We start from the raw sequence: 72089 nt of genomic DNA, 5'->3' as shown, positions 1-72089 counted from the left end.
AAATCCTAATGTTTGTATCAGTGCTAGATCGGGTGCGAATTTGACAATTTCGGTCATCAAGTAACTTACTCACAAAGGGTCAAAATTTTGAATAATTATAACACTTATATTGCGTGAATAAGGAGCCTGAATGTCTTCAAATTTCGTAGATTCCAAAATTTCTAACAACACCTCAGGTGTAAAGACGAAATATATCGGTCCTTCCCACAAAATATATAAATGTTGATTACTAATTCTTGCCACAAAACTGGAAAAAATTAATTATTGCACATCTCAATATTTTTATCAGTATTAGTCCACGAAAGTTCCATATTTTACAAAGAATATCAAATTATGGGGAGGAAGTAGTGAATATAGTCCAAACCTAGGACGTGGCAATGACTGTATCAGACATGGTCTTGTTATTTTATTATCAGACATAAGCTGAGGGTATATATTTGTCGACAAGCCGACTGATACCTTTTAAATGTTTTTATACCCTCCACCATACATAGTATGGAGGGTATATTAAGTTCGTCATTCCGTTTGTAACTCATCGAAATAATCATTTTAGACCCAACAAAGTATATATATTCTTGATCAGCGTAAAATTCTAAGACGATTTAGCTCTCTCTTTTGTCTGCAGGCAGGACAAGTTCGAAGATGGGCTATATCGGTCCACGATATCGTATAGCCCCCATATAACAGTACCCCCAATATTCGGTATTTTGATGATTTTACCGATATTTTTCATCGAAATTGTCTGAAAATCCACACAAGGAGTTCCTTGTGGATACTTTATACCTCGAAAGAGAATTGTCCATATAGGTCGAAGATATCATATAGCCCCCATATAACGGTACCCCCCGATATTCGGTATTTTGATGATTTTACCCACATTTTTCAACGGAATTGTCTGAAATTCCACACAAGGAGTCCCTTATAAGTATTTCACCCTCTGAAAAAGAATCTATATTGGTCCACCATATCGTATAGCACCCATATAAAGAACCCCCCCGCCATATTCGGTATTTTGATGATTTTGCCCACATTTTCAACGGAATTGTCTGTAAATCCACACAAGGAGTTCCTTGTTCCTTGTGGGTACTTTATACCTCGGAAGAGAATTATCTATATAGGTTCACGATATCGTATAACCCCCATATAACGGTACCCTCCGATATTCGATATTTTGATGATTTCAGCCACATTTTTCAATGGAATTGTCTGAAATTCCACACAAGGGGTTCTTTGTGAGCACTTTACCTCCTGACATAGAGTTTTCTATATAGGTTAACGATATCGTATAGCCCCCATATAACGGTACCTCCGATATTCGGTATTTTGATGATTTTAGCTATATTTTCTAATGGTATTGTCTGAAAATCCACACAAGGAGTTCTTTGTGAGCACTTTAACCCCTAAAAGGGATTTGTCTATATAGGCCCACAATATGGTATATCCCTCATATAACGGTACCCCGGATATTCGGGATTTTGATGATTTTAGCCACATTTTCCAATGGAATTATCTGAAAATCCACACAAGGAGTTCCATGTGAGTACTTTACCCCCAGACATAGATCTGTCTATATAGGTCCACAATATCATATATTCCCCCATACATCGGCACCTTCCGATATTAGGTATTTAAAGATTGTAGCAGAATTTTTTTTTTTTTTTTTGGTTTTGAAAATTTTCTAATTCGTTCCAAATGGTGGAGGGTATTCAAAGTTCGGCCCGGCCGAACTTACTGCTTTTTTACTTGTTTTTTTTTTTTTTTTTCGTCTTTTCATGTATTTAATTGAGTTTAATTTCTCCAAATTTTGGCCTTTTCTGCAATGTTCCATTTTCGATTTTGCCAATTTACAGCACATTATCACTTAAAATTTATAATCATTTAATTTATTTGTACCTTATTTGACCCTAATTACCCTGCATGTACTATGAACAATATCACGACTTCATATTATCGATAATATCTTTTGGCTAAAGTTACATGGCCTAAAGAGGTAAACTGACCAAATTTATATTAATTACAAATGTTACAGTTTGGCGACAGATTCATTAACAGTTAGTTTGCCAAGTCCAATGCATGTTTGGCCAACAGAAAACCGAATTTGCACTCATTCAAATACTGACAATAACAACAATCAATTAATGCATTTTACTGTCATAACATCGCAGTATGGCATGTTTCATCTTTTGCTCACAGGTCTGTGTTAAGGCCAAGTGCACTTTTAACGCCAACGAAGAAGAAGAAGAAGAATAGCGCCAATGACCTTGGCCAGCAAACAGTCTAGAATTCTGACATCATTCCGATTGTATCGATAATGAAAATTTTTCATCAGTGTTTTGGTTTTTTATACCCTCCACCATACTATGGAGGGTATATTAATTTTGTCATTCCGTTTGTAACTCCTCGAAATACTCATGTCAGAACCAACAAATCAAATTGATCAGCGTAAAATTCTAAGACGATTTAGCCATGTCCGTCTGTCTGTCTGTCTGTTGTAATCACGCTATATTTCGAACAAATTGAGATAGAAGGCTAAAATTTTGCACACATGCATATTTTGCCAGTAGTTATGTTCGTAATGGGCCATGTAGGTCCAAGTTATCATATTGCCCCCATATAACGGTACCTCCCGATATTCGGTATTTTGATGATTTTATCGACATTAATCATCGGAATTGTTTCAAATTTCGCATTTGAAGTTCGTAATGGATACTACAGCCTAAGACAGAAAATTATCTGTGCAGGTCCACGTCTTCGTGTAGCCCCCATATAACGGTACCCCCCGATATTCGGTACTTTGATGATTTTAGCGACATTATTTACCGGCATCGTTTCAAATTTGGTATTTGAAGTTCGTAATAGATACTGCAGCATAAAACAGAAAATGGGCCATGTAGGTCCACGTCTTCGTATAGCCCCCATACACCGTACCCCCCGATATTCGGTATTTTGATGATTTTAGCGACATTATTTACCGGGATTGTTTCAAATTTCGCATGTGAAGTTCGTAATGGATACTTCAGCCCATGCCAGAAAATTGTCTGTAACAGAATTTGTAATGGATTTTTTTTTTTTGGAAATTGCCAAATTTATACCAATTGGTGGAGGGTATTAAAAGCTCGGCCCGGCCGAACTTACAGCTTTTTAATTGTTTTAGAATTTATTTATACCTGTGTGTGTGTGTGTATGTGTGCTTCTTTGCAACAATGTTCCCATCGTAAAATCGCCGGCGACAATGACAATCTTATGATTGGCAAATTATGATGATTCGCTTTGTACGGCGACGGCGGCGGCATAGCTTGAAAATAACGACAAGTCAATTACTTAAGAACAAACTAAATATTTGAATTAATTATCAAGGTGAGTTTATTCAAAACAATTTTGAAAAATGATAATTCCAGTTAGTTAGCACATTTTGTGGATCCACAGAAACTATTTAAATGACTGGTGGTTACATTAATTTTGATTGAAACATTGATTTTGGTAACATCATTATTTAACGGCTTTTACCATTCGATTTTGTGAATGTAAACTGCCTTGCGATGAGTTGTAAACAATTATTGTTTATAACCCATTTTACAATGTAGTATAGAATATGAGGATCTTATTTTGGTATATAAATGTGTGCAGCAGAGGAATATTGATTTTAGATGAATTCAGAGCGAAGATATAACTAGACATTTTGTTTATTGAAACAGGAGCACTATAGTATGGAGGTTATAATAAGTTTGACATTCCGTTTGCACAACCTCGATATATACACTCTAGACCCCACAAAGTATATAATGTAGATCGACATAAAATTCAATGTTGATTTAGTGATCTGTGGAAATCACTCTATCTTCCGAACGAAGTGATGTAGGTTGGAAGCAAGTAAAAAGACTGTAAATTCGGCCGGGATCAAATACAATAAAATCCATTAAAAATTCTGTTAAAATCTTAAAAATACCGAATGTACTTGTTATATTAGGGTTTATACTACGACATAGACCTGCATTGGTAACTTTTGTCATAAGCCATTACAATATTTAAATGCGAAACTTAAAAAAAATCGGTGAATAATGTATACGAAGACGTGGACCTGCACACACAATTTTCTGTCTTAGGCTGTAGTATTCAATACGAACATCAAACACCAAATTTGAAATGATTCCGGTAAATAATGTCGCTAAAATCATCAAAATGCCGAATATCGGGAGGTACCGTTATATGGGGGCTATACCAAAACGTTGACTTACATGGTGCATTCTCAATACTAAAAGTACCGAGAATATACATTTGAGTCAAATTTTATACATCTTCTTCAATTCGTTCGGGAGCTATAGTGATTTCCACAGGCAGACAGACGGACAGACGGACGGACATCTCTAAATCGACATAGAATTTTATGCTGATCTTTATACTTTGTGGAGTCTAAAAAGTATATTTCGAGGCGTTACAAATGGAATAACAAACTTAATATACCCTCCATACTATGGTGGAGGGTATACAAATTTAATCAAATATGTTCTAGGTCTGCAAGACTTTTGGTATTGAAAACATTCTGTATATGCCCCATATAATTGTACCGACAGATTTAAGATGTTTTTATTGGTTTTTTCGTCACAATTTCAAATCGAACTTGATGTATTAGGAATGTGTGTATATGTAGAACAAGAAGAAATCATTCAATTTTGTTCAAATTTTTGTAAATCGTAATATTATTATAAAGTCGGGTGCAAAAATGGACAAAATCGGTCCACTCGATCAAGTACCTCCTCCCAAAAGGTCAAATTATTGAATAAACATAACTCTTATAAAATGTGAAATTACGGTCCGATTCATTCCAAACTTCACACATTCCAATATTTTTATTTAGACATGATCTCATGTGAAGGCGGGATATATTGGCCCACTCCTTGCGATACCTCCCCCACAACGGGTCAACATTTTAAATACCCATGAAGCTTGTGAAACGATAGGTGAGCATCTGATTCCTTTCAAACACGGCACATTTTAATATTTCTATCAACACAAGCTTTGTTGCGAAGATGATAGATATCGGCCGACTCCTGTTGATACCTCCCCACAAAGGGTCAACATTTGAATTGAATAACCAAAACGAAAACGAAATGCGAATTAAACATACAATTCTCTTAAAATTTTATACAATTAAATTTGTCTACTAAGAGAACATCCGGTGTGAAGATGGAATGTATTGGAGCACTCCTTCGGGTAGCTCTCCAATACCTAACAATAGTCTGTATTTTCATGATTTATGTATAATTATACAATTCTCCTTGAAAAGGAGGGCATGTTAACTTTCTCATACCGACTGTAACATCCTTAAATATTCGCCGTTGACCCCATAAAGTATATACAAGGTTTTTACATTTATTTTTTTTTCAATTTTATTGAATGAAAGCAAAAAATGTCCGAAATAGCATCAAATGTTAGAATAAGTTTAAATTTGTTCGAATTGGTCACCATTGGCAAGAATTATAGCATTAGAACGACCAATGAAACCGTCACACGCTGCCCGAATGTTGCTCTGCGGTATTTAGGCCCATTCCCGGCGAAGCGCTTGCTTGAGGTTAGTGCCAACCTTGTTTTCCAAAATAATCCAGACACAATAATCCAACGGATTGGTATCCGGAGATTTTGGTGGCCATTATGCGCTGGAAATTAATCGAGGAACCTTATTTTGTAACCATTCTTGGGTGACGCGTGCTGTTGGAATGTCCAAGGTCTGCGGCCAAAATGTTTGCGTGCCCAAAGCTTTAATACACCCTCCAGAATATACAGATAATATTCGGCATTTGTTCTGATACCACGGTCGATTAATACGAGCGGAGAGCGACCATCGGCTGTTATGGCGGCCCAGACCATCACCAGGCCGGCGCTTGAGTTCTGGTGGCCAACCAAAGGTGCACATTTCCAGCTGACATCTTTGGCAAGTAAACATGTTAATTTTGTTTGTTTACAAACTGTTTTCCAAATTTGGCAGTTCACCACTTTCGGCCAAGCGAAGTAACTCTTTAGCTCTTTTGAGTCTATTTTCTTTCTGTTGCGGTTTAAGTTGTTGCGCTTTTTGGAATTTAAATGGCTTACGCCGAGCTCATTTTTCAATATTTGCCGAATGGAATATTGCGATATGTTCAGCTCACGACCACTGCGACACGAGTTTCGATCAAGTCGTTTTTTTTTTACTTTTCGAACCATTTCTGCTGATGTTGCTGTTTTCTTCCGTCCACTTCCTTGAAATTGGACTACGCTACCAGTATCACGGTAACGAGAGATGGTACGAAACACAAAAGATTTATTCACATTTAAATTCTGAAGTGCTCTAACGATAGCCACTTGTGGCTTGAATTCCATCACGAATAACTTTTTCCATGGAAAATTCTCACCAAAACGCTTTTGTACGCTTGTAAACAATATAATGAGGTGTCACTGGAATAATTTTCAATGGTTGCAGTTTTTTTTATCTCACCCTGTATATTCATGATCAGCATAAGATTCTAAATTCTAAAATTTGGCAGAACAATTTGTATTGCATCTAATATGGCTGTATTGAAAATGAGATATATCGGTCCACATTTTGGTATAGCCGCCATATAACGGTCACATTTGTCCACGGATTTGTCTAAAACTTAGTATTTATAGGTCATAATGGATTCTAGTTTAGGTGGCGGAATATTGTATATGTTTATGTTATTTTTTTTTTGAACACGTTTTAATTCAGTTACTTTTTGCTTACACACTGTACAAATTTCATTACATATTACTGAACTATTGTTTAAATTAATTATTTTTTAATATGTAACATACAAATATTTTGACAAATATTTTTTCATATTCCCTGCAAAATATCTTAAAATTACACTAAGCAAAAGCCCATCTGGAAATCCCAAGGGAAATCAGATAGTATTCCGTGTGTAGATGAAAACCCCAAAAGATTTTTGGGTGCTCACGCCATTTTTTTTTTTTTTTTGAGTCCTCTACTACTTCCTCTCCCATACATAAAAATAACCCAATATTTTGACCTTAATTTCCCAACAATTAACAGCTGTAAAGTGGTGAAATTTTATCAAGCAGTTATCTCGCAATTTTTTACCATTTTATTCCTTTCCTATTCAATAATAATTTTTTTTTCTCTTTCGTATGCTTCCCGCATGTATTCAGGGCGTATGCATCTAAATAGCCTAAAAAACTTCATCACCAACATGACCCTGATATAAACCATAATTTCATGTTTAATATTGTGAGAATTTTTTCGTTTTCAATCTAATATTTCGGATTAAGACAAATTCAACAATTGAAATACAACGCACACACGTACCGTAAACATTGAAAACAATTTGTTAATTGAATGTCCAGATTGTTTTGAATATTAAGTTCGAAAACACATGTGTCTTCAGGTAGCACCCACAACATTGTCCATTTTTAATTTGAATTTTAGTTGACACATTAGTTGTGCATTCACACGCCTTTTGATTTTGGAAGAATTGACAATTTTTTTAGCTTGTCATGTCTTCAGCAGACTTTTAAAGAATTTTGATTTTAAAAACAAATTTTGTTATTTATTTCTTATCTGTCACTTCTGAATGAAATGTATATCAAGCACGGGTGGGTTATTTGTAATTTATTGAGGTGGAAGTAAATGGAATCATTCGAATGGGGTTTGTGAAAAATAGAGCACTTGTGTATCAGTAAATGGTATACACATTCCTAACACTGTGCAACAAAATATAACTGGGCATATAATGTATAATCCAAGACGATCTACAGTTATCACTCTATCTTTTAAAAGGATTGAACAATATAGCTAAAATTTTGGTCATACGCATGAAAAAGGCTTTTATACCCTCCACCAGGCATGTTTGAAACTCATCGAAATAATAATTTTAGACCCAACAAATTATATATATTGTTGACCAGCGTAAAATCCGAAAACGATTTAGCCCTGTTCGTAGGTCCCTCTGTCCATCTGTTGTAATCACGCTAAAATCAAAACGAACAAAGATAGGAAGATAAAATTTAGCACAGATCAGTCTTTTGTCTGCAGGCATTATTGCAGAATGGATGACGCAGAATCGCATACACCATTGTCAGAACGACATTAAATGCATTTATTTGTTAATTGCACACTCCTGAACATTTTTACAGAAATTCGTGAAAATGTCGATATCCCAAAATTTTGACTGTCCACAGAAAAAATAGAACCAATGAGTTTATAGCGGAATGGATGATGCAGAATCACATACGGTGCCTCTATATTCGGTATTCGAATTGTCTAAAAATCCATACTAGAAGTTATTTTTAAGCACTTTACCCTCGAGAAGAGAAATGTCTATATAGGTCGTATAGCCCGCCCGCAATATCGGTACCCCCCGATATTCGGTTTAAGGGACATTATTCAACGTAGTTGTTTCAAATTTCGTATTTAGAATCCGTAATGCGTCGTACAGCCTATGACAAAATATTGCGAACTCAGGCCAACGTCTTCGTATAGCCTCCACATATAACAGTACCTCCCGATATTAAGTATTTTGATGATTTTTGCCACATTTTCCACGGATTTGTCTAAAAATTGGTAAGGGTAAATGGAGTTTTGAATATCTAGGCCCACGTTTTCCTATAGCGCACATATAACGGTACCCACCGATATTCGGTATTTTGTAATCCTAGTCACATTTACCCACGAAATTGTTTCAAATTTGGCATTTAAGAAGATTTGGTAGATAACAATCTTTGAAGTCTAAAGTGGTCTACACAGGTACCCGTTTTGATATGGCCCCTCATATAATGGCTTGATCCACTTTATGGCTTTTTGAAAAGTTTAAAAGCTTGATCCTAACGGTCTTACTGGTATTTGTAGTTTAAAATGGAACATGGAACTCAGATACTTTTATATAAAAATGTTTTCCTCATTAATATGTTTAAAAGCGCACAGAAGCATTCCAGTGAGAATTTTCTAGAAAAAAAGTTATTCGTAATGGAATTCAAGCGTGATAGTATGACTTCTTTATATTTGGCTGGAAAACTACAAGTGGCTATCGTTAGAGCACTCCAGCATTTAAATGTGAAGAAATCTTTTGTATCTCGTACCATGATACTGGTAGCGCAGCCCGACGTCAAGGAAGTGAACGGAAGAAAAAAGCAACATCAGCACAAATGGTTCGAAAAATAATGAAGCGAATTGATCGAAACCCGCGTTGCAGTGGCCGAAAAATGGCTCATGAGCTGAACATATCGCAATATTCCATTCGGCAAATATTGAAAAATGTGCTCGGGGAAAAGCCATTGAAATTCCATAACGTGCAATAACTTACACCGCAACAGAAAGAAAATATACTTTAAAGCGCTAAAGAGTTGCTTCGCTGGGACTCGCAAACATTTTGGCCTCAGACCATGGACATTCCAACAGGACTCAGCACTCAGCACGCGCCACCCAAGAATGGTTATAATATGAGGTTCCTCGCTTCATTTCCAGTGCATAATGGCCTCCAAAATCTCCGGATACCAATCCGTTGGACTATTGTGTCTGGAGTATTTTGGAAAGCAAGGTGGGCTCCGTTTGAAGGCCATAATTCGTGCCAAAGGTGACCACATCGAACAAATCTAAACTTATTCGAAAATTTAAGGCTCTTTCCGACATTTTTTGCTTTCATTTAATAACATTAAAAAAATGTAAAAATTATGGCTGTTGACTTTGTTGCAGTTTTTATACCCTCCACCAAAAAAGTATGGAGGGTATACTAAGTTCGTCATTCAGTTTGTAACTCATCGAAATAATCATTTTAGACCCAACAAAGTATATATATTCTTGATCAGCGTAAAATTCTAATACGATTTAGCCATGTCCGTCTGTCTGTCTGTGTGTCTGACTGTCTGTCTGTCCGTCTGTCTGTCTGTCTGTTGTAATCACGCTATCTTTCGAACAAATTGAGATAGAAGGCTAAAATTTTGCACACATGTATATTTTGCCAGTAGACAGGTTAAGTTCGTAAATGGGCCATGTAGGTCCAAGTTATCATATAGCCCCCATATAACGGTACCTCCCGATATTCGGTAATTTGATGATTTTATCGACATTATTCACCGGAATTGTTTCAAATTTGGCATTTAAAGTTCTTAAGGGATACTACAGCGTAAGACAGAAAATTATCTGTGCAGGTCCACGTCTTCGTGTAGCCCCCATATACCGTTATATTCGGTATTTTGATGATTTTAGCGACATTGTTTACCGGAATCGTTTCACATTTTTATTTGAAGTTCGTAATAGATACTTCATCCTAAGTCAAAAAATGAGTCCCCATATAACGGACCCCCAGATATTCGGTATTTTGATGATTTTAGCGACATAATTTAGCGGAATTGTTCCAAATTTGGTATTTGAAGTTCGTAATAGATACTGCAGCATAAAACAGAAAATGGGCCATGTAGGTCCACGTCTTCATATATCCCCCATATACCGTACCCCTCGATATTCGGCAATTTGATGATTTTAGCGACACTATTTACCGGGATTGTTTCAAATTTTGCATGTGAAGTTCGTAATGGATATTTCAGCCCATGCCAGAAAATTGTCTGTGCAGGTCCACGTCTACGTATAACCCCCATATAACGGTACCCCCTATATTCGGAATTTTGATGATTTTAGATACGTTATAAACAGTTTTTTCTTCAAGTTTCGCATTTAAATATTGCAATAACTTATGACCAAAGTTGCCTATGCAGGTCCAAGTCGTCGTATAAGCATTCGGTATTTGTAAAATTAAAACAGAATTTTTAACGGATTTTATTATTATTATTTTTTTATACCCTACACCACATAGTGGTAAGGGTATTATGTCTTTGTGCATTTGTTTGTAACATGGAGAAGGAAACGAGATAGACCCATAGTTACTTTTGAGAAACTTCATAGAATCACTTTCTGAGTCGATTTATGCATGTCAGTCCGTCTGTCCGTCCGTCCGTCCGTCCGTCTGTCCATGTATTCTTGTGAACAAAATGCAGGTCGCATTTATTATCCGATTGAGATGAAATTTTCCAAACAATATTTTTTTGGCCCAAGGACGAACCCTATTAAAAATTGGTGAGAATCGGATCAAATTTAGATATAGCTCCCATATATATCTTCATCAGATTTCGGGTTAAATGTGCACCAAATATCCACTATCAGTCCAAATTACCTGAATTTTGGCACACCCAACCGAGTTCGGCCTAGAAGCAAGTATATCAAATTTGGAGAAAATCGGTTCAGATATAGCTATAGCTCCCATATATATCTTTCATCCGATTTGGTGTTTAAGCCTCTCACATTCGTAATATGCACTCCACAAGAATGATATTTGGTACCAGATATAAGATACAGCCCAGAAATAGCTGTTTGTTATTTTATCGAAATCGGATCAGATTTGGATATAGCTCCCATATATATCTTCATCCGATTTCGGGTTAATTGTGCACCAAATAGCCGATATAAGTCCAAATGGCCCGAATTTTGGCACATGTTACCGAGATTAGCCTAGAAGCAAGTATATCAAATTTAGTGAAAATCGGTTCAGATATAGATATAGCAACCATATATATGTTTCATCCGATTTAGAGTTTTAATCCCATACCTTCGTAATATTCACACCACAACCGCGATATTTGGTACCAGGTATTAGATGGAGCACAGAAATAGCTGTTTTGAATTTTATCGAAATCGGTTCAGATTTGGATATAGCTCCCATATATATCTTCATCCGATTTCGGGTTAAATGTGCACTAAATGGTCAATATCAGCCCAAATCACCAGTCTAGAAGATAATACGTAAAATTTGGAGAAACCCGGTTCAGAGATAGCTATAGTTCGTAAAATGCACGATAGAATTAGATAGATTTTGATTTTGTACCAAATATCTCATAGAGCTCTGAAATGCCCGCCCGTCTTTTGAGCTTTCCTTACTGTTTTTTTTTTTTTTTTTTTTTTTTTTTTTTTTTTTTTTTTGGAAATTGCAAAATTTTTACCAAATGGTGGAGGGTATTAAAAGTTAGGTCCGGCCGAACTTACAGCTTTTTTGCTTGTTTTTATCTCACCTTGCGTATGGAGGTGCCGCTATATCGAGCATCACAGGCAAGACGTGGAGCTGCATAGACAATTTTACGTTATAGGTTGAGTTTCAAAACGAAATTTGAAACAATTCCTGTGAATAATGTTCTTGAAATAATCAAAATAGTGAATATCGGTGGGGTGGTGTTCCGTTGTATGGGGGCTATTCGATATCGTGGCCCGATATTTTGATATGCTAACCAAATACTATTATCTCCGCTTGGAATTTCCCACCCGCTAGAACATGGCCAAAAAATTGCCGCATGAAAATTATCCATAAGATCTATTGTCCAAATTTCTTTACCATGAAATAAGAGAAACATCCTACAGTTGTCAATAACTGCAAATCAATAGAAGTTAGATGAGGAAAAAATCTCTAAGTTCTACTATATATTTTTTAATCAAGATGAACCATTTTGTTGTAAAAAGGTTTCTGCAATTTCATTATATACAAAAATGTAATAAAATAAAGGTTATGAATTTTGAATAAATAGTGAAATATATCTCCTTATTTAAAAGTATTTTATATCTTTAAACAATTTCATCTGAATCCATGCCAGTTTCAAGCCTTCATTGGTTTGTTCGAATAAAATGTCTGACTTATAAAGATATACAAAATTCAATTCACTCACAGTTAAACATCAAATGAGTTTTCATCTTATTGGCCATTTGGAACAGGCTTTTCTTCTATATCTTTGGAAGACGTATCTTCAACATTGCTCGAAGTCTTGCAGGTCTTGCTTGAAGAATGTATAACAGCAGCACCGGCAAGCACCGACCGATCATCATGATCAAGAACATGTCCTTTTGAAGGCGAGTGATCATTATGGTTGCCAGTGTTGTGCGATCCACTGCTAACATTATGGTTCTTATGGTCATGGTAATCGGCCTTCTTCTTTCGAGAACATCCACAGGAACAGGAATCAATATCAGGTTCTTGCTTGTGCTTATGGCAGTAAGTGTAATTACTTCCACCTTCGTATTTATGATTCTGATACCCACCTTCTCCTTCTCCATTGTCAACTTTTGCTGCTACATTTGCCTTACGTCCACGGTTTCTCAAACGGTGAACAACACAGAGCAGGGCAAACGAAGCATATGTTGCTTTGGCCACCTGTGAAACAAGAGATTTGAGTTTAGCAAAGTTGAAATCATTAGATAAATAGCAGTTATCTTACGTTGGCTCGTCCTTTAACGGTTGTACTGTTAAAAATTTCTGATAATTTGGACATAGTATTTATCAAGGAAAAATGTATTTATGTATATCGCACTTCGAATAATTTTGAAAAATAAATTTGAGAAATTTTGAAAAATTTATTTGTCACTTCACCCGAATCAAATTCAAATTAATTGTATACCATGTTCAGACTTAGAAAGTTAGCCACTATAAGTGTACGAAAAGTACTAAAATGTACTACTGTATTGATACGATTTTGCGTCATGTGAACCGTTAGAGTTAAAGACCTGATATAGGGATCTAGTTTGAGGAGTAGGGTCGATGTGAGGATGTAGTTTTGGAAGTATGTATACTAAAACAAGTAATCAAAGGCTACAGTCGAGCGGGGCCGACCGTTGAATACCCTACAACACTATAATAAACGATACAGTTAATATAGGCGAGATACTCGAAAGAATTCCACAAGATATTGTGACAAATAATAAAAGAAACCTATCAGGTCTCGTTCTCTAATTTTCGAATAATAGCAACTTAAACTAATTTGCTCATTTCCAATTTATTGGTAGATGTTGCACGTAAATGGTCTTCCTAGATCTGGAACCAATATTTCCCAAAGACCTATAATCTCTCAGAAGTGGCAAAAGATTAACATTTATTATTGGTTTTTGACTGAAACCCATCTATACGAGATACAGACATTTGACTATATTCTTCAACGAAATCAGCGTTAACGAAATAGTCAGGAGTGCGTCTTTTCTGTATTTGAGATTTCTCCAAAAAGTCGCTGGAATGGACATTTTCGTATTTAGTCTACAAAAGTTGGCAAACTATTTGGCCATCCGAAACTGCTTGACTTTTGCAATGTCCGGTAACCCCCATAATTACGACCTGCTGACAATTTTGCAGTTTTTTGGTCCATTTCAACCCCTAAATGTATGGCGATCATCTCCAAAAAGAATAGGCTTTTATTCTGATCCTCATCTTATCTCCATGCAAAATTTCGTAAGGATCGGGCCATAAATGCGATATGCATATGATATCCTGATATTCTAACAACTTACTTTTGTGAGCTGTAGAAATATTACCAAATGTTTAATTCAAAATGAAAATATGCCAAAAATATGACAAAAATATGACAAAATTGAAAAAAAATGAGAAAATTTTACAAAATCAATATTTTCATCTTTAGAGAGATATTTTTATGTGATTTTTTAAGACGTTTTTTCTTTCCTGCCAAGAGGCCATTCTGAATTAATGAGAACTATCGAAATCAGTTCAGCCGTTCTCGACATATAAGACATTTTTCAAGCATATCTTCTTTGATAAACATATATATCGCGCATATTTTGCTATATATCCGTTTTGTTGGATGTTATCATCAATGTAAAGATCAGAAGTAACCTTGTCATGGCTTTGCGATTTCGCCAGGATTTAAAATATTCGCGGTTTAATGAAAAATTTTGAATTTTTTCACCAAAAAAAAATATGGTCTATTTTACATCCTAACTATTATCCGATGACCACACAAATGGGTAGGTTCTATTCTGACCCTAGCCCTACCTCCATTTTAAATTTCGTGAAGATAGGACCATAATTGCGACCTGTAGAGTGATTACAAATTAACATGGACAGACGGACAGACGGACAGACGGACGGACGGACATACATAGCTAGATCGACTCAGCTCGGCGAGCTAGGAAGATCCATATATACTTTCCTATGTGGGAAATCAATATTTCGTGGTGTTACATAATTTTTGGCCCAATCAAAGGGTATAAATACTAAACGGTACTAAATTCAGAGAAACGAATGGAGCTGGTGTTGGATTGGGATATGGTTGTAGTTTTCGAAATTTGTATTTATCAGCACGAAAAGTACTAAATGGTACTACATTTGGCACAATTTCGATTTAGGGTGAACCGTTAAAGCTGAAATGCTGAAATTCGGAACTGAAGTAGGTAGGTAGTTGTGAAAATTCGTACTTATGTGTACTACGTGCTACTAAATTTAGTACAATTTGTATTTGGGCGAATTGTTGTGAACCGATAGAGATGGCATTATGCAATTTGAAAATTAACTCTAAATGGGATTTAAGTCTAAGTATTTTTGGAAATTTAGACTTTAGAATTGATATGCAGGTTTTGGAAATTTGTACTTATGTGCACTATATTTGTTACATATTTTTGTGAAGGCGATAGGGGCGAAATCCTAAAATTTGAAAGTGGGATGTGTATGATTGAGGTGAGTACTTAATGCTACCACATTTTATTTATTTTTGGGTTTGGGATTTTTGGGTAGAGCTGGGCCTCAATTCTTGTTCTATGAAAATGTGAAATGAATACTGTTGTAAAGGAAAGAAATGTCAAATGAAAAATTTTATAAAAGGGAATATTTTTCATTTCATATTTTCATAGAACAAGAATCCACTCCCAGGCCTTTGTATAGCTCTGACAGTAACAGTACCTCCCTTTTTGCGGCATTTTGATGATTTTAGCTACACTATTCACCGGTTTCTTCAAGTTTCGTAATGGCTTATGACAAACAATGACTATGTAGGTCCACGTCTTTGTATAGACGTCAATATAATGGCTATATTCGGTATTTATACCCTACACCACAAGGTGGTCAGGGTATTATGTCTTTGTGCATTTGTTTGTAACAGGCAGAAGGGAACGAGATAGACCCATAGTTCCTTTTGATGATCTGCATAGAATCACATTCTGAGTCGATTTATGCATGTCCGTCCGCCCGTCTGTCCATGTATTTTTGTAAACAAAGTACAGGTCGCATTTATTGCCCGATCCAGATGAAATTTTGCAAAGATCTTTTGTTTGGCCCAAGGACGAACCCTATTGAAATTGGAGATAATCGGTAAAAATTTAGATATGGCTCCCAGATATATCTTCGTCCGATTTGCCTTTTATTGTGCACCAAACATGTAATATCAGTCCGAATAGTATAGAATTTTGCACATACAACCAGATTAGGCCTAAAAATAAGAATACCAAATTTGATCGAAATCGGTTCAGATATAGCTATAGCTCCCATATATATTGTTCATCCGATTAGTTATTTTTGTCCTCCGCAGCCGTAATATACACTCTGTAACAACAATATTTGAGGAAATATATCAAATACAGCTCAGAAATACATTTGCTAAATTTTATCGAGATCGGTTCAGATTTAGATATAGCTCCCATATATAACTTCGTCCGATTTACCATTTATTGTGCACCAAACGTCTAATATTTGCCCAAATGGGATGAAATTTGGTACTTACGACCGAATTGTGTCTAGAAGCTAGTATGTCAAATTTGGTGAAGATCGGTTCAGATATAGCTATAGCTCCTATATATATTGTTCATCCGGTTTGTAGTATTTGTTACCCACAGCCGAGATATGCACTCCGTAACAACGATATTCAGGGAAATATATCAAATTAGGCCTGAAAATAAGTATGCCACATATGATCGAAATCGGTTCAGATATAGCTATAGCTCCCATATATATGGTTATATATATCTTTATATATCTTTATCCGATTTTAAATTAATTTTGCACCAAATGGGCAATACAAGACCGAATTTAAAAGATACAAATGATTCGGCATATTTAGTCCTTTGAACTTTAAATTATAATTATAATCATAGCGTGTATGATTGAATTTTCCCATAAAAACTTTTAATTGTTATGTGGAGCTCTACTAAATTAGCAAAGTGGTGTAGGGTATCAAAAAGTCGGCCTCGCCCGACTTTAGGACTTTCTTTACTGGTTTTAAGATTTAAAAAAGAATTTTTAACGAATTTTATTATTTTTTTTTGAAAATTTCCAAATTTTTTTCAAATGGTGGAGGGCATTCAATGTTCGGTCCGGCCGAACTTACTGGTTATACCCTACAACACTATGTGTTGGGGGTACTATAAGTTTGATTGGGCCAAAAATTATGTAACACCTCGAAATATTTGTTTCCCACATAGAAAAGTATATATGGATCTTCCTATCTCCGAGCCGAGCTGAGTCGATCTAGCTATGAGAACCTTTAGTCCATAGTATTTATCCTAGGTAGAAAAAATACTGGTGATTGAAAAAGAAGATGTATTTTAGTGGTAGGGTAGTTTGCGTAGCCAGGATTTGCTTATAACAAACCTATGTATGATGATGGGAATAACGTCGAAAAAAGTAGTTTAGAGTCTCCTATGTCTTTACCCCTTCTTTATCCTTACGTAGAATGGTGTAGTCATGATAACTGTCCTCCTTACAAAGTATGTAGCAGTCAGGATCAATGTTACCACATTTTGAAGTCATATATCTTATACTGCCGTATATACCTTCCGCGATTCTGGGATCAGACCTGGTAATAAATAGAAGGTACCAGGAATATCTTTTCGAGATTGCCAGCCAGATGATTCGACTTTCACCTTCCCATCTGTGTGCTTACCACTGTCTACTTTTGCCATTTGAACAGTTGAACCGACAGCGGCATTCCATATTTCTTAGGTTCAGGATGCGGCCATTGACTGAGAGGATATTGGCAACTCAGCAAACAAAATGTTCTGCCCGGTTCACTCGTTGACTCACCTTTTACACCGTTGTAACAGTTTGAGTTGATGAAGCAACTGATGTACTCAGTGATCTGAGTCAGTTTTGATGGTTTAGAGAAGGGCTTTGCCTTGATTTTTTTTTGGTTTGAAGGGTTGTTCGTCATTTTCTAGCGTCTTAAAGGCTTTCTTGGAACGGAGCTAAGGCCTTGGCTTCTTCAATACCACCTTCCCAGATAAGCCCTTCTTGGGGCCTCGACAGGTTTCATCACAGATCTACAGCTGCGTGTCATATTGAAGATGCCCTTAAGATTGTTTTCTTCGAACTTCCTAACGGACTTCAGCTTTGTTCCGATAATCTGCAACAGTGAGTATCGACGAATCACCATCAACGTATCGAAACACACCCTCCACCATTTTATAGAGAGTGTAAATTTCGAAGACGATTTAGCCCTGTCCATCCATCCGTCTAGAGTCAAAACGAATTAAGATAAGAAGTTCAAATTTTGCACAGGTCAGTCTTATGTCTGCAGGTTGGTCAAGATGGGATATACCAGTCCAGGATATCGTATAACCCCAGTATAACGATACCCCTGCATATCCTGTATTTTAATGATTGTAGCCAAATTTCTCAACGGAATTGTCTAAAAATGCACACAAGGTGTTCCTTCTGAGTACTTTGCCCTGGAAGAGAATTGTCTATCTAAGTCCACGATATCATATTTCCCCATATATGTACCTCCCGATATTCGATATTTTGATGATTGTTCTCAAATTGTTCAATGGAATTGGCTGAAAATCCAGACAAGGAGTTCCTTCTGAGTACTTTATCCCCTGGAAAAGAACTGTCTATATAAGTCCACGATATCGAATACCCCCATACAAAGGTTTCTGCCGATATTAAGATTTTAGCGGCAGTATTCACGGGAGTGATTTCAATTTTTGTATTTGAAGTTCGTAATGGGTACCTCAACCTATGACAGAAAATTGTCTATGCAGGTTCACGTCTTCGTATTGCCCACATATAACGGTAAAAACTTGATAGCCCACCCTAATATTCATTGAGGAACCCAGGTATTGGCACTTGGGTGTTTAGATTAACACTTTTCCCCATATCATTCCCACTATTCGCAACCGTATCAAATGATACATATATTTAAAAGGGGGAATTACTGCTGATTCTGTTAAAAAATAGCTCAGTCTCTAAATATCGTAGGGTAATTTTATGAAGAAATATTTAAGAATGTTGCCATCTCGAACTAATTGCAAATACGAAATGTTCAACTTATCATATTAGAATTTAAAGATTCGCTTCCTAAAGAATAAAAATCAATTTTGTAAGAATATGCAACTATTTATTTATACTCCACAGATACAAAATATGCAACCTTGCGATTTATTTCAAAGGTTATTGAATACAACTTGGCGGATTTTTATCCGTATATTTTAACCTGCATGATTTTACCAAGAACCTCTGCCGCCATGACCGCCCTTATTGGCCCATCCATTTCCTCCTCCGCCACCGTGTTTGTTTCCCCAACCACCGGAGGAGCCGCCATTACCACCATAGCCACCATGATTGCCGCCAAAGCCACCATTGTTGCCACCACTCCAACCATTGGATCCTCCATTAGCACCATGGCCGCCATAACCACCAAATCCTCCTCCACCGCCGCCATTGTATCCACCAAAGCCACCATGTCCACCACCGCCATTGCCATAACCGCCTTGTTTATTGGCCCAAGGATTTGAGCTAAAACCGCCTCCATATCCACCGCCACCATTTTGTTTATTTGCCCATAGATTGTTAGAGCCACCACCACCTCCATATCCACCGCCACCGAAACCTCCTTGTTTATTGCCCCAATGATTGCCAGCGCCAAAACCACCTCTACCACCTGATCCTCCTGCTGACACCGTGGCAACTAAAATTGCGGCAATCAAAAATCCTGTTAAGCGCATCTTTTCAGCTAATGTTTTAAGATATGTTTCCAAAGATGCCTTTAACAAATTCACAAATGAACTGTGTCGATTAAGATCCAATCATAGAACTTTATATATGATTTCAATCAAGTAATTTTGATATCATTATTGTTGTTGCTGTTGCATACAAAGCATTTCCTTTTTTATGATGGAACTTAAGTACATGGTAATTAATTTTGTCCGACTTTTACTTTCAAAAATCTACCTTTCGAAAAAAACATAAGATGTGGGAGATTTAAAGGCTTAGAAGATATTTTGTACCCTACCACCTTTGTAATAATACAACAATTAGGAAAAAATCAAACAGATTATCAATTCCGTGTGTAGGGTAGGTGTAGCCACTTACCGAAGTGTGTCTATGTTGGAGTATGTAATAAATGGTTCATCCACGTTTTTTAAGTTTTTTTTTTTATGGTATAATTACATAGTCCCTAATCATTCAATTGGCCACCCAAGCATTAACATATAATCTTCTTTTTACTAACAGGGTGAACCAAAAGTCGTGACTCTGAAAAGAAATGTTCTGTTTTTCAGAAGCTTAAAATATTATATGTGGGATTTCGAACGGTCAAAAACTATGTGAGGTATAAAATTAAGTATTTCAAACATATTTGGGGTGAAAAATCCATTTTGGGAATGATTGCCATTTCTATCATAAATTTTACAGTCGTAAGCGTCACATTCAGAACTACTAATAAAGACAAATATATGCCCTCTGCATAATGAATATGCCAAAAATAATGACAACTACATACTTTCCTCATTACCAAGAAGTTAAAGAATAATGAGATATACCAAATCTGATAAAAAAAACTAAGTGAAAAAGCAGTATGTTAAGCCGGATTTAAATTTGAAAGAAATTTGCACATTTTCAAAATAAATCCGTTGAAAAATAATGCTAAAACATAAAAATATGAATATATAGAGAGTTACCGTTATATTTGAACCTTACACCAATAAATGGACCTGTAAGCCATTTCCAAATATTCAAAATACGAAACTTGAAACAATTTCGGTGAATAATGTCGCTAAAATCATCAAAATACCGAATATAGGATGGAACCGAGGTATAGCCCCCTAAGAAGACTTTAAGAACTTTATATTCCAAATTTGAAACGTTTAACTGAAAAGTGAGGCATATATCATCAAAATACCTCGAGGAGACTATAACAAAACATAGACCTATATTGACAATTCTTTGGGTATTTTCAGCTTTTTTTATACCCTTCACCATTCATAATATCCAAAATAATAATTTTAGATCTAACTCTAAATATAAATATTCCCGACCAGCTGTTGTAATCTAGAGACAAAACGAATTAAGATAGGAAACTAAACTTTTACACAGAGTAGTCGTTTGTCTGCAGGCAGGTCAAGATGGGTCCACGTTATCGTAAAGCACCCATAAAACGGTACCCCTGATATTAAAATGAGATGACTCCAAAAATCATATCTTCATGCGAAATCTAATGAAGTGAATTGAAAAAATTGGAAACGAATCTCACATTTTACATAAGCTAGCAGTCAAACATTTTTAACCTTTTGGTGGTACGAGAAGCGATGGGCCATTATTTTCCATGATCGCTACGGAATTAAGTTTAATATAAATAAATACTTCGAACCGATAATGGTTTATTTCGGGTACTCTTTTTATAAAAATATATAAAAACAAGTAAAATAGTATCAGTCGGTTTTGCCGACCCCAGCCTTGAGTTATGAACGTGACAGATTTCGACTATATCGACTACTTCATGTACTTTATATGAGATATGTGCACATTTTCGAAAAATGGAAATATGCGTTAGGTAACATTTTCATACTTCATCTAATACAGATAAAATATATTGGTATGTGCAAAATTTAAAGGAAATCGAACATTCATATCCAATTTTATGCGAAATCATAAATTCCGACAAATTACATATTCATATCAGAATACTGATTAAGAGAAATATTTAGATATAGCAAGTTGTAAACCTCTTTCGCAAGTTATGACAGTTATAAGTTGGCAGATACACATCATCTTCACAACAGATCTTGTGTTAGAAATAATTTCTGTATATGGGAAATTTGAGGTACCAGAAGGAGTGGACCGAATAAAATTAATGGGATATGTGAAATTTGAAGGCAATCGGTCTCTTAAATCATCCAAGTGTGAATAGAATCGGATGTTAATTTTGCGTTTTATGAGCTTCATGGATACTCAAAAATTTGACCCTTTGTGGGGGATGTACCAGAAGGGTGGATATATCCCATCTTCACACCAGATCTTGAGTTGGTAGAAATAATGGGACGTGTGAAATATGAAGAGAACCAGATGTTTATTTGGGATTCTTCGCTCGTTTTAATTATTCAAAACTCAGATCCTTTGTGTGGGAGGTACCAGAACGAATGGTCCGATCTCTTCCATCTTTATAAAAGATCTTGCGTTTATGAAAATATTGATATGTGCCAAGTCTGAATGGAATCGGATGTTAATTTAGTGTTTTAATAGCTTGAGAGATATTCAAAATTCCGGCCTTATGTTGGGGGGGGTGTACTTGATGGAGTGGACCGATATTATCAATTTTTGCACCTGACCTAGAACTGACGTAAATATCAGGAAAGATTGCAAAGATTGAGCAAAATCGGATTATCGTTTCTCTTTCTGTGCAAAAAAAAATATATTTTTTTTTTAATTTCGACCATTTGTGGGGGAGGTACTTGATGGAGTGGACCGATATTATCCTTTTTCACACTTGACCTAGCACTGACGCAAATATTAAGATTTGCAAATTTGGAGCAAAATTGGAATACCGTTTCTCTTTCTGTCCAAAAAATATTTTTTTTTTTTTTTTTGAAAATTTCGACATTTTGTGGGGGAGGTACCAGAAGGAGTGGACCGATATTGCCCATCTTCAAACTCGATCTAAGTTTGACAAAAAGCTTACGATGTATCAAGTTTGGACCAAATCGGATACTCCCTTCACCAGCCAGACAGACGGAGGGACGGACATCGCTAGATCGACTCCAAATGTTCTGAAATGGATTTGGTCAAAAGAGACCTAGGGTCTAAAACCGTTATTTCGACTAGGCACGTTTTAACCGTATCAAATTATATATACCCTCTGTAGTCATATGGCTGAGGGTATAAAAACTGCAACAAAGTCAAACGCCATAATTTTTATATATTTTATGGATATTCCAATCTCACCGACCATCGGCTGATATGGTGGCCCACACTATCACCATGGTCGCGCTTGAGTTTTGGTGGCCAACCGAAGGTGCACATTTTCTGCTGACCTCTTTGGCAAGTAAACACGTTAATTTTGTTTGTTTACAAACTGCCGGACAACGAATGGTTTCTCACTTTCGGCCAAGCGAAGCAACTCTTTAGCTCTTTTGAGTCGATTTTCTTTCTGTTGCGGTATACGTTCTTGTACTTTTTGGAAATTCAATGGCTTTATCCCGAGCTCATTTTTCAATATTTGCCGAATGAAATATCGTGATATGTTCAACTCACGAGCCATTTTTCGGCCAACTTTCCTTACGGTATTTTTTTTTTTTTTTTTTTTTTTTTTGACGCTGTTATTGCAGAAGGTATGAGGTTGCCTTACTAATTTTGTTAAAAAGGCACATGCGCCTATGAAACTTGTAATGGTAAGTAGCTCTTACTTTTTATCCACCCTGTGCTTGTGCATCACTATGCTGAGCACTCAACATCTACATCATGATTTAACAATTAATATATTTTATGAACTGTTAAAATGGGTTTTTAATTAATGACTAATGGCATTTTTTCGATTTGTTTCAACCTTAAATAATTAATGCATTGTTGCTGTGTGCTTTATTCGCCAACATCCATATTCGTGAGAATCGCATAAAATATAAAACAATTAATTAAATCGTAATTAATGGAAATTGCTCTTAAACTGTAATAAATGTACAAAGTTTCTCTAACATGTAGGTAGGGAAGTGAAATTCAATAAAATATGAATTACAAAATAGATGTGATACGATTTGAAAATGAAAGGCTCTCGAACTTAAACGACTGTGTATTGATTTTTATCCTGCATAATACGATGTATTAATCAGTATTTAAAAAAAGAAATATTTTTCAAACTTAAATAACTAGCTGGCCCGACCCGCGTTGCCGGTCCCTACTTTTAGTTTTTAATGCATATTTTTTAAGGCATTATAGAACACTGATCTGAATGAGTTCAAAATAGTCAAAGATAATTGGTCTTTTACACCCATTACCTTAAGATAGGAATTAATTTATTTTTGTCATTTAAATTGTGTGTTGGAAAACCCATAAAGTCCATATATATATGTATATTTCAATAACGATCCAAAAAATAATATTCGTGATTTTTTCATGTTTCTGCCACAATTTGATATTTCGGAGTTCAAAGCATGTAGACGTACATCCCACTTCTACGTTCCCAGCCAATATTCTCTTCAGAGTTAAAAATTCAATAGTATACCAATTTTTTTTTCTGACCAAACATTGGTTAGGAATTTGGATTTGCGGGTACACTAATGTGGGAACTATACTTAATAAAATGCCTATGTGGACAATTATCTGTAAGACGATTCTCTATCCCAGAGTAGCCTAAATACAATTTTTTAGCCAAATCAATTGATGAATGTGATCAAGACCAAGATGGACTCTACTCCAAAAGTCAAAATATTATGAGAAGAGGTTTTTTACACCCGTAGAAACAAAGATGTCAAATAAAGGCCTGAAAAATGAAAGAAAAATGTCGAAAACCCCGAATATAGCTTAAATTATATAATGGTTATACCAAAACGTGATCATTTTTTGCGAGGATGGTTTCTTCTCAAATTACCAACTTTTGCTAAAATGCGTATGAGTAAAATATGGTTAAAATGTAAACTATACTTGAAAAAGGAGTGTACCCTTATCCGGTGGTCATATATTTAAGATATCTTGAAAGTTTTTTTTTCCTAAATGTCCAATTCGCTCTACCATTTTGCACCATTTTGCTCCAATGAATTGCATTTTGAGTTCTCATTGGGCGGATTATTGTAATATGAAAGAAATAGGTTCACATATAAGGGTTATACCAAAGCATGGTCCTATTCTTATAATTATTTGAAAAAATGTGTTGTTCTTCTTAAAATCTCAAATTACCAACATTTAATATACATCTGATATATATTTTGAACAACTGATTATTCATGAAACCCCTAGGAAAAATTTAAAACTCTATGGTAACTTTTGCGAAGTATAGAGCAAAATATTTGAGGCCCTTTGTGTTTGGTTAAACTATATAAAATGGACATTAAAAACGTTTGATCCCCCCCTTTTTGGGATTGTTATGTACCAACCAAACTGACTACTGATGATAGCGCATAGTCACCGTATAACGTTTGATGGGAGTTAAGGTTACTTTTAAGGTTTCGGAAGAATTTTCCGAGGAAATGTATCGTTTTCTTTCCAAATTTTCAATTTGCTCCACTATTTTATATAGTTCGCATATAACAGTGCTCTTCATATTCGGTATTTCACTGGTTGCAGTCCCAATGAATTTTGCATTTTAAGTTCTCATTGGATGGATTATTTCCATATCTAGTCAATTTCCATTGATTTTTTTTTCGATTTTTCCCGATTTGAGAATTTTTGCCATTACATCTCTTTTATCGTGTTTTTAGCGATTTTGAAAAAGTAATTATCTTTTAACATTGCTCTAACCGCGTTAAGTTATTTCGATATCATTTGACTGACTTCCATGCAACCCGCCATCAATTTCAGTTCTCAAGAAATCAAGTCAATTAAATAAATTGGTATTAATATTCGAATTAAAAAAAAAAATATAAAAAAAACACTACAAATGTACATTAGAAAAAAGTAAGTCAAAATGGAAAAAAAATCATGCAAAATAAAACATTACTATTGTACATTTCAAAAGTCAAAATGAAAATGTTAATATATCACATTTTTACGCGATTTTTTTGAATATTATCCTTTTCGGAAAAGAGACAATTCCGAATTTGTATGAATCGTTAAAATCGGATCAGCGGATCTTGAGTTATAAGCGTAGTAACTAACACAACTTACATTTATATAAATATAATTATGGAAAGCAGATGCCTTTTTCAACACTCCAAGCTGTTTCAGTTTCCAAACGGATCTTCAAACATCATCATTATTTTAATTATACATCCAAACAGTAGTAAATGTTTTAAAATTTATATTCCAACACACATCATTCATTTCAAATTATATTGTTGGTAAATGAATGGATGAATGGAATATTAATGTAATAAAAACGTAAATGTTATATCAAAAGATTTTGCATCGTTAAGACCTATTTTACGACAATTACCATCTAGTCATCATTCTGAGCATCTGTCGGTCTATCTGCCTCATCATGAAATCATAAAAGTATTCATAAATATAATTCCACATCGAATTTAACTATTTTTGCATTACATTTAGTTCCTGTTTAGTGGTTAGCTTTGAAACAAAAAAAAAAACTCAATTAAATTTACCTTGAAATAAGTGGATTGCCATAGACGCGAATACGACGCTGCCTTCGGAGATGATAGTTGGTAGAAAACTTGTATAATGTTTATGGATTTTTAAATTTAATTCTCATGTGTGTTCAAGTGAAAGGAAGATAACCCTGATTCGCTGTAGATTATTTTGAACGTTACCATGGAAACAAAATAATTGAATTGACTATTCAAGCGAAATTTGTAAATGCGGGAACATATTCAAACCAGACTAGAAAAAAAATGTTTCAGTTTTTTTTTTTAAAAAGTTGAAATACATATATTTACTATTGGTTAATGGATAAATTTAAAAAAAAAAAAAACAAGTAAGCAAAGGCTACAGTCATGCGGGGCCGACCATGTGATTCCCTACAACACTACAATTGGTTCGAAGTCACCTTATGTCCAAATCAATTTTGGAAGATTTCATTTTTGAAATAATGTCAAAAATAAGGTCCTTGTCCTTAACTCTCTTCTGATGCGAAATTCCGTGTCGATTAGTTTTCTATTGTGGTCTATAGAGCGACTACAAAATTAGAAAATTTTTAATTTTTTATTCCATTTGAACCCCTAAATGTACATCTTAAGAACAATAGGCTTTAATTCTAACCCTAACCCTACGCCATACAAAATTTCGTGAGGATCGGACGATAATTGCGACATGCATATAATACCCCCGAAACGTAGTGTTGCGGAGTGTAAAAATTTAAAAAATCTACAATTCAAAATTGGAATCAAATTAAAAAAATCGCATGCGATAAAAAATATGACAAACATTGAAAAAATGGAACAATAGATATTAACTTTTTTATTGCTATATTTTTCCGCGATTTTCTTAGATATTGTCCTTTTTGGCAAGAGACCATTCTGAATTGATGGGAATTGTAAAAATCGGCACAGCGGTTCTTGACTTACATATTGTACCTATTTTGCTATATATCCGATTTCTTGGCTATCAGCATCACTTTAATGGTCAGAAGTGACCTTTTAAAGTATTTGTGATATGGCGGGTTTAAAAATATTCACGGTTTAGTGGAAATTTTCTTATTTCCTTACATAAAAGTAAGGGTCTATCTTACCCGCTAAATATTGACCGATGGCTGCCAAAATTGGTAGGTTTCTGCCCACTCCTAAACTCTATATCCATGTAAATTTCCGCGTCGATGGGTTCATAATTGTGTGGAGCAACTGCAAAATCAAGAAAAGTTTTTGGTCCATTTCAACCCCTAAATATTGCGCAATCATCTCCAAAAACAATAGGGTTCGATTCTGACCATAACCCCACCTCCATTTTCAATTTCGTGAGGATCGGGCCATAATTGCGACCTGTAGCTTGATTACAAATTAACATGGACAGACGGACGGACGGACATACGTAGGTAGATCGACTCAGCTTGGCGAGACAGGATGATCCATATATACTTTCCTATGTGGGAAACCAATATTTCGAGGTGTTACATAATTTTTGGCCCAATCAAACTTATAATACCCCCAACACATAGTGTTGTAGGGTATAAAAATTAGGACTCTTAAAACCAATTGCTCCTCCTTTCGAATAATTATCATAAATTTTGAGCCAATATTTTAAAAAAAGTACAGAATTTCTAAAAAAAGCATCAGTATTTGAAGAAGCAGTAGGTCAACTCAAAAAGTGGGGTTTTCAAAAATATTTTTTAAGCCCAACTCAAGGCTTGGGTTTTTTACGTCAACTACTTAATTCGCTCCTTCAAAAAGAACAGAAATTTCACATTCAAAATTTGTTTTCAATGCACATTGAACATTTTATTTTCATTTTGTTCTTGAAATACAGGGTCCTGTAAAAGTTATTCCTTGGCTTTTGACCGAAACCATTAGGTCACGCTAATCTTCGTAGCATTTACCCTATATTTACGCCCTATGTCGTGTACATGGGCATTTAAAACTATATTTTAAAATTTACATTCATTCATTTCCTATATATTCGATATTTAGCAATATTTGTCAACGAAATCAGCATCAATATAAAGGTCAGACTTCAATTTGCATGCATTTGTGATTTCTTTAATTTTGATAGTTTTTCACACAAAATGTTGGTCCATTTCACCAGCTAAATATTATGCGATGAGCATCCAAAACGCTAAGCTTTAGCGCTGTCATACACTTTTAACTCATAAAAAATCCATTCTCTATTGAAACTTATTTGAGAACTGTAGGGCGACTTTAAAATCTAAAAAAAAAAATAAATTTTTTGGCCCTTTCTAAACTTAAATATTTTGCGAAAATCTTCCAGAATAAAAGACTTCTTCTCTGCCCTAACCCTACCTCCATGCAAAATTTCGTGAAGATCGAACGATAATTGCAACCTCAATATTATGCCCCCAACACAGAGTATTTCAAGGCGACAAAATTTTACAAAATGTACAAGTTAATATCGTAAATCAAATTGAAACAATTAAAAAAGCTGTAAGTTCGGCGGGGCGAAACTTTGAATGCCCTCCACCATTTGGAAAGAATTTGGCTATTCTCAAAAACAATAAAATCCGTAAAAAATTCTGTTAAAATCTTAAAAATACCGAATGTGGCTGTTACATTAGGGTCTATACGACGACATGGACCTGCATAGGTAACTTTTATCATAAGCCATTACAATGCAAAATCATAAGCCATTCAAATTCGAAACTTGAAATAAACGGTGAATAATGTAGCTAAAATCATCAAAATACCGAATATAGGGAGGTACCGTTATATGGGGGCTATATGAAGACCTGGACCCGCACAGACAATTTTCTGTCACAGACTGTAGTTCCCATAACGAACTTCAAATACCAATTTGAAACAATTCCTGTGAATAATGTCGCTAAAATCATCAAAATACCGAATATAGGGAGGTACCGTTATATGGGGGCTACACGAAGACGTGGACCTGCACGGATAATTTTCCGTCTTAGGGTGTAGTATCCATTTTGAACTTCAAATACCAAATTTGAAACAATTCCCGTGAATAATGTCGCTAAAATCATCAAAAAACCGTTATATGGGGGCTATATGAAAACGTGGACCTACATGGCCCATTTACGAACTTAACCTGCCTACTGGTAAAATAAACATGTGTGCAAAATTTTAGCCACCTATCTCAATTCATTCGAAAGATAGCGTGATTACAACAGACAGACGGACAGACAGACAGACAGACAGACGGACAGACAGACAGACAGACAGACAGACAGACAGACAGACAGACAGACGGACAGACGGACATCGCTAAATCGACTTAGAATTTTACGCTGATCAAGAATATATATACTTTGTTGGGTCTGATATGAGTATTTCGAGGAGTTACAAACGGAATGACAAAGTTAATATACCCTCCATAGTATGGTGGAGGGTATAAAAAAATTAAGGTGAATAATGTCGCTAAAATCATCAAGATACCGGAGCTATCTTTATATGGAGGCTGTAGAAAGACGTGAATCTGAATTAAAAACTTTAGATACGAAAATTTGAAAAAAAAGACAATTCCATCGACAAATTGGGCTACAATTATCAAAATACCAAATTTCTGATGGAATCTTTATATGGTAACTGTACCAATAGTCGGCACTTTTAGGATTTTCGCGTTTTCAATCGCTCACCATGCTGAGTGTAACTTTTCAATTATTACTAAGTTAATTTATTCAGATTCGAAATTTTGTATAGTTTTTGCAATAATAAATAAGGTTTTAATATCTTTTTATTAAATTTCATAAATTTGGAGTTTTATTAAAATACTGTTTTTTGTTAGTAGTCGGCACCACTTGTCAATTGTCGGTATGACATGTTCCAACAGTCGGCGTACTGATTTAGGAATGTTCAGGAAAATATTTTCAGATCATCAAAAATAAATCGGGAACTCTTTGCATAACAGTTGAGGTTCAGATCAACGGCTCCCTGTGGGTATGTTCGAGTATAGGTTGTTGGGTGGTCTTCAATAACAAGGTGATTTGACTATCTACCACTACAGTTTATGACTACTTCTAATTCACTACCAATACTTTACCTACAGCTCGAACAACGATCCGCAGCTCCTGTGGACAAAAAAGCCAAAAACTTCTGTGGAACAACCACTCAACTTGATGAAAGTGAACCCATAAAGGTATTTCTATCTAACTCTGTCAGAGAACAGTAAATGATTTAAAATAACCAAATAACTTAACATCAACAAGTAAAAACCCAGTAAGTTTTGCCGGACAGAACTTTGAATACCCTCCACCAATTGGAACGAATTTGGGAATTTTCAAAAAATAAATTCCGTTAAAAATCTGTTAAAATCTTAAAAATACCGAATATAGCCATTATATTGGGGTCTATACAAAGACGTGGACCTGCATAGACAATTTTATGTCATAGGCTGCAGTACCTATTTGGAACTTTAATTTCACACAATTTCGGTAAATATTGTAGCTAAATCGTCAAAATACCGAATATATGGTTATAAGGGGCCTATACGAAGACCTGGACTTGTATAGACAATTCTTTGTCAAAGGCTGTAGTACTCCTTACGAATTCTAAATACGAAATTGGAAAGAACTCCGTTCAATAATGTCCCTAACATCGTCGAAATATCGAATATCGGGGGGTGCCGTTGAATGAGGGCTATATGATATCGTAGACCTATATAGACATTTCTCTTCCAGGGAGTAAAGTGAATAGAAATAACTTCTAGTATGGATTTTTAGACAATTCCATTGACAAATGTAGCTAAAATCCTTAATATACCGATTAAATGTAGGCTCCGTTATATGAGGGACATACGATATTATGGACCTATACAAGCCACTCGTCCGACAGCTGTTAAAATTATACCCGTGACAACACATTATATTGTTTACAAGCGTACAAAAGCATTTTGGTGGGAATTTTCCAGAAAAAAAGTTATTCGTTATGGAATTTAAGCGTTATAGTGTGATTTCTTCATATTTGTCTGGAAAATAACAAGTGGCTATCGTTAGAGCATATAAATCGAAATAAATCTTTTGTGTCTCATACCATCGCTCGTTGCCGTGATAAAGGTAGCATAACCCGACGTCACGGAAGTGGACGGAAGGAAACAGCGACATAAACAGAAATGGTTCGAAATGTAAAGAAACCCGCGTCGCAGTGACCGAACGTGGCTCGTAAGCTGAACATATCGCAATATTCCATTCGGCAAATATTGAAAAATGACCGCGGAGTAAAGCCATTGAAATTCCAAAAAGTGCAAGAACTTACATCGCAAGAAAATGGACTCAAAAGAGTTGCTTCGCTTGGCAGAAAGTGGTGAACTGCCGAATTTGGTTTTCTCCGATGAGAAAACATTCGTTGTCCAGCAGTTTGCAAACAAACAAAATGATCGTGTTTACTTGCCAAAAAGGTCAGCTGAAAATGTGCACCTTCGGTTGGCCACTAGAACTCAAGCGCCGGCCATGGTGTTGGTGTGGGCCGCCAGAGCAGCCGATGGTCGCTCTCCGCTCGTATTAATCGACCATGGCATCAGAATAAATGCCGAATATTATCGCGAAAATATTCTGAAGGGTATATTAAAGCCTTGGGCACGCAAACAATTTGGCCGCAGACCTTGAAAATTCCAAGAGGACTCAGCACCATCGCACTTAGCACGCGCCACCCAAAAATAGTTACAAAATGAGGTTCCTCACTTCTTTTCCAGCGCACAATGGCCACCAAAATCTCAGGATACCAATCCGTTGGACTATTGTGTCTGGAGTATTTTGGAAAGCAAGCGCTTTGCCGGGAATGGGCCAAAATACCGCAGAGCAACCTTCGGGCAGCATGTGATGGTTTCATTGGCCGTTTAAAGGACATAATTCGTGCCAAAGGTGACCAATTCGAACAAATCTAAACTTATTATAAAATTTGATGCTATTTCCGACATTTTTTGCTTCCATTCAATAAAATTTAAAAATTATGGGGTTTGACTTTGTTTTCATTTTTTATCTCACCCTGTATATTAACAATTCTCTTCCAGAGGGTAAAGTACTCAGAAAGAACTCCTTGTAACTCCTTTGAAAAATGTGGTTAAAACCATCAAAGTACCGAATCTCGGGTGGTCCCGTTGTATGGGGGCTATAGGATATCGTGTACCTATATTAACATTTCTCTTCCAGAGGGTAAAGTACTCAGAAAGAACTCCTTGTGTGGATTTTCAGACAATTCCATTGGAAAATGTGGCTAAAATCATCAAATTACGGAATATCGGGTGGTACTGTTGTATGGGGTCTATACGATATCGTGAACCGATATAGCCCATCTTCGAACTTGACCCGCCTGCAGACAAGAGACTGATCTGTGTAAAATTTTAGCTCCTACCCTTATTCGTTTTGACTCTAGCGTGATTACCCTTCATACTATGTACGGTGTAGGGTATATAAAAGTTTCTTTATAACGTAACTATTGTCATCTCACCGGCGTTGCACTCAAACAATTTTGAATTTTGCAAAGTAAATGTAAGACCTTTTATATAACAGACGGAATATAACCACCAACTGTTCATATCAAAAATTTTCAACTACGTTTTTATATAAATCAGTTTTTAAAATCATGCCTGCATCATGAACCATTACTCTTTACCATTAAAATACTACAACACATAGGTTACAGAATATTTGAGATGAGAAAATTCAACAACCACCATTTAAACATATGGGTTTTCGAATTTTTCTGCTTTAACAATATTTTATTAATCAACACAAAGAATGAAAAATAGGGAGAATCACCAAATTATAGATTTTTTTTCTTCTTTAAAATAAAACAAATCATTTCCGTTTTTCACAAAGAACAATTGACAGTTGCAACAAAGAAATCACCACCAGCCATGTCCACTGCTGACATAACCACCGTTCCAACCTCCATTATTCCAACCGCCATGGCCGCCGCTCCAACCTCCATGACCGCCAGACCAACCGCCGTTCCAACCACCTCCTCCACCGCCACCAACGCGTATGACCTTAATTACTTTGGGATATGTGGCGTAGCCACCACCACCATTCCAGCCGGAATTCCAACCACTATTCCAGCCACCATGCACCAATCCAGCTGAAGCTACGGCCACCAATGCACACAAAACCAACAAAACTTTCATTGTTAATATTCCAAAAATCGCTTCCTTCCTTCTTTGTCGAATGTGGTCAAATAACTGACTGTGCCTTCCAAACCATACATTGCAACTATTTATACAAGTGTCATCTTCGCGTGCAGGCGCTCTTATCCATTCAATTTCGCAAAACCTACAAAAATGTCAAATCAGTCAACGTCCGTCCATAAACAGCGGAAAAAAATATATAGATTTGCAGACCAATAAGACAACACACGGGCGCGCACACACACACTCACGATTTTAGTTGCAACACCCAGATAGATGCTGCTGCTGTAGATTGTTGGTTGAGCCTTTGTTGCAGAATGTCTCAAAAGTCGACAACAACACAAAACCAGATGCTTTTTTTCATAAATCAAAACTAAAAAGAAGAACACAAAACTAGTTATTTGTAATCACTCTGGTTTCGACGCAAATCTTCTGTCCGGCTGAGACACAAAAAAGTGACCACGGTCAACAAGTCATTACCAGAAGTTTATCATCTGTAATGTTCCGCAAATCACAAGCCAAGCCGTTTGTCTGACGAGAATCTAGGAAATGCATTTAGTTTTGCCAAAGGTCACACCAGAGATCAGATAACCGTTTCGAATTCCCTACGCATGGTATGCATATGTTCCATTCGATTTAACTATGCATATATGTATGTACGAGTGTGAAGAATAATAAAATATTAATAGCGAAAGTCCTACCCAAAACCTTATGCTTGCGTATTTTAAGGGACCATAAGACTCAAATATTTTTTGGACATTTTTAAATATTTAAATATATATAAATTGTAAAATTGGAATTTATTTACTGTTCAACATGCAAAAAAGGAGAATATCAAAGATTTACAAAATAAGCTTTTTGAAATACTAATATATTAAAAATTTCCGAAAGCAGACGAAATCTTTTAAATTTAAAACTTATACATTTGAATACAAACGTTTCGGATGAAAGAAACTTTTTTTAAAATAGGCTGCTATATTTTTGGCTGGGTCATGAATTAAACTTTTAGTTTTAAAATCTAGAATCTACTTTGAAGAAGTTTGGACTGATATAAGAATCTAGCTCCTGGCCAAAAACAGTGGTTTTATTTTAGAAACGGTTCTGAATATGACATGGAAGCCATACCACATTTCGAAGGTAATTAATAGGAAGTATGTAAGGAAAAATATATGTGTTAATATAATAAAGGCAGAGGATTTTAAACTCATAATTTATACCTATCTTTCCTCTGTGTAGAAATTTCATAACAGGGAAAAAAGGTTGTTGGGAATTCCCTTCCAAAGTCTTTGTATCACAACAATATCCAGACATAACTGAAAATAAATTAGGGTATTGAAAAGCATATATAAAGTCGCCTTTTTATGCAAAATGAGAGGGAAATCTCTGATACACAGTTATCGATAAAAGTGAAGCTTCTGGCTGCGACCACCCAGCCTCTGTAGTCAATAAAAGTAGAGCAAATATATATACTGACTTTATATACCCTGGTATAAAACATTTTATACAGCCAAAACGTACATCATCGAAATTATGGACCCTAGGTCTTTTTGGAGTTGATCTAGCGGTACCTGCCCCATATCTGTGTGGTGAAAATTTGCTTACAAGATGTGGAAGAAGAATCCGATTGTTTTTAAATTCTTATAAGCCTCATAACATGAAAACAAATCAGTGATTTGCTTCATACTTCGTGTTTCCCAATATTTCTATGAACAATATATCCAAATTAAATTTGGGTATGTCGGTCCAAAATTTCTGACATCCACATAAAATAAATTTTCCAAGAAGAATCTATATATATAAAAGAAAGTTGTGTTAGTTACTACGCTTATAACTTAAGAACCGCTGAACTGATTTTAATGATTCATACAAATTCGGAATTGTCTCCTATCCAAAAAGGATAATATCCAAAAAAATCGCGTAAAAATGTGATATATTAACATTTTTATTTTGACTTTTGAAATGTACAATAGTAATGTTTTATTTTGCATGTTTTTTTTCCATTTTGACTTACTTTTTTCTAATGTACATTTGTAGTGTTTTTTATATTTTATTTTTGAATTCGAATATTAATACCAATTTATTTAATTGACTTGATTTCTTGAGAATTGAAATTGATGGAGGGTTACATGGAAGTGTAGTACCGAATTATGTGGTGGCGAAACGGAATAGATGATACCGAAATAATTTAATGCGGTCACACCAAAGTTAAAAGATAATTACTTTTTCAAAATCGTTAAAAAAAATCACGAAAAAAGAGATCTCATTGCAAAAATTCTCAAAACGGGAAAATATCGAAAAAAAATTTCCAATGGAATCGAATTTTAAAATAATAGTACATTTTATTGACAAACTTTGTAAGGGTCTTTAAACATTTGCTGTAAAAAATCAGCGAACGAGTTGAAGATTTTTTCAATTTGTTATTCTTCTTTTGTAATTTTTTTCAATTTGTATTATCATGTTGAATTCAGTGGATTTTTTTGTGAACAAAATAAAGAAAATTTTTCACTATATAAAATTTTTCACCAAAAAAATTAAATAAGTGCGAAATAGGATGTTAACTGACATCTACCTTTCAACTCCAGGGCCTACATCGTGCTTCAGCTGGAAGATGCGCAGACATTTAAACAAACAAAAATGACCGAAAAAACTAATGGGGCTCATTTAAAAGCGTGGACCTACTTCTTTCATGTAACAATAATCCGTCCAATGAGAGCTCAAAATGCAAACATTTTTGGGAGTACAATCAGTAAAATACCACATATAAAGGGTGCAAAATAGTAGAGCGAATAAGACTTTTAGTAGGAAAAGGATTTCTATCCTTCCAAAAATTCTTCCTGAACATTTAAGATACCTTAAATCGCTTTTGCAGGTCATGATATCGATCATAAATAACCATCGCATGATATAAGCTATTTTTGGAGTCTTCGCCACTTTCTTCTATTTTTGGCCCTTATTTGGCATCTTTGTTTCTAAGGGGGTAGAGAACCTCTTCGCATTAAATTTTCGGAGTAGGGCCCATATTGGTCTTGACCACTAAAAAATTGTATTTATGCTACCCTGGGGTAAGGAATCATCGTACAGATAATTGCCACATAGAAATTTATTCATGTAAAGTCCCCACATTGGAGTATCCCCAAGTCCACTTTCATATCTAATGTGTGGTCAGAAAAGAAAAATTTGTATTCTATTGAATTTGTAACCCCCAAGAGAATATTGGTTGGGAACGTAGATTTGGGATATACATCTATATGAAATAAATTGTGAAAACATGAACACATTACAAATATAAGGAAGTAGCACGGGACCGAATATGTGTTGAATCGTCATTGAATTATACTATGATGAAAAATATGGACTTTATGGGGTCTCCAATTTACAATTTAAATGACAAATAAAATTAGTTCCCATATTACGGTAATGGGTGTAAAATAGTAATTATATTTGACTATTCTGAAATCAGTCTGACCTCAATTATGAGGTGGATAAAACTTTTTTTACTTATTTTAATCACGTGATTTTTTTTCAGTTTGACATGCTGTGTTGTTCTGCTATATTTTCGATTTGGCCTCTATTTGTCATCTTGGATTATGGTGAAGAAAGTTTTCAATGTAGGTCGATGTTTCGCATTTTACCATATTTCAAAGGATTTGGCTAAAAATGTGTATTTGGGGGTAAAATCTTACACAAAAATTTCAACATATCTACAAATTTTAGAATTTTCTCCATGTAATAGTACCCCCTCAAGTTCACCTTTTGGCGGAAAAACAGACCGACATGGTTAGGGGGACTTATAAGTACTCTAATGCACAATCTGAGGTGCTAATGGGTTTAAAAAAGTAATAATAATTATGCTTTGACAAATATGCATAATAGACAAAAACTACGGGCCGGCAACGCGGACCGGACCAGCTAGTAAATAAATAAATAAAACTAGGAATTGGAGGAAGTAGTCAATATAGTCCAAACCTGGCACGTCGTAATATTTATATCACGGTCGGGTCAGATGTGGACAATATTGGCTAATTCCTTTGGTATGACCTCCTTAAAGCGTCAACAATTTGAATAATGATAACGCAAGTCAAAATATATTTTAGTAAACGAAGGATCGACATACATAGCAAATATGCATACACATGAATATATACATACAATGTTTCGCCACAGGAGCTAGAACACACTATGACCTACAAATACAATTTTTAGACAAATCCGTGAAAAAAATGTTGCAAAATTCATCAAAATACCAAATATTGGGAAGTTCCGTTATATGGGGGCCATACGAAAACATGGATCTATACATACAATGTTCCGCCAACGGAGCTACATATACCAATCTTTAGACAAGTCCATGTAAAAATGTGACAAAAATAATCAAAATACCGAAGATAGGGCGCCACCGAAGATAGGGCGCCACCGGAGATAGGGCTCTACTGGCTCTACAAATACCATTTTTTATACAAATCCGTGGAAAATGTGGCGAAAATCTTAAAAATACCGAATATCGGGAAAACGAGGGACCGATATATCTTATTTTCAATACCAACCATCCCAGACACAATAAAAATTGTTATGCCAAATTTTGAAGCTCTACGTGAAATAATGTTGGCTGTATCGTCATTTCAACAGACAGACAGACGGCGGACAGACACACGGACATCGTAGAATCGACTTAGAATTTTATGCTGATTATGAATATATATACTCTATGGGAATATATGTATTAGAATAAAATAAATCGGAGTTTTGGCGGAAGCTTGGCTAAAGTTCCATAAATTAAGTCGACAACAAATATACAGGGTGTGATAAAAAAAACTGCAACAAAGTCAAACGCCAAAAATTTTTACATTATATTTTTTAAATTTTATTGAATGAAAGCAAAAATTGTCGGAAATAGCATCAAATTTTAAGATAAGTTAACATTTGTTCGAATTGGTCACCTTTGGCACGAATTATGGCTCTCAAACCGTCAGACCCATTCCCGGCGAAGCCCTTGCTTAAGGTAATCGACACTTTGGTATTTTTCAGTGCCAAGCTTGCTTTCCAAAATACTTCAGACACAATAGTCTGAAGTTTAGTATCCGGAGATTTTGATGTGAATGTCCAGAGTCTGCGGCCAAAATGTTTGTGTGCCCAAGGCTTTAATATACCCTCCAGATTTTTTTCGCGATAATACTAGGTATTTATTCTGATGCCACGTTCGATTAATACGAGCAGAGATCGACCATCGGCTGTTATGGCGGCCCACACCATTGCCGGCGCTTGAGTTCTGGTGGCCAACCGAATGTGCGAATGTACGCTACCAATGTCACGGTAATGAGCGATGTTACGAGACACAATAGATTTATTCACATTTAAATGCTGGAGTGCTCTAACGATAACCACTTTTTGTTTTCCAGCCAAATATAAAGAAATCACACTATCACGCTTGTATTCCATCACGGACAACTTTTTTTCTGGAAAATTCTCGCCAAAATGCTTTCGTACGCTTGTAAATAATATAATAAGCTGTCACTGGAATAATTTTAACAGCTGTTGGACGAGTGGCTTAGAAATGACAGCAGTCTGAAGTTGGTTGCAGTTTTTCATCTCACACTGTATTCAAGCTTAACGGTCACAAATGTAAACAAATAATTTCTGCTTAAAATATAAACATTTCTAATGTCATCTGCATAAAATGTTTTGAGAGATTCTCTTAACTTGCCGAATGAGAGGTTACTTCTTTTATAAAATTCCGTGAAATGTTAATTCGAATATCTTCAATAATATAAAAATGGCCGGAATTTTCCCGTTCTATTTTTGTTTACCTTCCGATGCAAACTTTTAAAACACCGATACACGTGCTTCTTATTTCAAGCTCAACTTTCATAATTTAGTCGGCTTTCCTTGTAATCATTTTTAAATGTCGCAATAGATGGCTGAAACTATTCGGAACTCCAAGTAACAATGGTGAAAAAATTTCGCTAAAAATGTGTCGAAAATCATCCAAATACAGAATATCAAAGAGTTTCGTACTGGGTTTCGAAACGAGGATAAATAGTAATCTGTAAGAGAAAGTGAGACCTATTGCAATCTCCAAATACAAAGTTTAAGCAAGTTCGTTAAAAAATGTGGCTTAAATCGTCTAATTTCCGAATATCGTGAGACATCATTATATGGGACCTTTACCACAATTTTGGTTCCATGTGAACAATTCTTGGCAATTATATAAATACTTCATCTAACAAAGAATTAAACATTTTATACTAACAAGACCATTTTGAAATAACAAAATAATTTTCACAATCTAAAATTGTTTTTTTTAATTCCTTACATTAATATGAATGTAATCTAGACATAATCTCGTCAAGCTTAATAGTGTCTACAACCAAAAAACAAGAAATAAATTCTGCAATTAGCTAATATTGTGAAAACTCTAAAAGCAAACATGTACTTAGTCCAAAAAGAAGAATAATATGTGACGAAACTATTAAATAAAAAAAATCCCTAACAAAACTGGAGCATATTTTTGCAAAATGGATTGAAAAGTGCATTTTGAGAACTATATGGAATGCTGCTCCCAATAATTGTGAAGCTTTTAATATAAAAATAAAATATGTTCTTCTTAACAATTTGGGATGATTCGAGAGTGAAAACTTTCTATACCCTCCACCTGTGTGTAGCTACAAGAAATTTTAATTTTTTAGATAGGGGAGAAAAGAGCGCCCAGCATTCGATTGCACCCACGAGTAGCGCCCAAATGCTATTTCGTTAACCACCGGTTTTCAACGGAGACCTTTGAATGTCAACTTTCAATTATTGAAATATAAGTTATTGTCATTTGATTACGCTTTGTTTACCAGCATCGCACTGCGGAATGCTGCAAATCATAAATTCATATAAATGTTTGAAATGCATTGAAAAATTGTAAAGTAGATTTCGAATCGTATGTGTTTTTGTCCCCATTGAAAATTAAATAATTTATGTCAACTTTAATGTTGTTTATGAATAATCTATCATAGCTAATGTTATTTGTTTTTAAATAAGCGTGGAAGAGTGTAACATTAGGGGTAGTTAGATGTGGAAGAATTTTGAAGATTTCTTATTCTTAGTGAGAATTAATAAGTAGCAGATAAATCGAAAATTAAAAAATGAATTTTAACTGTGTCTAGTAAACCTACCAGATACATCATGAAAATGGAAAAAATCCTCTTCGATTACCTTGTTTGACAAAAATCATTTTTTTTTTTTTAATTACAGGCAGCACATGAAAGTAGAGCTAAAAATAGAGGATACCTGTATTGGTCATTTGAAAGTATGTTTCGGAAATATAACAAGTTCGTCAACATTTTTATACGCTACAACATTGTCTATTGGGGGTATTAAAAGTTTAATTGGGCCAAAAATTATACAACACCTAGGAAACTTTATATGGATCTTCTTATCTCACCAAGCTGAGTCGATCTAGCTATGTATGTCCGTCCGTTTGAGCGTTTGTCTATATTAATTTGTAATTACGCTACAATTCACAATGGGGTTAGGGTGGTGGGATTAGGGTCATAGAAGTCTGTTGTTTTTGGAGATGATCGCAAAATATTTAGGAGTTGAAATGGACCAACAAAAGAAAAAAATCCTGATTTTACAGTTGCTCTACTTGTTTGCATAGAATTTAAAGCTGGGCAGAAGCCTGCCGATCATCGGGCAATATTTAGCAGGTAAAATAAGCCATAACTTTTTTGTTAAAAAATACGAAAATTTCCACTAAACCGCAAATATTTTTAATCCTGTTTATATCACAAATACATTAAAAGGTCACTTCTGGCCATTACAATGATGCTGATATCCAATACATCAGATATATAGCAACATAGGTGCAATATTTATGTAAAAAACAGGGTCAGATGAAAAAACTGAAACCAACTTCAGACTGCTGTCATTTATAAGCCACTCATCCGACAGCTGCTAAATTATTCCAGTGACAGCTCATTATATTGTTTACAAGCGCTCAAAAGCATTTTGGTGAGAATTTTCCAGAAAAATTATTCGTGATAGAATTCAAGCGTGATAGTGTGATTTATTTATATTTGGCTGGAAAACCAAAATGTGGCTATCGTTAGAGCACTCTAGCATTTAAATGTGAATAAATCTTTTGTGTCTCGTACCATCGCTCGTTACCGGCAAATATTGAAAATGTATTCGGGGTAAAGCCATTGAAATTCGAAAAAGTGCAAGAACTTACACCGGAACAAAGAAGGAAAATAGACTCAAAAGGGCTAAAAAGTTACTTCGCTTGACCGAAAGTGGTGAACTGCCGAATTTGGTTTTCTCCGGTGAGAAAACATTCGTTGTCCAGCAGTTTGTAAACAAACAAAATGATCGTGTTTACTTTTCATAGAGGTCAGCTGAAAAAGTGCACCTTCGGTTGGACACCAGAATTCAAGCGCCGGTCATGGTGATGGTGGGGGCCGCCAAAACAGCCGATGGTCGCTCTCAGCTCGTATTAATCGACCGTGGCATCAGAATAAATGCCGAATATTATCGCGAAAATATTCTGGAGGGTGTATTAAAGCCTTGGGCATGGTTCCTCGCTTAATTTACAGCGCACAATGGCCACCAAAATCTCCAAATACTAATCCGTTGGATTATTGAGTCTGGAGTAATTTGGAAAACAAGGTTGGCACTAAAAATACCAAGGTGTCGATCACCTTAAGCAAGCGCTTAGCCGGAAATGGGCCAAAATACTGCAGAACAAAATTCGGGCAGCGTGTGACCGTTACATTGGCTGTTTTAAGGCCATAATGCGTGCCAAAGGTGACCAATTCGAACAAATCTGAACGTATTTTAAAATTTGATGCTAATTCCGACATTTTTGGCTTTCATTCAATAAAGTTAAAAAAAATGTAAAAATTATGGCGTTTGATTTTTATGCATTTTTTATCTTGCCCGGTATATGCGATATCTTGGATATTAGCTTCATGTAACGGTTAGAAGTGACCTTAACGTGTATTCGAGATTTCGTTGCAAAACTGTCTTGCCGTTTTCAGCGGATGTAGTTACGAAAGAACCAAATTTCATTTCTAAGTAATAAATAATATAAATAATTAAGCATATAAACACAATTTTGAATCATTTCAATTTATTTACTTCGCATTAATTCTATATCTATTTATATACCACACTAAATCAGCTCATTAATAATCATAAAGTTCGAGGAAATTATTTCGATTTATTTCCTAATTTTAAAACTAGTTGTTTTAAAAATAATTTCTCAGAAAAAAACAATTAACACATTCTTTGAAATTTAACATTAATTAAACCTTTACATATGCACATTATTGCTTGGGATAGAATACACTAGAGATATCATAGCGAATAGTTTTCCAATTCTTCGGTTTAAGTTCCATTAGCTTTGTGGTTAATTTTAAAATCGCCAAGAAACATTAAATCAATTCGATTCCAAGAAAATGCTAATCGATTTTTGAATTATAGGCCACAGCACGTGCCATATCAAATAGACAACAACAAAATGTTTGCGATATGTGTGGTATGAATTATTTTTGTACCTAAACAGTAACAAAATTAAGTAGAAGAATTTCAGGGAAATATAAGTTTGAGTTGAAGAAATGATAAAATGCCGTAATTTGTATGCTCTCCACCATTTTGTGGAGGGTATATTAACTTTGTCATTCCGTTTGTAACTTTTTGAAATACTCATGTTAGACCCAACAAAGTATATGTGTATATTCTTGATCAACATAAAATTTTAAGTCGATTTAGCGATATATGTTGGGAAATTCCATTAAATAATGTGTTCAAATGTATGGGCGCATTACAAAAGGTGGAGACGCTTCGACAATTATCTGCCAGAACAAATGGTACCTAATGAGAACCCCATATAACTACTTTGGGAATATTCCCCTTAATACATGATATCGAGAGGTACCGTTATATGGGGTACATGCCAGGCAAAATTACAAGAAAATCGAACATTTTATGCGAAATGATAAATTCCAACACCAAGGTTTCTGGTTTAGAGAAATATTTTGATATAGCGAGTTGTAAAGAATCACCAACTTGTTTCGCAAGTTATGACAGATGAAAGAATTGAAAAATGTAAGTGGTTGCGAAATCAGAAGGGGTTCGCAGATATATATCATATTCAAAATGTTGACCCTTTAGGAGGAGTTACTTGATGGAGTGGACTGATATTGACCATTTTCACACCTTACCTTGCACTGACACAAATATTAGGATTTGCAAAGTTGGAGCAAAACCGCATTATCCTTTCTCTTTATGTGCAGTAAAATATTTTTTTTTTTTTTGAAAATTTCGACCTTTGTGGGGAGGTATCAAAAGGAGTGGGCCGATATTGCCCGTCTACAAACTCGAGCTATGTTTGAAAGTTTGGACAAAATCGGATATTCCCTTCGAGAGTTATCGTGTGCAACCAGCCAGACAGACGCACCGACTGACACTCCTAGGTAGACTTCAAATGTCCTAAAATGGATTTGGTCCAATGATACCTAGGGTCTAATTCGGAATAATTTTGAGCGATTTTTTAGATATTGTCCTTTATGTTGGTAGGCATTCTGCCCAGTCCTAGACGTTAGTCCCATGCAAAAAACCCGCGTCGATTGGTCTATAATTGTGGCTTGTAGTCTTCTATTCTGACCCTATCCCATATTTCGTTAGTGCGCCAAAAGAGCGACCTGTAGCGTCATTACAAATTAACATGGACAGACGGACGGACGGACGGATGGATCGATTCATACAAAATGATCTTGTTTACTTGCTAAAGAGCTAAAGAGTGGTGTGGGCCGCCATAACAGCCGATGGTCGCTCTCCGCTAATATTAATCGACCCTGGCAACAGAATAAATGCCGAATATTAATGCGAACATATTCTGGAGGGTGTACTAAAGCCTTGGGCGCGCAAACATTTTGGCGCAGATCTTGGACATTTCAACAGGACTTAGCACCATCGCACTCAGCCCTCGCCACCAAAGAATGTTTACAAAATGAGGTTCCTCGCTTCATTTCCAGCACACAATGGCAACCAAAATCTCCGGATACCAATCCGTTGGACTATTGTGTCTGGAGTATTTCGGAAAGCAAGGTTGGCACTAAAAAATACCAAAGTGTCGATCACCTTAAGCAAGCGCTTCGCCTGGAATGGGCCAAAATACCGAACAGAACAACATTCGGGCAGCGTGTGACGGTTTCATTGGCCATAATTGGTGCCAAAGGTGACCAATTCGAACAAATCTAAACTTATTCTAAAATTTTATGCTAAATAAAATTAAACAAGTAAGTTCGGCCGGGCAGGTCTTTGAATACCCTCCATCATTTGGAACGATTTTGCCAATTGTCAAAAAAATAAAATCCGTTAAAAATTCTGTTAAAATTTTAAAAATACCGAATATAGCCGTTATGTTGGGGTCTATACGTAGTGGATCTACATAGGCATTGTTTGTCATTAGCCATTGCCATATTCGTAGCTAAAATTATCAAAATATCGTATATAGGGAGGTACCGTGATATCGGAGCTGTGCGAAGACCTGGACCAGAATAGACAATTTTCTGTCACAGGCTATAGCATCCATTACTAACGTCAAATACGATATCTCAAACAATTTCGGTGGGTATTGCACCTAAACTCGTCAAAATGCCGAATATAGGGAGGTATTGATATATGGGCCTATTCGAAGACCTGGGCCTGCATAGGCAATTTTCTGTCACAGACTGTAGTTCCCATTACGAACTCTAAATACGTAATTTGAAACAATTCCCGTGAATAATGACGCTAAAATCATCAAAATACTGAAATTTGGGAGCACACAGACAATTTTCTCACATAGGCTGTAGTATCCATTTCGAACTTCAAATACAAAGTTGAAACAATTCCGGTGAATAATGTCGCTAAAATCATCAAAATACCGAATATCGGGAGGTACCATTGTATGGGGGCTATATGAAAACGTGGACCTACATGGCCCATTTACGAACTTAACCTGCCTACTGGAAAAATAAACTTGAGTGCAAAATTTTAGCTTCTATCACAACTCATTTGAAAGATAGCGTGATTACAACAGACAGACAAACGGACATCGCTAAATCGACTTAGAATTTTACGCTGATCAAGAATATAGATACTTTGTTGGGTCTGACATGAGTATTTCGAGGAGTTACAAACGGAATGACAAATTTAATATACCCTCCATAGTATGGTGGAGGGTATAAAAATATCGAATGTAGCAGTTATATTAGGGCCTATACGACGGCGTGGACCTGCATAGGCAACTTTTGTCATAAACCATTTTTCAAATGAGAAACTTAAATAAAAAATTCGGTGAATTATGTAGCTAAAATCATCGAAATTCCGAATATAGGGAGGTACCATTATGTTGGGGCTATACGAAGACGTGAACCTTCACAGATAATTTTCTGTCTTAGGCTGTAATATTCATTACGAATTTCAAATACCAAATTCGAAACAATTCCGGTGAATAATATCGCTAAAATCATCAAAATACCGAATATCGGAAGTACCGTTATATGGGGGCTATATGAAAACGTGGACCTGCACAGACAATTTTCTGCCATTGGCTGTAGTATCCATTACGAACTTCAAATACCAAATTTGAAACAATTCCGGTGAATAATGTCGCTAAAATCATAAAAATACCGAATATCGGAAGTACCGTTATATGGGGTCTATACGAAGACCTGGATCTGCATAGACAATTTTCTGTCACAGACTGTAGTTCCCATTACGAACTCTAAATAGGTAGTTTGAAACTACTCCGGCGAATAATGACGCTACAATCATTAAAATACCGAACATCGGCAGGTACAGTTATATGGGGGATATGCAAAGACGTGGACCTGCACAGACAATTTTCTGTCTTAGGCTGTGAGCGAACTTCAAAAACCAAATTTGAAACAATTCCGGTGAATAATGTCGCTACAATCATCAAAATACCGAATATCGGGAGTTACCGTTATATGGGGGCCATATGAAAACATGGACCTACATGGCCCATTTATGAACTTAACCTGCTTACTGGCAAAAAAAAAAAACATGTGTGCAAAATTCATTGCATATTGCACAATATGAAACACAACCACCAAGATTAACTTAAATTATGATGTGGAGATGGAGTTGATTATAATCTCAAACTGGCCTACAATTCATACATGTGTTACATTGAGGGTCATGACCCTTAGAAAATGATATCTCATAAGAATAGGTATCAGTTCAGGGGCGCCTTTGAAATTTTCCAAATTATAATACGTTATCATTACTATTTGTTGAATTCTGTGTGAAAATTTACAATATGTGAATTACATTGTTCTAACTGTAGGCTAACATACGCGTATGTACTCTCCCTACTACATAGATATACTACATAGATGTAAACACTACTACATACATATAAACACATTGCGTAGTTTTTGTATTTTTCCATAAACGCATCGCCCCAACAATGATTCAAATTGCGAAAAAATTCCACCATTTATTTTGCAAACTTGTTCCTACAATCTTCATGTTGAAATACAAAACTACATACAAAATTTCCAAAACAAATAACAATTAAAATATACGGAAAAAAATATTTGTTTTAAATAAAAAAGCAAAGATAATAAAAAATAACAAAACGAAAAATTTACAACACATCTATGCCTTTTTTGTTGCATCCGGACATTTTCCGCATTGATCATTGGCCAACGAACGTGTTTTATCACCTTTCATGCCGAATGGAGCTTCACCGCGTACCTCCATAAAGTAGCTGCCCTTAATGTTGGTCGGTGCCGCATAACCCATTGGCACATCTTGCTTGGGACATTTGTGTTCACGCAAACGAGTCAACGATGTACAACGTGCACCCAAGAAGTTGTTTTCATTGCCCGGATAAATTGTTTCGGCGAAATACTCCCATGCCCTGGCATGGGCACAGGTAACACTGACACAACCCGGTGGCAGGGGATCCAAGCCACCTGGGTAGAAATCAACATCACCGGTGGGATTACGTTTGCCCAAGACACCGGAATTGCTGTGGATGACATCTATAAATTCGGCATCGCCTCTCATAAGTCCCGACAATGCTTCACCCTCATTAAAGCATGGTTTGGCCGGGTCCAGTCCGGTGACACGTGGTATCAATTTCCCAGTACTTTCAAAGAAATAACGAGCTGCAGCTCCCATGATGTGGGCACCCAAGCTATGACCAATCAAATGAATATTTTTGAGTGGAACAATTTTCTCCAATTGTTCCAAGCCCTTGGCAATATGCATTCCCAATTCCTCCGTATTAAATGCCGACCAGGTGTAAAGAGTGTCCACAAATGAACCAGCATCGATGGCCTGAAATTAAATATATTTTAAAAATTGTGGAAAATTTTAACCTCATCCGCACTTACCACAAAATTAACATCACCCCGACAGGCATAGGCCTTGGCGAATACATCAATGGTGTCGGTTTCATTCACAGTTGTAGTCCACCCTGTGGCCAATATGACCACTTTCTTTTTGGGATCGAATTCTGGACTCGCCCACATTTCATTTGCCTTTAGCAGTGGATGACTATAACGATTACATGCCGTTCTCAACTGGAAGAACATTTTATCAATGTTTGGAGATATTTTCGGAGTAATGGCATTGGATGAGAGAGCCGATGCACCTACAATTAAAACATATATTAATATCTGAACAAGTAAAAGCGTTCCATTTGGAACGATTTTGGATACTTTCATAAATAAAAAAAAATCCGATAAAAATTCTATTAAAATCTTACAAATACCGAATGAAGCCGTTACATTTGGGTCTATAGAATGACGTGGACCTGCATATGCAACTTTTATAATAAGACATTACAATATTCAATTGCGAAACTTGGAAAAAAATCGGTGAAACATTATATGGGAGCTATACCATCAAAATTCCGAATATAGGGAGGTACCGTTATATGAGGGCTATTCGAAGACGTGAACCTGCACAGACAATTTTCTGTCATAGGCTGTACGAAAAGTCCTGCAGATACTATATATATTTGAGTAAAATTTTATCAATCGACCTCATTTCCTTCGGAAGCTAGAGTGACAGATGGACGGACATTGCTAAATCGACATAGAATTTTATGCTGATGAAGAATATACAGGGTGTGGTAAAAAACTGCAACAAAGTCAAACGCCATAATTTTTATATTTTTATACCCTCCACCATACTATGGAGTTTATATTAACTTTGTCATTCCGTTTGTAACTCCTCGAAATATCCCAACAAAGTATATATATTCTTGATCAGCGTAAAATTCTAAGTCGATTTAGCGATGTCCATCTGTCTGTCTGTCCGTCTGTCTGTCTGTTATAATCAAGCTATGTATCGAATGAATTGAGATAGATGGCTAAAATTTTGCACACATGCTTATTTTTCTAGTAGGCAGGTTAACTTCGTAAATGGGCTATGTAGGTCCACGTTTTCATATAGCCCCCATATAACGGTACCTCCCTATATTCGGTATTTTGATGATTTTAGGGACATTATTCACCGGAATTGTTTAAAATTTGGTATTTGAAGTTCCAAATGGACACCACACTCTAAGATAGAAAATTGTCTGTGCAAGTCCATGTCTTCGTATAGCCCCCATATAACGGTACCTCACGATATTCGGTATTTTGATGATTTAAGCGACCTTTTTTCCGGAAGTAATTTAAAATTTGGTATTTGAAGTTCAAAATGGATACTACATCCTAAGACAGAAAATTGTCTGTTCAGGTCCAGGTCTTCGTATAGCCCCCATATAACGGTACCCCCCTATATTCGTTATTTTGATGATTTTAGCGACATTATTCAACGGAATTGTATCAAAATTGGTATTTGAAATTCGTAATGAATACTACAGCTTATGTCAGAAAATTGTCTGTGCAAGTCCATGTCTTCGTATAGCCCCCATATAACGGTACCTCCAGATATTCGGTATTTTGATGATTTTAGCGACATTATTCACGGGAATTGTTTCAAATTTGGTATTTGAAGTTCAAAATGGATACTACACCCTAAGACAGAAAATTGTCTGTGAGGGTCAACGTCTTCGTATAGCCCCCATATAACGGTACCTCCCTATATTCGGTATTTTGATGATTTTAGCGACATTATTCACCGGAATTGTTTCAAATTGGTATTTGAAGTTCGAAATGGATACTACAGCCTAGGACAGAAAATTTTCTGTGAAAGTCCACGTCTTTGTATAGCCCCATATGACGGTACCTCCCGACATTAGGTATTTTGATGATTTTAGCGTCATTATTAACCGGAGTAGTTTCATATTACGTATTTGAAGTTCGTAATGGGAACTACAATCTGTGACAGAAAATTGTCTGTGCGGGTCCACGTCTTCGTATAGGCCCCATATATCAGTACCTCCCTATGTTCGGTATTTTTACGATTTTAGGTACAATACCCACCGAAATTGTTTGAGATGTGGTATTTGAACTTCGTAATGGATGCTACAGCCTGTGACAGAAAATTGTCTATGCTGGTCCAGGTCTTCGCACAGCTCCAATTTAAAGGCACCTCCTTATATACGATATTTTGATGATTTTAGCTACATTATTCACCGTTTATTTCAAGTTTCGAATTTGAATATGGTAATGACTTATGACAAACAATGCCTATGTATGTCCACGTCGTATAGAAGCCAATATAAAGGCTATATTCGGTATTTTTAAAATTTTAACAGAATTTTTAAGGATTTTATTTATTGAAAATTTCCAAATTCGTTGCAAATGGCGGAGGGTATTAAAAGTTCGGCCTGGCCGAACTTACTGCTTTTTAACTTGTTTTTTTAATTTTATTGAACGAAAGCAAAAAATGTCGGAAATACCATCAAATTTTAGAATAAGTATAGATTTTGTGAATTGGTCACCTTTTGGCACGAATTATGACCTTCAAACGCCCAGTGAAACCAGAAATAATTCATGTTCTTAACACTTCTACTTACACAATTGATTGACTGCCGAAGAAACAAACTCAAATGGATAGCCTGCAACCAATTGTTTGCTAGTCTCGAACAAACCCTGTGGGGTGGGCAATTTATTGCCCACATCCTTGATAACACCAGTGGTTACATCGGCAGTTGATGTGACGATATTTTTGAAACTTAAATCCAAGCTTTGAACATTTGGCAGACAACAAAGTCCCAATATTGCGCACAACACAAATAATTTCATTTTGAGATTTTTTTTTTTTCAAAAATAATTCAATTTCATTTAATTAAAACCCATAAATATCCACTAAAAATTTGGCAGGAAATAGGCAATGTAAAATTCACAACTTCTAGATTCCGGTTGATCGTCGTGAATGAGAGAGGATACCGCGTCGTCGTATGTTCTACAACTGAAATGTATTCATTGTTCGATACTTGGTTATATACAATGAGAGCTATAGGCAACATACACCCCCTCGCCCCCCGACCGACCACACAATGTGGCAATTCTAAAATAAAATCAGACAAATTATAAAGAAAGAATAGGCAAAACAATAAGAAAGCACTGAATTAATTTGTATGTAAAGACGTGTGTGTATGTGTGTGTGTCCATATTGCTAAGTTTATCCATAGATATCGACTTGATATGCCGGCATGTGGACACCTGAAAACACGTACATACCTAAAATGACAACAAACGGACAAATAAGGTATTAAAATGAGTGTCGTTATTTTGTGATGTAGTTGCTTTTGTGGCAAACATGAGCAGCGTCCATTGTTCACCTGCTGGGAAATATGGAAACGGAACCGATTAAATGTCAACTTAGTTGCCCAAAATGTTGTTCAGTTTATATTTTAAAGTGTTTTTTGTATGCTGTTTAATCGATTGATATTTTTGTAGTTTTTTGTTATTCTTAAAAATGCAATAAATAATTAAAAATGCAATAAAAGCCAGGGGCGTTGTTTTAATATTAGCCAACTATTTCCTTTACCAACAAATATCGGTATAATGTTATATACTGCAAACAGACCTCCGTAAAACTCGCTCGATGTCGACCGGGAGTACTCTTGAAAGTCCGTCCGTCCATGTATTTTTCTGAACAAAATGCAGGTCTCATTTATTACTCAATTGAGATGAAATTTTCCAAGCAATATTTGTTGGCTCAAGGACGAACCGTATTGAAATTGGTGAGAATTGGTTCATATTTAGATATAGCTCCCATATATATATATATATATATATATCTTCAACGCATTTCGTGTTAATTGTGCATCAAATGGCCAATATCAGCCCAAAAGATCTGAATTTTAGCACACCCGATCTAATTCAGTCTAGAAGCAAGTACATCAAATTTGGAAAAAATTGGTTCACAAATAGCTAAGCTCCCACATATAAAGGGTGAGATGAAAAAATTGCAACCAAATTCAGACAGTTGTCATTTCTAAGCCACTTGTCCGACAGCTGTTAAAATTATTCCAGTGACATCTCATTATATTGTTTACAAGCGCACAAAAGCATTTTGGTGAGAATTTTCCACAAAAAAAGACAGATCTTGGATATTCAAACCGGACTCATCAATATCGCACTCAGCACGCGCCACCACAGAATGGTCACAAAATGAGGTTCCTCGCTTTATTTCCAACGCACAATGGCCACCAAAATCTCCGGATACCAATCCGTTGGACCATTGTGTCTGGAGTATTTTGGAAAGCAAGGTTGGCACTAAAAAAATACCGAAGCGTGGATCACCTTAAGCAAGCGCTTCGCCGGGAATGAGCCAAAATACCGCAGAGAAACATTCAGACAGCGTGTGACGGTTTCATTGGCCGTTTGAAGACCATAATTCGTGCCAAAGGTGACCAATTCGAACAAATCTAAACTCATTCTAAAATTTTATGCTATTCCGAAATTTTTTGCTTTCATTCAAAAAAATTTAAAAACAAGTAAGAAAAGGCTATAGTCGTGCGTGGCCGACCATGTTATACCCTACAACACTACAATATGTTAGAAGCCCCCTTATGTCCAAATCCATATTGGAAGATTTCACTTTTGAAATTAGGATTTTGACTAGGGACATTTGCCCAACATTTATGCACTCCATCGGGCTTAAGTTGTTGCAGTCCATTTTACAGCTTAATATAATCCAATGGTCATCCAAAATGCTAGAATTCTTCCCTGTCCTTAACTCTCTTCACAGACGTGTCGACGTGTCTGTATCTCCAAATTTAGACTTATTTATATGATTTGCTTGTCTACTATATTTGGCTATATTCGTCAACGAAATCAGCATAAAAAGCCAGAAATTCGCCTTTTGTGTATTTCGGATGTCGCCTGTAAGTAATGCTGGTGATGGTCCATTGTACCCGTTGTCCTAAACTCTAACTTTTGCTAGATTTCGTTTCCTTTGGTTTCTATTTGTGAGCTTTATAACGGCCGCAAAATCAGGAAAATTTTTAGTTGTTGGTCCATTTTAACTACCTAATATATTGCGGACATCTTTTAAAACAATAGGCCTAGCCCTTCTGAGCCCAACCCTACCCTTGTGAAAATTTTCGTGAGGATCGGACGATATTTGCAATACTTATATAATATCCCCAACCTGTGTTGTAAGGTGAAAAAATATTACAAAATATTATAAGTCAAATTGAAAAATCGCATGCGATAAAAAATATGAAAAAATAAAAAAATGTCACAAAATACTACAAAATCTATATTGACATCTTTATTGGCACATTTTTCTGCGATTTTTTTAGATTTTATACTTTTATGTCAAGAGGGCATTATCAATTGACAAAATTTGTCAAAATCGGTCCAGCCATTCTTGAGATATAATCATTCTAACTAACATCCCCTTCCTTTGTATATACACATTGTATATATTTCGCTATATATAACCGATATATTTACTATCGGCATCTATGTAACGATCAGAATTGACCTGTTCGGTTATTTGTGATTTCGCCGGAATTATAAATATTCGCGGTTTGATGGACAATTTGACTTTTATTTAACACAAATGTTGTGGCCTATTTCACCCACTAAATATTGACCGATGACCATCAAAATTGGAAGGCCAGCCCTAAGCTCTAGCCCCATGCTAACTTCCGCTTTGATTGGTCTATAATTGCGACCTGTAGAGCAACTGCAAAATCAGGATTTTTTTTCAGTTTTTGGTCCATTTTAACCCCTACATATTATGCGATCATCTCCAAAAGAAATAGGGTTCTATTCTGACCCTATCCCCACCTACATTCTATACATACATCGGGCAACTCCTTGGTACCTCCCCCACAAAGGATGAACCTTTAAAAAATCATATATCTTTTAAAATTTGAAATAAGCAATACATTGTCTTCGAATTTCGAATGTACCACATTGGAATAACCATGACTCTCATAAAACTCGAAATAAGCATCCGACTCTTTACAAACTTGGCACAACCTAATTGTTCTACCAACACAAGATCTAGTGGGAAGATGCGATATATCGGCCAGCTCTTCCTGGTACCACGATTTTTTTTCCAAAAACATGCAACTTCTTAAAAAGCATTGGTATTTGAAGAAGCATATATTCCTACTACTTCGAGCATCTAATTCGGAAAGAACAGAAATTTCACATTCAATTTTTTTCATGCATATGGAATATTTAATGTTATATAGTCCTGCTAAAGTTTTATTTTGGTTTTTGACCGATATCACGAGGTCATGGAAATCTTCGTAACATTTGCTCAAAACAATATTTGAAAATATTGATTTCTCTATTTTATTTGCTGTATCTCCGATAATTGGTCATATCCATCAACGAAATGAACATCAATGTAATTTTGGCACCATTTTTTAATTGTTTTTTTTTTTTTTTTTGGTTTTTCTAATAGCATGACTAAATGTGTGCTTTTTTACAAAATAAATTCCAAAAAAAATATTTATTCTTCCAGGGTCATTATATATTTCGAATTAACGATCGAATTGTTTAATTAATATGCACATATTTTCAAATATATGATATTCAAAATTCAATTGTATGGTGTAAAATGAAGTCAATTCATTGCAAGCATTAATGCAAAAATAAGTGAATTTATGCAACAAAATTGTACGAGGACGATGGCCTTTTATGAGAATATTTTATATATCCCTCCCATAAAAATAGCTGATGTACGACTCTGTTCTGTAAATGATTAATTTGATTTCATACCCAACAATATTGATTGCAATGTTTACATTTTATATCACGTCCACATCGTTTTATTATGGGAAACAAGCGGTGAATTTTAATTGATCCAATTCTAAATCGAAAAAAAACGCGGCAGTAATAGCCGAGACATATAAGGGCGGTTTAACTTCTCACTTCCCATAGTGATTCTCCAGCGTTCAATATATGTGTGTACGTATATGTTACTTTACATTTCAGCTGTTAATTTAATTTTTAAAATTATATTATAGATCATTGATTGATAGGTGTAAATGTTCGGCTACTGTTGACCGACTACTGGTCAGACAACGACTAAGACAATAACAAATTTACACAAAGAATCATTAGGTACATGAGTCTGTTAAAAATAGGTTCATTTGTATTCGCGGTTAGTAGATCGTGTGCATCCAGACATTGATGACTCACTCGACGCCTAGTGATGATCGTTTTGATCAAAAATAAATGCATACAAGTAATACGAAAAATTAACATTCTGCAGGAATATGGGGTGTGGCAAGCCGCCCTTATGAATTCATTTTACTTTTAGTTAATTACTAAAAGATGATAAGTCAATATTATGATTTTCTAATGAATTGCCTACAATAAATATATATTGGCATTAATGAAACCAAATAAAGAGCACGGACGATATCCCAGCAAACATATTAATGTGAAATATTTGGCTATTGTATTGAGATATTTGGCTTCTAAAGTCTGCCAAGAATATATCGTGTCAGAGGAGGAAGTCCTACTGAACTGTGGACATTTGAAAAGTTTTAAATCTTTGAAATCTACGAAGATCTCGTATTTTATAAACATTAAGCGTCTCAGATAGTGTTCTATTAATGCTGCAACAAATTTCTACCAGCGATTTCCATTTTGAGGCGACTCTTGAGTTTCAGCTCGCAATTTTCTGTCTTTAACATAATCTGTTATAAGGAATCTTAAATGGTCAAAAAATGGGAAGAAAAATTAATAAAATATGCTGTGATACTTCAAGAGAAGAAAAACTAACCGCACAGTGATTTGGAATTCGCTGGGTCTACAGAAAACTGTTGTCATATTGGAATATAATTCCTATACGGGGTGAAATAAAAGCACTGCAATAAAGTCAAACGCCTTAATTGTATACCCTCCACCATAGTATGGAGGGTATATTAAGTTTGTCATTCCGTTTGTAACACCTCAAAATATACATTTTAGACCCCACAAAATATATATATATTCTTGATCAGCATAAAATTCTATGTCGATTTAGCGATTTCCGTCCCTATGTGGAAATCACTCTAGCTTCCGAATGAATTGAAGTAGATTGATAAAATTTTACTCAAATGTATGTTATGTCAGCTGGACTTTTGGTATTGAAAATGGGTCATGTAATCCCACGTTTTGGTATAGCCCACATATAACGGTACCTCCCGAAAATCGGTATTTTTAATATTTTCAATTGAATTGTTTCAAATTTGGAATTTGAAATTCGTAATAAATACTACAGCATAAGACAGAAAATTGTTTGTACCGCTCCACGTCTTCGTATAGCTCCATATAACGGTACCTCCGGATATTCGGTTCTTTGGTGATTTTAGCGACATTATTCACCGGAATTCTTTCAAATTTGGTATTTGAAGTTTGAAATGAATTCTACAGCTTATGACAGAAAATTGCCTGTGCCGCTCTACGTCTTCGTATAGCTCTATATAACGGTACCTCCCGATATTCGGTATTTTGATGATTTTAACTACATTGTTAGCGATATATTTCATGTTTCGCGTTTGAATATTGTAATGGCTTATGACCTATGTTACCCATGTCGTCGTATAGACCTTAATGTTACCGCTACATTCGGCATTTTTAAGATTTTAACAGAATTTTTTACGGATTTTGTTGTTTTTGAGAATTATAAAATTCGTTCCAAATTACAGCTTTTTTTTACTAACGTACCCTTAGTAAAAAATACCCTAAACCATGTATTTGTGCATTTGTTTGTAACATGGAGAAGGAAGCGAGATAGACCCATAGTTACTTTTGAGGATCTTCATAGAATCACTTTCTGAGTTGATTTATGCATGTCAGTCCGTCTGTCCGTCTGTCCATGTATCCTTGTGAACAAAATGCAGGTCGAATTTATTGCCCTATCCAGATGAAATTTTGCACATATCATTTGTTTGGCCCAAGGACGAACCCTATTGAAATTGGAGATAATCGGTCAAAATTTGGATATAGCTCCCATACATATCTTCGTCCGATTTGCTTTTTATTGTGCACCAAACGCGTAATATAAGCCCGAATAGTATGGAATTTTGTACATACAACAAAATTAGGCCTGAAAATAAGTATACTAAGTTTGATCGAAATCGGTTCAGATATAGCTATAGCTCCCATATACATTGTTCATCCGATTTGTTATTTTTGTCCTCCGCAGCCGTAATATGCACTCTGTAACAACAATATGTGGGGAAATATATCAAATGCAGCTCAGAAATACCTTTGCTAAATTTTGTCGAGATCGGTTCAGATTTGGATATAGCTCACATATATAACTTCGTCCGATTTACCTTTTATTGTGCACCAAACGTCTAATAGCTCAGAAATATGTTTGCCAAATTTTATCGCGATCGGTTCAGATATGGATATATCTCCCATATATCTTTATCTGATTTCAAATTAATTTTGCACCAAATGGGCAATACAAGTCCGAATTTAAAAGATACAAATGCTTCGGCATATTTAGTCCTTTGAACTTTAAATTATAATTATAATCATAGCGTGTATGATTGAATTCTCCCATCAAAACTTTTAATTGTTATGTGGAGCTCTACTAAATTAGCAAAGTGGTGTTGGGTATCATAAAGTCTGTTGCGCCCGACTTTAGGACTTTCTTTACTGGTTGACATATAATTTCGCTAGAAAAACAACAGCCACATTGATTTCAATGGATTTCAATAGATTTTTTTATTTCCAATATTATCCCATCCTATTCTATTTGGTAGTACACAAGCCACATTCACTTGTGATAATGTCATCATCTCGATTTGCCGTGCCTCCATAGGGTGATTTCGATTTTACCGGCACTACATAAATACCCTTCTCACTCGACGGTGTTGCAAAGCCCATTGGTACCGGTTGTCTGCTGCACATTCCATTGTGTACTTTACGCAATGAACTACAACGTGTGGCCATAAAATCCGATTCATGTCCCGGATAGACACTTTCGCCATAATAACGCCAGGCACGCTGATGCGAACAACGAAACATTGAACAGCCTGGTTTTACATTTGAAAATCCACCGGCATAGAAATCAATATCTCCGATATGATCTTTTTTACCCAAACCCCCCGGGTTGGTGTGTATGACATCAATGAAGTCGGCATCACCCCTCTGCAATCCTGACAAATATTCCCCTTCATTGAAACAGGGATTGGCTGGATCCAAACCGGTTATGCGAGGTAAGCGTAGGCCTGTCATCTCCTGGAAATATCGGCCAGCAGAGCCTACAATGTGAGCACCCAGGCTGAAACCAACCAAGTGTATATTTTCGATTGGAACTTCTCGTGCCAATTTCTCCAAACCAATTGCTACAAAACGGCCCATTTCCTCGGTATTAAATGCCGACCAACTGTAAAGGGTATCAATGAAATAGGAGGCATTAAGGGCCTGTAAATGGAAAAATTTAAATGATATTTAATTTCATATTGAATATCGTTTCGAACTTACTAAAAAATTATAATCACCTCTGCAATTGTATGCCTTGGCCAAATACGCGATCGAATTCGATTCAATGGTCGATGTCCAACCACCAACGAACAGTACAAGTTTTTTGTTCACATCAAAGTTGGGGCTGTCCAAGATATTCTCTGCCTCTTCAATGGGAAAACTTTCGGCGCTGCATGGTGTCCGTAGTTGAAATGACATTTCTTCTATCTCGGGTGATATTTGAGGATATATGCGTTCGGAATGTATATATGCGGAACCTGAAAGAAATATATGAATTAGTAAATTTTGGAATATCATATTGTCCAAGAAGAGAATAAGGATGCTAACAGGAATGGAGAAGTGAAGATCCTAAGGAAACAGCTGAGTTCTTCACCATTAGTTAAAACAAAAATGTGAAAAAATCGGGCTAACTGATCAAAATATCAAATATCGGGAGGTACCGCTATTTGGGCGTTATAGGAATATTTGAACCTATATATACAAATACAAAATTGTAGACAAATACTTTAGAACATGTGGCTTAAATCGTCAAAATCATTATATGGGGGCTATAACAATTAGTGGACCTGAATCGAATATTTTTTGCAGGAAGAGAACAGACCTACTAAGAACCCCAAATGTAAAGTTTCAGCTGATTTGAAACTTTTAAAGCAGAAAACATCGAAAATGGGGAGATACCGTTATATGGGGGTCATACCAATTTATGAGCCTATAGCGAATATTTTTTGCAGGAGAGAACCAAACAACTGCCAAGTTTCAGCTAATTTGATTGAAAAGTGTGGCAAAAACTTTCAAAATAACGAAAATCTAGAGGTAACGTTATATGGGTGGACCTGCAGCGAATACTTTCTGCAAGGGAGAACTGACCTACCGAGAAATCCAATTGTCAAGCTTCATCAAATTTGGTTGGAAATTGGGCAAAAACTTTCAAAATATCGAAAATCGGGAGGTGCTGTTATATGGGAGGACAGTTTAGTAGACCCGAATAGAACATTTTTTGCAATGTGAAAACAGACCTACTAAGAACCCCAATTGTCAAGTTTCATCTAATTTGGATGGAAATAGTGGCCGAAACATGCAAAATATCGAAAATCGGGAGATAACATTATATGCGGGCAATACCTATTAGTGGACCTGTAGCGAATACTTTTTGCAGGGAGAGAAGTGAATTACCTAGAATCTCAAATCGAAAGTTTCAGCTAATTTGGCTGGCTATTGTGGCAGAAACTTTCAAAGTACTGAAAATCGTGAGGTTTCGTTATATGGGGGCTATACCAAATAGTGGACCTGAATCGAACATTTTTTGCAAGGAGAGAACACACCTACAAAGAACCTCAATTAACAAGTTTCATCTAACCTGGTTGGAAATTGTGGCAGAAACTTTTTTGGGCCATACCAATTAGTGGTTCTGAATCGAACAATTTTGCAAGGTGAGAATTTTTGTAAGAACTGGAACCCCAATTGTCCAGCTTCAGCGAATTTGGTTGGAAATTGTGGCAGCAGCTTTCAAAATACCGAAAATGTGGAGGTGTCGTTATATGGGAGCTATACCTAAACGTGGTCCATATATATCTCGTTTTCAATGTACCGACAAAATGCCGTTTACTGCATAAGGTAAATAATTCTCATTTACTTGATTATGGCAGGCACATATAGTGATCAGTCTGTGGACAATAGTAGGGCTTGATACTGCAAGGTACTTGCAGGAAGGATAGTTAATGTTTATACCCTACAACACTATGTGTTGGGGGTATTATAAGTTTGATTGGGCCAAAAATTATGTAACACCACGAAATATTGATTTCCCACATAGGAAAGTATATATGGATCTTCCTAGCTCGCCGAGCTGAGTCGATCTAGCTATGTATGTCCGTCCGTCCGTCTGTCAGTCTGTCCGTCTGTCCATGTTAATTTGTAATCACGCTACAGGTCGCAATTATGGCCCGATCTTCACGAAATTTAGAATGGAGGTGGGGCTAGGGTCAGAATAGAACCCTATTTCTTTTGGAGATGATCGCCAAATGTTTAGGGGTTGAAATGGACCAAATACTGAAAAAATGTCGGATTTTGCAGTAGCTATACAGGTCGCAATTATAGACCAATCGACGCGGAATTTCGCATGTAGCTAGAGTTTAGGGCGGGGAAGAAGCCTACCAAATTGGGTGGTCATCGGATAATATTTAGCGGGTAAAATAGGCCATATCTTTTTTGTTGAAAAAATTCAAAATTTTTCATAAAACCGCGAATATTTTAAATCCCGGCGAAATCACAAAGCCGTGACAAGGTTACTTCTGATCTTTACATTCATGTTAACATCCAACAAATCGGATATATAGCAAAATATGTGCGATATATATGTCTATCAAAGAAGATATGCTTGAAAGATCTCTTATATGTCGAGAACGGCTGAACTGATTTCAACAGTTCTCATTAATTCAGAATGGCCTCTTGGCAGGAAAGAAAAAACGTCTAAAAAAATCGCATAAAAATATCTCTCTAAAGATGAAAATATTGATTTTTTAACATTTTCTCATATTTTTTCAATTTTGTCATATTTTTGGCATATTTTCATTTTGAATTAAACATTTGGTAATATTTCTACAGCTAACAAAACTAAGTAGTTAGGATATCAGGATATCATATACAGATCGCATTTATGGCCCGATCCTTACGAAATTTTGCATGGGGATAAGATGAGGGTCAGAATATAAGCCTACTCTTTTTGGAGATGATCGCCATATATTTAGGGGTTGAAATGGACCAACAAAACTGCAAAATTGTCAGCAGGTCGTAATTATCGCCTGATCTTCACGCAAATTTGAATGGGGGTTACCGGACATTGCAAAAGCCAAGCAGTTTTGGATGGCCATCAAAAAATATTGAATGTGTAAAGGAGTTTACCAACTTTTGTAGACAAAATACGAAAATGTCCATTCCAGTGACTTTTTGGAGAATTCACAAATACAGGAAAGACTATTTCGTTAACGCTGATTTCGTTGAAGAATATAGTCAAATGTCTATATCTCATATAGATGCGTTTCAGTCAAAAACCAATAATAAATGTTAATCTTTTGCCACTTCTGAGAGATTATAGGTTTTTGGGAAATATTGGTTCCAGTTCTAGGAAGACCATTTAAGTGCAACATCTACCAATAAATTAGAAATGTGCAAATTAGTTTAGGTTGCTATTATTCGAAAATTAGAGAACGAAACCTGATGGTTTTCTTTTATTATTCGTCACAATATTTTGTGAAATTCTTTCGAGTATCTCGCCTATATAAACTGTATCGTTTATTATAGTGTTGTAGGGTATTCAACGGTCGGCCCCGCTCGACTGTAGCCTTTGCTTACTTGTTTTTTAATGATTATTTTCCTCTAACTAACCCAGTTCTTGGCTGGGAAGACTTGACTCATCGTTGCACAGTATTCTTTAGTTCGTTATCCCACAGTAGCTTTGGTTCGTTGTTCCACAGGAGCTTAGAATCATTGTTCCGATCGTACTTAAAATATTTATATTGAATAAGAGGTAGTCATAAACTGCGGTAGTAGCTAGTCAAATCTTCCAGCCATTAAAGACCATCCAAAGAGCCACATCCGAACATATTCACACTTGGCTGCCGATCCGAAGTCGAAAGGTTATAAAACGAGATCCCAATTCATCTTAAGCTACCAGGTCATCTGCACCCGAACATTCCCATATTGAGTTGCCGATCGAAACACAAACGGTTACACAACGAGTTCCCAATTTATTTGGATTTCTAAATACGAACAACCTCACAATGAGCTGCCAACCTGAACCTTATAAATTATGCAAAGAGTTCCCGATCCCTCTTAGACGCCCTAAAAATCTGCTTGAAAATCATACCACTTGACCCATATTGTACGACCTGAACATCTGTACCCGATCATCGCTATTGTGGCTTGCCTCTCGAAATACGAATGGTTATATAACGTGATCCCAATTGTGCACTCAGTGTGCGAACCGTACTAAATGGTATCCTCACAGCCATATATAGTACTGCTGGAGTACCTGCCGTAGTGTCATCGCATATCCTTGTAGAGCATTGTTTGAGTAACTATAAAGCTCTCTTGAAGTAGTATCTTAACTTGAATACTTATTAAGGTCTCTTGCTGTAGTATCCTTGCATATCCTCGTGACGCTTTGTTTGAGTACCAATTAAGATCTCTTGCCATCCTGATTTTTCTTGAGTCCTTATTGAGGACTTTTATCGTAGTATCCTTGTATAACATTTTAGAGCCCTTGTTCATTAATTATTTAGGTATCTGCATTAGTATCCTTGCATATTCTTGTAGGACCATGCTTGGGTTCTTATTAAAGTATGTTGCAGTAGAATCCTTGCATATAATTGTACCGCCTTGGAAAAATTCTCATTAAGCCCTCTTGCAATAGATAGAATTAGTAGAAAAAAGCTTGCATACTTTGACGGTTCCTGCCGTAGTATCCTTGTAACTTCTTGTATGAGTACCTATCGAGGTTTCGTATTTCTTAAGTAATTATTATGATATTTTGCAGTAGTCTTCATTTCAATCCTTTGTATCGCCTTGCTTGAGTGATTATAAGGGTCCCATGCTATAATATTTGATCATATCCTTTTAGAACCTTAGAAGAGTACTTCTTAATGTATTTTGCCATATTACCCTTACATATCCTTGAAAGCTTTGCTTTTCCACGTTCAGGCATAGACGAATATAGATTTTCAGTGGTTTAAAGTTTTTGGCCAAAATTTTTAACTGAATCAGCTGCATCGGTTTGAATTATTGGCTTTCCTTTAAACCCAATTTTTCATGGATACCTCCTGATTTCGGGCGTCCCCACATTGGCTCCAAGATTATGTTTCAATATAATATCTGCATGTTAACCTTTATATCGCCAACTAATCGCCTTCTCCAAAAAAATCTAGCGCACGAATTTCTATAAATTCGAGTCCATCTAAATCGCATAAGACCCAATCATCTATTAACAAACATGGAAATAATAAACAAACTCAATCCAATATTATACTCAACAAACCTATTTTTTCACCTTGATACTCTCGATATGCTAATTGGATACTCACATAACTGATGTATGGTACCGAACACGGCACGCTCTGGCAGGCCAATAAACAACTGCTTCGATTGCCGCAACAGCTCTTTGGGCCGGGGAAAACCTCTGGCCAATTGACTGCCAACACCACTGACGAGCGATCTAAACGAATCTGCAACATGACTACGATTGACAACAAGTCGGGCATTCACCTGGTGCCGGGTGGTGCCCCAAACCAAGAGAAGAGCCAAACATAATAGGAATTTCAATCCCATCGTTCCCAGCTAACAATATCGGTAAAAATTTTATAATTTTTCTGCAGACGGGGGAGTGTTTTCTAATTGAACTTCTAATTGGAACTAAATATTCTGACACATTCTCAATGTTTGTTTTGATAGCAAAAATGATGTCAACAATTCTCATTAATTTCCCGTGCGCTCTTTCTCTCGCACTTCGACGTATAACAAATGTTTCGGTATTCAATGACGAGTTAGTTATTGATGCTAGTGAAAAAAAAACAATCAATTTCTGAAAATATATTCAAATACTCGTATTGTGTGATCAGTGAAGACCAACTGTGTAAATTCCGTGTGGGCCCAAATGTGTGGGTTATAATGTCACAGACTAATGCAAATAAAGTAAACGAAACGGAGTACATATGCGCGAATTGAGTTTGTGAAACATGAAACTCATTTTCAAATAAAAAATAGGTTATTATACCCTCCACCTTAAGATTTCAAGAACAATTTTTTAGACACACGTGCTATTTTTATACCCTCCACCTTGGAAAGGAGGGTATATTAACTTTGTCATTCCGTTTGTAACATCCTTAAATATTCGTCGTAGACCCCATAAAGTATTGATATTCACAATCAGCATAAAATTCTAAGTCGATTTAACGATGTCCGTCTGTCTGTCTGTTGAAATCACGATACAGCCCACATTATTTGACGTAGAGCTCCAAAATTTAGCAGAGCGATTTGTTGTGTCTAGGATGAATGGTATTGAAAATGAGATATATCGGTCCACGTTCTGGTATAGTCTCCATATAATGGTACCTCTCGATATTCGGTATTTTGATGATTTATGCCACATTTTTTCACGGATTTGTCTGAAAATTTGTATTTGTAGGTCATAATGGGTCCCTGTGCGTGTGGCAAAACATTGCATGTATAGGTCCACGTTTTGGTATGGCCCCCATATAAAGGTACCTCCCGATATTCGGTATTTTAATTTTTTTGCCACATTTTCTCACGGATTTTTCTAAAAAATTCGTATTTTTTGGTCATAATGGGTTCCGGTGGCGAAACATTGCATGTATGGGTCCATGATTTGGTATAGCCCCCATATAACGGTACCTCCCGATATTCGGTATTTTGATGGTTTTTGCCACATTTTTTTCACTGATTTGTCTAAAAATTGGTATTTGTGGGTCATAATGGGTACTAGTTCGTGTGGCGAAACATTGTATGTATAGGTCCACGTTTTGATATAGTCCCCATATAACAGTACCTCCCAATATTCGGTATTTTGATAATTTTTGACACATTTTTTCAAGAATTTCTCTGAAAATTGGTAGTTGTAGATCATAATGGGTCCCAGTTCGTGTGGCGAGTCAATGAAATTATAGGTACACGTTTTGGTATAGCCCCCATATAATGGTACCTCCCGATATTGGGTAATTTGATGATTTTTGCCACATTTTTGCCACATTTTTTCACGAATTTTTCTGAAAATTGGTATTTGTAGGTCATAATGGGTTCTAACTCCTTTGGCGAAACATTGCATGTGTAGGTTCACGATTTGGTTACCTCCCGATATTCGGCATTTTAATGGTTTTTGCCACATTTCTTCTAATGTTTCCTTTACCCTAAGGTGGAGAGTATTAAAAGTTTGGCCCGGTCGAACTTAATATTTTTTTACTTGTTAGCATTACCAAGAAACTAAACATGTTAAAGAGTGTCAGTCGGTTTTAGATGTATAATCTCAGTATTTAAAATTGCGCTCACTTGTTGGAAAGGTACTAGAAGGGGTAGGCCGAGATTTATCATTTTCACACCTTATCTTGTATAAGGTGCTCTTTTGGAGTTTTATGAGCTTCGTGGTTATTCAAAATGTTGATGTTGAAGAAATTGTCCGATATCTATGGTCTTCACACCATATCTTTTGTTAGTAGAAATATTTAGAAGTGTGAAATTTGAAGAAAATCAGATGATGGGAATGTTAGCGAATAATAGGAAGTGCCAAGTTTGAAAATAATCTCATTGCTAATTTAGCGTTTTATGAGCTTCGTGGTTATTCAAAATGTTGACCCTTAAATGGGGGAATTACCAGAAGGAGTAGATCGACATCGATACCATCTTCATACCAGCACTTATACTAGTAGAAAAAATTTTGAACCCTTTGAGGGGGAGGTAAAAATAAGTGTTGACCAGTTTAACCCACCTTCGCAACAGATTAACACGATCGGACTCTTATTTCAATTTTTTATATGAGAATTTTGAGCCATTGTGGGGTATGTACTTGATAGTGTGGGCCAAAATCTACCATCATATCAACAGATCTTCTGTTGATAAACGTATTGAAATGCCTCAAGTTTAAAAGGAATCTGATCCTCATTCGGCGTTTTACGAGCTTTACGGCTATTCAAAATTTTGACCCAATACCAATAGGAGTTGAGCAATATATCCCATCTTCACGCCAGATCTTGTGTTAATAATAACATTGGGATGTGTGAAATTCGAAGAGAATCGGAAGCTTAGTTCGAATTTTATAAGAGCTATAAATATTCAAACTGTAGACCCATTTTGTGGGAGGTACTTGTTGCAGTTGACCGATATTGCCCATTTTCGCACCCGACCTGATACAAATATTAAGATTTGCAAAATTTCAACAAAATTTGATGATCCTTTCTTGTTTTAAGAGGTAAATTATTTTCTTTGAAAATTTCAGCCAGCCAGGAGTGGAGTTGACCCAGTTGGCCAGACGGACGGACACCCTTAGATCAACTCCAAATGTCCTGAAATGGATTTGGTACAAAGAGACCGTTATTTTCTCTGTAGCCATATGTCTGAGGGTATAATTATCCATGTTGTTTTAAGTTTTCGAATAGCCCTCCTGCAATGGTAACCCATGGTTTTAGCTATTTTAGGGGTCTGGACCATATTTTCCACTCGATTTGGTTTCTTCGGGATTTGACTCTCATTGCTTCGAATTACCGATAATACATTGACACAGGAGCCTAGACTCAGTCTAATTCAAGTGAATTTGCAATCATCTATGTGGTTACCATGCCCCTAACATTGGACATTTCTGTATTTTGTACTTTTTTCCTAACCACAAATATTAGCTACTCATCAACAACCGTTTAATTTTGTGGTGTTAAATTTTTAAGCAAATCACTTAATTCGTTCCAGAAATTGTGTTCATAACAAAATAATAAATGTTCGTATCCGTGCTAATTACGTTAAAAATAATACTCACACACAAAAATAACACTGTGCAACAAAACATTATTAACCAGTAAAGAAAGTCTTGAAGTCGGGCGGGGCCGACTTTATGATACCCTACACCACTTTGCTAATTTAGTAAACGTAATGGGAGAATTCAACATACATAATTATAATCATTTGGTGCACAATTAATTTGAAATCGGATAAAAATATATAAGGGAGCTATATCCAAATCGGAACCGATTTCAATAAAAAATTGGCAAATATATTTCTGAGTTGTATTTGATATATTTCCCTGAATATCGTTGTTACGGAATGCATATTACGGCTGTGGGTAACAAATATAACAAATCGGATGAACAGTATATATGGGAACTATAGCTATATCTGAACCGATCTTCACCAAATTTGACATACTAGCTTCTAGACTCAATTCGGTCGTATATGCCAAATTCCATCCCATTTGGACAAATATTATTGGTGCACAATAAAAGGTAAATCGGACGAAGTTATATATGGGAGCTATATCCAAATTTGAACCGATCTCGATAAAATTTTGCATACTTATTTTCAAGCCTAATTTGGTTGTATGTGCAAAATTTCATACTATTCGGACTGATATTATTTGACTATTCGGACTGATATGCACAATAAAAAGCAAATCGGACGAATATATATATGGGAGCTATATCTAAATTTTGACCGATTATCTCCAATTTCAATAGGGTTCATCCTTGGGCCAAACAAATGATTTGTGCAAAATTTCATCCGGATAGGGCAATAAATGCGAACTGTACTTTGTTTACAAAAATACATGGACAGGCGGACATGCATAAATCGACTCAGAATGTGATTCTATGCAGATCATCAAAAGGAACTATGGGTCTATCTCGTTCCCTTTTGCCTGTTACAGACAAATGTACAAAGACATAAGACCCTGACCACCTTGTGGTGTAGGGTATTAAAAGTATCTTAAATACATTGACATATTAAAACCAGTAAAGAAAGGTCAAAAGTCTAGCGGGTGAGAATTGGTGAGAATTGTCAAAATCCGTACACCCGTATAAACGGTCTAACATCCCCCTCTTTGATATATGAGATTGTATATATTTTATGCGATATCTTGGTGATCAGCATAAATTTAACGGTCTGGAATTAAAAATATTCGCAGTTTATTAGAAATTTCCGTAATTTTTTACATAGAGGTTGAAGTATATTTCATATAAATTTCGATTCGATTGATATATAATTTTGACTTCTAGAGCAATTGCAAAATCAAGAAATTTTTCTATTTTGGTCCATTTCAACTCCTAAATATTTTGCGGTCATCTCCAAGAACAATATGCTTCTATTCTGACCTTAACTCCACCTTCCTTTTAAATATCGTGAGGATCGGGTTATAATTGCGACCTGTAGCATGATTACAAATTAACATGGACAGACGGAAGGACGGATGGGCGAGATAGGAAGATCCACATATAGTTTTCATTTAGTACTACTTGAGTTAAGATAACTATTGTTTGAGTTTAACGATTTTATTTTATTTTTTATTTTTTTATTTATTTTTTTTTTGTTTCATGGTGTATTTGTAATAAATTCTAAAGTCATCAACATTTGTCACTTGCTCTGTGAGTGAGTGAGGGGATTTTTTGTAATGAATAAAATCATTAATATATTTGACAACAATATTATTAATCGTATTAATACTATTGTTTTATTATACCCTACACCACATTGTGGTCAGGGTATTAGGTGTTTGTGCATTTGTTTGTAAGACGGAAGCGAGATAGACCTATAGTTCCTATTGATGATCTTCATAGAAGCACATTCTGAGTAGATTTATGCATGTTCCTTCATCTGTCCGTCCGTCCGTCTTTTCATGTATTTTCATAAACAAAGTACAGGTCGCCTTTATTGCCGGAACGAGGTGAAATATTGTACAAATTACTTGTTTGGGGTAAGGACAAACCCTATTGAAATTCGCAAGTTTAGGTCAAAGTTTAGATATAGCTTCCATAAATATGTTCGTCTGATTTGTCTTTTACTGTACACCAAATATGTAATATTAGTCCAAATAGGATGGAATTCAGCACATGCGACCAAATTGAGCCTAAAAGAAGTTATGTCAAATTTTGTGAAAATCGATTCAGATATATCTATAGCTCGCATAGATTTGTTTTATCCGATTTTATATATAAGTCACCCAAAATTCTATTATACACTCCATAACAACGATACAAGATGTACCCAATCCTCAAGGTAACTTTTTCAAGTTTTGTCGAAATCGATTCCGATTTGGTCCCGTACGTACGCGGATACACCAGGTTCCCTAAGGCGAGTGGCACCACCCAGCTTCAATCAGGTAGTCAACAACAGCAACAAAGAAGCAGCTTTACCATTTTGAAGGAACTTGAAAATTTTCCAAAAAAGAATTCCGCTCAAAGGAAAAACGTTATATATAGGCAATACGAAGGCGTGGTGCTTCATAAGTAATTTTTTGTCATAGACTATAGTACCGATTCCGAACTTCAAAACGAAATTTGTAACAGTTCCGGTAAAAAATGTCGCTAATATCATCAAAATGCCGAATAAGGGGTCGTGCCGTTGTAAGGAGGCTATACGAAGACGTAGACCTGCATAGATAATTTTCTGTCATAGGCGGATGTACCCTTTACGAGCTTTAAATACGAAAATTAAAAAAGACCGGTAAATCGTTAAAATCATCAAAATACCGAATATGGGGGTAGCGTTATATGGGGGATATAGAATATTGTGGATCAATAAAAAAATTAAATATCAGGGGATGAAGCACTCAGAAGAAACTCCTGGTGTGAATTTTAAGACAATTTCATTAAAAAATGTGGATAAAATCATGAAAATAGCGAATGCCGGGGGTATCCAGAAAAAAATCTTTGTGTGATTTTTCAGACTATTTCAATGAACATTTTGGCTACTATCATCAAAATAACGTTATATGGGGGCTATACAATACCGTGGCCCTATTTATCTTCCGGGGGAAAAGTACTCAGAAGAATTTTTTTTTAAAAGCAGCTAAAATCATCAAAATACCGCATATCGGGTGGTACCGTTATATGGGGTCCATACGATATCGTGGACCACTTGACCTGCCTGCAGACAAATCAGTGATCTGTACAAAATTTTAGTTTCCTATCCTAATTGGTTTTGACTTCAGCGTGATTAAAACTGACGGGCTAACGGACTTATGGACGTACGGACAGGACCAAATCGTCTTACAATTTTACGCTGATCAGGAATAGGTCTTGTTTGTTAGGTCTAAAATTATTATTTCGATGAGTTACAAACGGAATGACGAACCTAATGTACCCTCCATGCTATGTGTGGTGAAACATCCGCCTTTCTCCTAACCACCACCTGGAGACGCTCCCGGCATGAAAATAACAAAGTTCCTCTGATATAGTTATTTTAAGGATCTTCATAGAATCATTTTGCCAAAGGGCCCAAGGACGAACCCTATTGAATTGGTGTATCTTTGACCAATATCAGGTTTATTGTGAACGAAATGGTCAATATCAGTCCAAAGGCTTATGTTTTATCCAATCTGGTGGTTTAACTCCCTTACATGCCACCACCACAACAATAAACTTTGGTATCAAATATCTGATACAGCTCAGATTAGGATATAGCTCTCATTATCCGATTTCAGGTTTTTTGTGGACCAAAAGGGCCAATATCAGCATAAATGGACTGAAATTTGGCCGAAGGAGTTCAGCCTAAAAGCAAGTGCTTAAAATTTTTGGGAAAATCAGTTCAAATATAGTTATAGCTCCCGTATATATGTTTCATCTGATTTGGTGTGAAAGTTCCTCACATGCATAATATGCACTCCACAACAATGATGTTTGATACTGGGCATAACATACCGAAAATGCCTCTGCAAAATTTAATCGAGATAGGCTCAGATTTTTATATAGCTTCGATATACATCTTCATCCGATTTTACTGTTATTGTCCACCATATATCTAATATTAGGCCACTTTGAATAAATTTTTTCATATTCAACCGAATTTTCCTTTCTGGATTCTTTTTGTTTTGTAGGAATACACCTATTTTCCTTTTTAGTCCGCGGGAAAACACCGGACCGAACTTATAATGCCCTCCTCCATTTTGGAGGAACTTGGAAATTTTCCAAAAAAAAATTCGTCGAAAAATACCGCTCAAAGGAAACCCCTTATATAGTGGTAATACGAAGACGAGGTCTTTCATAAGTACCGATTCCGAAATTCAAACACAAAAATTTAAACGATTCTGGTGAATAAGGCCTCTAAAATCATCAAAATATCGAATATCAGAGGTATCGTTATATGGAGCTGCATAGGTAATTTTCAGTCATAGGCTGTATTAACCATTACGAACTTTTAATACACAATTTGAAATCATTCCGGCAAAAAATGTCGCTAAAATCATATAAATACCGAAAGAGAGAGATTTCCATATTTTTTATACCCTCCACCATACTATGGAAAATACTCATGTCAGACCCAACAAAGTATATATATTCTTGATCAGCGTAAAATTCTAAGTCGATTTAGCGATGTCCGTCTGTCTGTTATAATCACGCTATCTTTCGAACGAATTGAGATAGAAGGCTAAAATTTTGCACACATGTTTATTTTTCCAGTAGGCAGGTTAAGTTCTTAAATGGGCCACGTAGGTACACGTTTTCATATAGCTCCGATATAACTGTACCTCCCGATATTCGGTATTTTGATGATTTTAGCGACATTCTTCACCGGAAAAATTTGGTATTCGAAGTTCGGGAGGGATTCTACAGCCTAAAACAGAAAATTTACTGGTCCACGTCTTCGTATAGCCCCGATATAACGGTACCTCCCTATATTCGGTATTTTGATAATTTAACGACATTACTCACTGGAATTATTTTAAATTTGGTATTTGAATTTCGTAATGGATACTACAGCCTATGACAAAAAAATTGTCTGTGCAGGTCCACGTCTTCGTATAGCCCCCATATAACGGCACCTCCCAATATTCGGTATTTTGATGATTTTATCGTCATTGTTCACCGGAATTGTTTCAAATTACGTATTTAGAATTCGTTATGGGATCTACAGTCTATGACAGAAAATTTTCTATGCAGGTCCAGGTGCCATATATCAGTACCTACCTATATTCAGTATTTTGACGACGATTTTACAGCCTATGACAGAAAATTGTCTATGCTGGTCCAAGTCTATGCACAGCTCCGATGTAACGGTACATATCTATATATGATATTTCTATGATTTTAGCTACATTATTCAACGTTTATTTCAAGTTTTCGAATTTTAATATGGCAATGGCTTATGACAAACA

General features: G+C 35.8%; 4 protein-coding genes across 6 annotated transcripts; all 4 read right to left on the bottom strand.

The window, feature by feature from the left end:
• Positions 1-12452: 12452 nt before the first annotated feature.
• Positions 12453-13409, bottom strand: LOC105261712 (uncharacterized). Its single transcript, XM_011293454.3, has 2 exons — positions 13258-13409; positions 12453-13193 (listed from the first exon to the last, which is right to left on the bottom strand). Exons 1-2 carry the CDS (start codon positions 13309-13311, stop codon positions 12738-12740), a joined length of 510 nt encoding a protein of 169 aa, XP_011291756.2. The 5' UTR covers positions 13312-13409; the 3' UTR covers positions 12453-12737.
• A 5718-nt stretch (positions 13410-19127) lies between these two features.
• LOC101898824 (uncharacterized) lies at positions 19128-19834 on the bottom strand. Its single transcript, XM_005181712.2, has one exon. The coding sequence runs from the start codon at positions 19754-19756 to the stop codon at positions 19256-19258; it is 501 nt and encodes a 166-aa protein (XP_005181769.2). The 5' UTR covers positions 19757-19834; the 3' UTR covers positions 19128-19255.
• A 13152-nt stretch (positions 19835-32986) lies between these two features.
• LOC101895368 (protein FAM98B) lies at positions 32987-33430 on the bottom strand. The gene has a single exon (XM_005181693.4). It carries the CDS (start codon positions 33369-33371, stop codon positions 33093-33095), a length of 279 nt encoding a protein of 92 aa, XP_005181750.2. The 5' UTR covers positions 33372-33430; the 3' UTR covers positions 32987-33092.
• Positions 33431-46837: 13407 nt separating this feature from the next.
• On the bottom strand, positions 46838-63734 carry LOC101895544 (vitellogenin-1). 3 transcript variants are annotated; one of them, XM_059129379.1, is made up of 3 exons: positions 63313-63633; positions 47768-48027; positions 46838-47711 (listed from the first exon to the last, which is right to left on the bottom strand). In XM_059129379.1, exons 1-3 carry the CDS (start codon positions 63554-63556, stop codon positions 47025-47027), a joined length of 1191 nt encoding a protein of 396 aa, XP_058985362.1. In that variant the 5' UTR covers positions 63557-63633; the 3' UTR covers positions 46838-47024. The 3 variants fall into 3 exon arrangements, with proteins under 3 accessions (XP_058985362.1, XP_005181751.2, XP_005181770.1); XM_005181694.4 differs by lacking the exon at positions 63313-63633 and adding an exon at positions 50347-50756; XM_005181713.4 differs by lacking the exons at positions 46838-47711; positions 47768-48027 and adding exons at positions 57444-58174; positions 58235-58491 and having other exon boundaries at positions 63313-63734.
• Positions 63735-72089: the final 8355 nt, after the last annotated feature.

The sequence above is a fragment of the Musca domestica genome, unplaced genomic scaffold (genome assembly GCF_030504385.1).
Source record: "Musca domestica strain aabys unplaced genomic scaffold, Musca_domestica.polishedcontigs.V.1.1 60, whole genome shotgun sequence".
NCBI lineage: Eukaryota > Metazoa > Arthropoda > Insecta > Diptera > Muscidae > Musca > Musca domestica.
The sequence above is the reverse complement of the archived record's forward strand: the minus strand, read 5'-3'. Positions and strand labels throughout refer to the sequence as shown.

Excerpts from the sequence above, each read along its gene's own strand:
- LOC101895368 (XM_005181693.4), bottom strand. The coding sequence starts at position 33,371 with ATGAAAGTTTTGTTGGTTTTGTGTGCATTGGTGGCCGTAGCTTCAGCT.
- LOC101895544 (XM_059129379.1), bottom strand. The coding sequence starts at position 63,556 with ATGGGATTGAAATTCCTATTATGTTTGGCTCTTCTCTTGGTTTGGGGC. Across the intron at positions 48,028-63,312 it reads CGGTACCATACATCAGTTAT|GTGCATCGGCTCTCTCATCC; the intron begins GTGAGTATCCAA and ends TTTTAATTGTAG. Across the intron at positions 47,712-47,767 it reads GGGGTGATGTTAATTTTGTG|GCCATCGATGCTGGTTCATT; the intron begins GTAAGTGCGGAT and ends ATTTAATTTCAG.
- LOC105261712 (XM_011293454.3), bottom strand. The coding sequence starts at position 13,311 with ATGTCCAAATTATCAGAAATTTTTAACAGTACAACCGTTAAAGGACGA. Across the intron at positions 13,194-13,257 it reads CCGTTAAAGGACGAGCCAAC|GTGGCCAAAGCAACATATGC; the intron begins GTAAGATAACTG and ends CTTGTTTCACAG.
- LOC101898824 (XM_005181712.2), bottom strand. The coding sequence starts at position 19,756 with ATGCGCTTAACAGGATTTTTGATTGCCGCAATTTTAGTTGCCACGGTG.